We start from the raw sequence: 62,679 nt of genomic DNA on the forward strand, positions 1-62,679 counted from the left end.
CAGAGAGGAAGGCTGAGGTAAATAATACACATTTAATCTCTAATATATTTAATATTTATAATATTTTACGTCTTTGTGCCTGTGTTTTGTGTGATACAAAAGAAGCGAAACATTGAGTAATTAACGCGTTTAAAACAAGAAATAATTCAGTATCGGCTTGTCAGCCATACACATAACACAGTCAGTAGGAAATAGCGTAAAGCCTGTCCGCCATTGCTGCTCAGTTCTTTTTCACCTAATACACACACACAAGCAACAAATGACGTAGGGCTAATGCTGCGATAACACCGACATGTTCTTATGGACCTCGTAGAACAGCATGTGACTCCACCGCTGAAAAGTTTTTTACACGGTGTTTTTTTTAAAAAATCCTTGAGGGTACTAGTTTGGTGTTTGACCAGCAACACATATTCATCCGCTTGTACGTGAGTGTCAAGAGCACAGCAGTGCCCGGATGGACTGTCATGGCCGCCGTCGCTGTGGTTCCACCGAGGGGAAAGAAGGAAGGCAAATGTTTGTGCTGTGTGTTCTTTCAGGCTGAACCTGCTTTTAATAGTGACGGACGGTGACAGGACGCCGCTTGAACTTCCATCGGGTTCACAGTAAGAAACAACTATTTTTTCGTAACTTTGAATATCTTCGCGTGGGTGGTTGGTTTATTTTTTCTACAATAACTGCCTAATAAACTCAAAGACATTAACATTGTCGCGAACTGACCTACGTGTTTTTTGTGTAGAGTGGTATCAATTGCCCCAGTGTAGTAAAACATTACATCGTACTCTTCGGAGTCCTTTGTTGCTGGCTGACTCCAGCCTTTTAATTCTTCCACTGATGCAGCGTCCCCTCGCATTTACTAAACTTAAGCACTTATGGTGCAAGTCACTCGGAAAAGTGTTTATCAATTAAATAAATTCTGAAGTGTAATGTTCTGGTACGGAGTTCTGTTCTTACAACACGTAACGTGACATGCATCTGCTGTGTTACTGAGGCTAAGTGGAATTGCAGTTTTCAGACGATGCAACTTTTCCTCGCATCTCTGAGCTTCCTTTATATCTGTCCCGTTTAGATCGTGTGGGCCTAGACTAATCTACCTGATTACTTTCCAGGTGTTCCCTGCACAGTGGACTTAAGTCCTGCTTATTTTTGTTACACTTTTCATACTGTTTTATTAGAAATAAGAAAAGCTGCACAGGCTTAACTTCTTTAATTGAATTGGACTTGGTCAGTATAATTTCCATCATATTTCTTCAGGTTACGGTCATAAATAATTTAGCCCAAGTGTTTGCAAATGCATTATTACAAATGAGAATTTCTTAATACCTGGTGCAGATAAGTCATAAAATTGTGGCAGCCATTTTTTCCCCCCAATATGGCTTCCTTGGATCCATAAGTTTGACAGTTCACTGAGAGGCCCTCCCTTTGATCCTTTATAAATACTTTAAAATTAGAATTTTTCCTAATTCTAATTTGTATTCAATTAGGCCTCCTTACTTTAGTACATGTGGTACAAAGGAAATGTTCTGGTTGATTTTTCAGCTGTCTTGATGCAACCCTCGGCATTTTCTGTTTAGTGGATTGAGGCCTGTCCCGATATCTACTTTTGGTTAATATATTGTCCCAGAAATCACTGCGGTAGACGATATTGACATTGTAACACTATTTATGCCAATTATATAAAGATAATATAATAGCATAATAATAAGTACCCCCTTCTGAAGAACACCTGATATTGGAATGTCATAAAGTGGCTTGACACAGAGACAAGACAGGAGGAGAAAGTGTGACTGGCTGAAATGTTGATTCATTCAGATGTAAACAAACATTTGCACTATTTTGTGGGGTTCAGCAACACTACTACATATTTCTGTTGATTGCTATTTAGCGTATGAACTGAGAAAATTTAGTTTTAATATGCCAGAAAAAAATATGAAAATGCCACCTTGATCTTGTTTGTTTTGTCTTAGTAACAGTTAAAAACCCAAATATCTTTTAACATCACCACATCAGCATGTTTCCAGGTGACTACTGCTACATGGGTGGGAAAAAAACATAATATAAAGCATTTATCATCCCCTGAGAGATTTACAATAACCCTAACCCTCTGATCAATGTCTTAGGGGCAGTTGTGGCCTAATGGATAGGGAGTCGGACTTGTAACCTGAAAGGCACGGGTTTGAGTCTCAGGTCCAGCAGGAATTGTCGGTGGGCAGAGTGAATAGCCTGTTCACCCCCAATACCATGACTGAGGTGAGACCCTTGAGCAAGGCTGCCCGTTGGCTGTGTGTGCATGGTGTGTTTGTGTGTTCACTGTATGTGCACTTGGGTGGTAATGGAATTTCCCCATTGTGGGACTAGTAAGGGAATTAAGCTAAGTTAAATTAAAGTGTCAGCTTGTGTCAGCTGGATTGGAGGACAGAAATGTCTATAGGTGTCAGTATCATGCCACTGTGTTAAATGATCCATAAATCCTAATTTTGAGCACTGCTGCTGGATATTCACATCATTCATGTTAATGAAATGTAACTACCACAAATTACACATCCTTAACTATGCACAGCATAGTTAACAGGTCTGTTGAGGTGAGTGTCCCACTTTCCGTGAGTAATGGCAGCTAAACACAGGAAAGTACCATGTAACCACCTCATTCAGAATTGGACTCAGATTTAGTGAAAGTAAAATAGATGCTTAATTTGTTTTTAATACTGTGGCAAATTATTGTTTTGAGATTTTTTTTTTATTTTATTTTTTCTTTTCTCTTGTTTTCATCCCCAGACTAACAGCAGTTCAGCCCTAAAATCATTAATGATGGATGCATTAGGTACTGACATTATGTGTGCATGTCATCTGCAGCAGTAGTAGTAAATGTTGGATTTGCCAGGGGTCCAAACAAACTTTACATTGGTTGCAATGCTGTGCCTAACTTTTTTTCTATTTAGTTGCACCCAAATTTGTTTGAAGAGCTCTACATTAAATGGTTTACTTTTTGTCATTTCCCATGGTTATATAAACAGATGTAATACAAAAATGCTTGTCTTTAAGAACATAAAAAAGGAAATTAAAAATCTTAAATTATTTTAAAACTAAAAAGTGTCAAATTTAAAAAGTGTTTGACAAAATTAAATAACACACTCTTTCATGGAAATGCCTGTGCCCCCATATATCATGTACATATGTATGTACATGTATATATATATATATATATGTACAAGTTTATGGCAATTTCAACAAAACAAATTTTTTTTTTTTTTTTTTTTTTTTTTTTTTTTTTTAATAAGGTGTCTGCAGTAACCCTAATGAACCGAACACACAGTACAGTTACTGTAATTTAGGTTCAGATCTTTTTCATAGAAATTTATTTAGGATGTAGTAAAAGGCAGGTCTTTTTTTTTTTTTTTTTTTTTTTTTAATAAGGTGTCTGCAGTAACCCTAATGAACTGAACACACAGTACAGTTACTGTAATTTAGGTTCAGATCTTTTTCATAGAAATTTATTTAGGATGTAGTAAAAGGCAGGTCTTTTTTTTTTTTTTTTTTTTTTAATTTATTTTTTAAATTAATTTTCCCGTCTCTAGCTTGGAGTCTGATGGTGTTGCTGTCTCCGATGCTGGGTCAGGTTTAGAAATCTTATCAGCAATCACAGCACATCAAGCACAAACGATTGAGACTATTTCGGGTGAGTTTGGAGCATGTAGGGGGGCTGATGACGTCATCACCAAAATTGTAATGTCTAATATTTTAAAAACCGAAGCAGCACAAACGAAAATTTTTACAGCACAAACCAGCACAAACGATTGAGACTAGTTGTGGTAATTTTGGAGCATGTGGGGGGGCTGAGTGACCGGAGAATGACCTTTTAAATAAATCTTTTATATCTAAAAAACTAAAACAGCACAAACGAAAATTTTTACAGCACAAACGGAGCACAAACGATTGAGACTATTTTTGCGAAATTTTGCGTTGGGTGGGGGGCCAACTTCACGGAGGTGACAATTTCATGTGCAATGGATGAAGACAGTCCCAGACTTGAACAATATTTTGTATCTGGGTTATGTCACTCAGTTGTTCTTGTGACATGATACTCATCAGATTTGACTGACGGGTTTATGTTGATGGTTTTCCATGTTCATAACATTGAAATATAAAATAACGTAATAATTGTGCTTCTGTCTTACAGGCAAAGTTGCCACACTACAAGGTCTTTTCTTCAGAGATGACATGCATTAATGTTTGAGTTTCTTGTAAAGGAGCACAGGTAACAACTGTTTATTAAATGTCTTTCTACCATACATTCTTGCCTCTCAACGAAGCTAAATATTGGTGTATTATGTTCTACATGTTGACCAGTCCATTTTCTAGCCTGTAAATGTACCATTAATTATATGGTCGCTTCTGTTTCTACGATTATATGTTTTAAAGATAGTTGTAGCATAGAATTGTATTTTTCTGTATTTGCAATTGTTGGTTCATCCTAAAATCTAGTTTTACCACTCTGGCATCAAGATATCAGACATAATTTTTTTTGACTAGTTTGAATATATTTGATGTGAGGGAAATTTCATTTGTGGTATCAATTTTTCTGTGGAATTTCTTAATGTGAAGTAGTGCTCATGTAGAACTGTTAAGTGTGTTCCTTGGATTTTCCAAACTAATGCAGTGATTGTTTCTTAAGAGATGATGATGGTGACATTTTTAAGTCCTCTCCAAGCTGTGATCACCACAAACTAAATTCTGTTGAGCTCTGTTGTATTGGAATATAAATATGCTAGAGGAACAGAGGATATCAAGTGTAGATGGGTACAATATATAGGACTAGAGGTGAGTTAAAAGATGTTTGTTTTTTCTTTTTTGCGTTTTTTAGTTTTGCCTCTACTGCGTGCTTCCCGTCGTGCATTTGCAGGCTTATTTACAGACACCTGAAGAAACACCTGAATGACAATGATAGCCTTCTGAACGCCTTCCATAACACGTACAGCAGTGTTAATTTTGACAGCAGATTTTAATTTAGTTTTAGTCATAGTCTTTTGACTAAAATGCAATTTTAGTTTTAGTCATATTTTAGTCATCTCCTTTGTTTTAGTTTTAGTTGACTAAATAGCATAAGACTAAATCTACTGTAGAAAATATATTGGGTTTAATTTAAGTGTAATTTAGTAAAACTATTGTAATATACAAAATATTCTAAATTAAATGAAAAACAAGTTACATTAAATATATATGGAATATGGCCTTTCCATAAAAGACCAAAAATTAGATATGCATTGTTTATAACTTGCATATGACCTTCTTCATTCTTTAAAGCAAAAGAGCAACTCCAAAATGTTTAAAAGAAAAACTGTATTTAGCAGTGATGCCATTGCATCAAACGTGAAACTGACCCATATATCTTCTCTTTGCTTTCTCCAGCTGTTTCCATTTCATTATAGTTGAAGTCAGACAGAAACCCAGTGTGGGCTATGATAATGTCGTGTACTCGCGCATCCCGCGTCACTAGGTGGATCAGTTACTTTTCAAATGTGCGTGTGCGTCTAAGAAGATTAATTCTAAAAATGTCCCTCACTCACATTTTGTCAACGAAAATGTCAATATATTTTAATTATAGTTTTCGTCGTCATCACTTAATTTTTATTTAGTTAACGTCTCTCCTTCGTCAGTGAAATCTTGTCGTTGACAAAAATTATAATGTAAATACTTCAACGAAATTAACACTGACGTACAGTTACTGTTTGTGAGTGAAAGATCATGCACCAGATGGTTTTCTGCATTAATTTCATCTAAGTCAAAATAACAGGCTCAATGTTCTTAAATTGGTAACACATAAACAATTCTAATTTCTTGTCTTTATTGAACCCATTAAACATTTACAGTGCTGCAGGAAAAAGTAAGTGAACCCTTTAACTTCACAGGCAACCTGGTGAAGCTGGTTGAACCTCCTTTTACAATAATAACTTCAGGCAAGCACTTTCTCTGGCTCAGACCTGCACAGTGTTGAGGAGAAATTTTTGACCATTCCTCTTTACAGAACTGCTTCAGCTCAGACACATTTGTAGGATGTCTAGTGAGAACGGCTGTCTTGGTGTCATTTCACAGCATCTCTTTGTGGGTACGGTCTGGGCTCTGATGGGGCCACTCCAAAATTTTCTTTTTCAGAAGTCATTTTGTGGTGGACTTACTTTGATGATTAGGGTCATTCTCCTGCTGCATCACCCATCATCTACTAAGCTTCAGCTGGTGAACAGTCACCCTGATATCAGCCAGTAGGATAGTTTGGTAAACTTGAGAATTCATTTTCCCTTTGATGATGGAAAGTGGTCCAGGCCCAGAGGCAGTGAAGCAAGTCTAAATCAACATACATCACCATTTGGATGATGTTTTAAAGTTGATAAGCTGAATCCTTTTCCCACTATACATAGTGCTGAGGATTCTTCCCAAGCAATTAACTTTAGTTTAATCAGGCCACAGACCATTTTCCCAGTAGCACTGTGGATTGCCAAAGTACATTATGGCAAAATTACAGCATGCAGCAATGTTTTGTTTATTTTTTTTCCTTTTCTTTTGTTTTTGGAGAGTAGCGACTTCCTCTGTGGTGTTCTGCCACAGATATCTTGCCTGTTCAAAGATTTACGTATGGCAGAATCATGAACAGAGATGTTTGCCAGTTCCAATGATGTCTTCAAGCCTCATCTATTATTTGTGGGCACTTCTTCTTTACTTCTTTCAGGATTCTTTGTTGTGCCTATGGTATTATCTTGACTGGGCACCTCCTTCTAGGAAGAGTGGCCACAGTACTAAACTGTCTCGATTTCTAGACAGTTTGTGAAATGGTAAACTTAAAATGTTTGAGTGTCTTAACCAATCAAAGTAGCTCTAAATCACACCTCTAAACACATTTTATTAATTGGACTCCAGGTGTGCAAACTACTGACTCCAATTAGCTCTCTTCAAAGTAATTAATCTGATTTACCAATAATTTTACCAATTTTACGTTTACCAATAATTAATTAATTAATTTTACTTAATTTTTCCTCCAACACTGTGAATATTTAGTAGGCAGATATGAGAAATTAGAATTGTGGGTTATCAGCTTATGCACATGTACTTGTCTATTGTTGTGACTTAGATGAAGATCCCATCACATTTTATGGCAAATTAATGTAAAAATAAGTTCATTCCAGAGGGTTCAAATACTTTTTCTTGTCACTGTAGACTGCCTTGGTATTATGCAAAATTTTCTGTACTGTTACATCTTCACTATCATCACACTTTATTGGTGGCATGCAAAAAGTTACTATGAGAGAGTGTGGTGAGAACATGGGTAATATATGCACAAATCATAAGCTCCCTCTAATGCAGCCATGGGGGCTTGCATGAGATGAAATTGTGCCTGTTCTCAGCACATTAAAATACAATGTCAAGCTATACTTTAAGGTCTTGTAGTATTATTTGAGGATTAATTGTGAAGGTTACTGTTTGACAGAGTTTTGTCTGAAGATAAAACAATGACAGTTGATTCACTTTACATTTAAGCACAACCCTGCATATACATGGTTGGTAAGTGAGGCTCCAGGGCTAACCCCGTTGCTAGATATAATGCATCGTTTTGAAGGCTGTGACGCCTCTACACATACAAGCAATAGGACAAAAGATAAACTTTATTCATCAAGTGAAATTCAAGTAGTCTTGTCTTGAAAGTATAAAGTAGTATATAGTAAAAGTAGTCGGTAACAGACACAAGTGCATCTGTAATAAGATCAACTACAAACATTTTTGCTGCATGATTGAATTTGTAATATTTGATTAACTCAGTGTCATTCATTTTTCTTTTCCGTCTTTGTCTTTCCAGCATTTTCACTTAAGAAACTCCTAAGCCACTTAAAAGTCCTCCAGTTTTCCCTAGGAACTTTTATATGGATTAAGATGCTTCATGCATAACTTTCTTGATCTATTCTATGATGTATGCTTACATTTTAAGGGAAATTGTTGGGAAAATAAAATTTTTCTTAGAATTTTATTACTAGGAGCTACTCTGCACTGGGAATGTTTACTAATATGAACCCAGGTGCTTGGTGTTTGTTCTTGTGCTGCTATGATCAGTGCTTCTGTGCTGTCTCTTAGTCCAAACTTGTCCAGCATCTGTAGGATTTCCCCAAGTCCACAATTTTGGCTATCTGTCATGCAGGGTCTTGTCTTGCCATGGCACTTGCTCTGTGCTTGTTCTCTGGGTTTCACCGAAGACATTAGCCTTCACACTCAACCGGCCCTGCTCACCCTTTTTCAAGCTGGTGTATAATTTCTGGGCACTGGGGTTTTGGTAAAATGCTGTGTGCATTGTGAGGCGTTTCTAGGTCTTGATGTCAGCAAATACATTACAGTTCAATTTATTATTTATATAGAAGCAGAAGAAGAAGAAGTAGTATTGATTAATAGTAATTCATAAAGTAATTAATAAAGTAATTAACTAATTATTTATTTGGGGGGGTTTGTGTATGTGTGTGCGCGTGTGCGTTTGTGTGCGCGCGTGCGTGTTTGTGTTATTGTTTATATTGAGGAACTATGGAGTCTTATGGCCGTGGACACAAAAGACTTCCTGAATCTTTCATTCAGTCTTGGCTTTAGGGGGAATTAGTCTGTGGCTGAATGAACTTCCCATTCGCCACAGTTCCTCATGAAGTGGGTGGGCAGAATTGTCCAGTATGGAGTTTATTTTGTCCACCATCCTCCTCTCTGCCGCAGCCTCCAGACTGTCCAGTTCCAGTCCAACAACAGATTTTGCCTTCCTGATCAACTTATTTAGTCTGTTGGCCTCACCAGCCTTGATGCCACCTCCCCAGCACACAACTGCAAAGAACAGTGCACTTGTTACTACAGACTGATAGAACGTCTTCAGTAGCTTGTTGCACACACCAAAAGAACAGAGTCTCCTGAGGAAGAACAGTCTGCTCTGTCCTTTCTTACAGAGTGCATCTGTATTGTTTGACCAGTCCAATTTGTTGTTAATATGGACTTCAAGGTATTTGTAGGAGTCCACAATCTCTACTTCGTCTCCAAGGATGGAGACAGGGACTGGGGTCTTCCTGTTCCTCCTAAAGTCCACCACCAGTTCTCTGGTTTTCTTGATATTGAGCTTTAGACAGTTGTTGTCAATCAACAAAGCTTTTTATCAAGCGTCTGTATGCCTCATCGTTATTATTGTTGATGCATCCAATGATTGAAGAGTCATCAGAAAACTTTTGGAGGTGACAGGTTTCTGAGGTGTAGAGTGTAAACAGGAATGGTGCTAGTACAGTTCCTTGAGGTGCACCGGTGCTGCTCATCACCACATCAGATATGCAGCCATCTAAGCGAATAAACTGTGGCCGCCCGGTGAGGTAGTCTTTGATCCACTCCACCATATCTGCAGGAACTTCCATATCCTGCATCTTTGCACTTAGCAGGTGGGGCTGAATAGTGTTGAAAGCACTTGAAAAGTCAAAAAACATGACTCTCACAGTGTTGCCCTGCCTCTCCAGATGGGAGTATGCTCTGTGCATTAAGAAGATGATGGCATCTTCCACTCCGATGTGTTCTTGATATGCAAACTACAGGGTGTCCAGAAATTCAGACACTTGGGACCTCAGGTGTTGCAGGACCAGTCTCTCAAACACTTTCATGACATGTGATGTTAGTGCTACTGGTCTGAAGTCACTAAGGGTACTGGGACGAGTTCTTTTTGGTAATGGGACAATACAGGAAGTTTTCCTGAAAAACCACTGCAAGTTGTCCAGCACACACCTTAAGTACTCTGGGGCCGATCTCATCTGGTCCTTTTGCTTTGTTGGCCTTTAGTTTAGCTAGTTCCTTCCTCAACTGTTCTGTGGCAAAGACTGGGCCTGTGTTTTGTGTTGATGAGTCAGATGATGAGGGAAGGGGAGGAGTTATTGGAGGTGAGGTATACTTCAATGTTGTATGGCTGCTGATAGAGAAGATGGCATCAGTGGGCAATGGGGAGGCAGCATTGGCAGAGATGTTGGGTGGGGGGATGTGAAGAGACCCCAAGGCATCAGCTAAGGTGGTGCAGGGATGGATCAGAGTAAGAAGCAGAGATGGTGTCAAATCTATTGAAGAACAGGTTAAGTTCATTAGCAAACGTTGAGTCTCCTTCCACAGCAGTGTGTGACTTCTTATAGCCAGTCATTATTTTCATCCCATTCCACACCTCTTTGATATAGTTCTGTCTCAACTTGTGCTCTACTCTGTCTCTATAGAGCTGCTTTGCCTCCCTCAGCTTCCTCTTGAATTCCTTCTGTGCGGCTCGGAGTTCCTCTTGCCATGAACGCCCTCTTCTTCTTGTTGAGGAGGCCTTTAATGTCCTTATTTATCCATGGCTTATTATTAGTCAAACAACGAACTTTTTTGGATGGAACAATAATGTCCTCAGTGGAAGTGGATGTAATCTGTGATGCAGTGAGAGATGCCTTCGATGTCCTCACTCTGAGCGTCCATGAAAAGGTCCCAGTTTGTAACCATGAAGCACTCCTGCAGGGCCTCCTCAGCATCCTTTGACCAAACGTTCACATACCTCTTTGTAGCGGACTGCTGTCTTACTACAGGCTTGTATGTTGGTACTAAATATATTAAGTTGTGGTCTGATCCACCAAGTGGGGGTAGGGCTGAAGAGCTGTATGCCTCCTTCACATTGGCATAAAGGAGATCAAGAATCTTATTTTCTCGTGTTGCACAGTCCACATACTGTTTGAAGTTGGTCAGAGTTCCCGAAATACTGACATGATCCCCATTAATTAGTATAAGGGCACTGGGGTGTTTTGTCTGGAGACCAGCGACAACTGTGTGGATGATGTCACATGCACTCTGTGCTGCAGCTGATGGAGGAATGTAAACAGTCACAACAATGGCATGTGAAAACTCACGGGGCGCAGGTAGTATGGTCTCAGTCCAACCACCAACAGCTCAATGTCTGGAGTACAGATACAGTCTTTCACTGTTACATGTCCAGGGTTGCACCATTTGGAGGTGCCACCTCCTCTTTTCTTGCCGCTCTGTTTGCCTCTGTCCGCTCGCACTAGTGAGAACCCAGGCAGTTCAAGCGAGCTGTCTGGTATATTTTTATTCAGCCAGGTCTCGGTGAGGCAAAGCAAGCTACACTCTCTGTACTCTCGCTGGCTGCTAGCTAAAGCTGTAAGTTCATCCACTTTGTTGCAGAGTGACCTCACATTCCCCATAATAATTTTTGGGAGAAATGGTTTAAATCTCCTATGTTTTTCTCGATGCTTCACTCCTGCTCTGCAGCCCCTCCTACGCCTCCTCAGGTCTTGGGGTATGTCAGGTTTTATACCAAGAAGCAGACTTGCTCCCTTGAGAGCTAGCAGTTGCTCTCTTGTATAGATGCCGTTGCCACAGAAACGTATATTTTCTGATGCAGTTTCCATAATCTCCATATGTCTCTCCACAGGAATTAGAAGATCCCACCTCATCCACTTTCATCCGTTATCAGAGAGAAAGAATAGATCTTGATTTGACTTGGATTAACAGATGATAATTCAGTAAAAACTTACAAAAAACAAATAGAGGAGCTGCTGTAACAGGCTGCCACCTAACAGGCGCCATTCTAGAATTATGAATTATTAATTAAAATTATTCTAGAATTACTATATAGCACATAATACTAAGTCATATGAGTAGCTTAACAAGGCAGTACAATAAAATTACTATCATAATGCATCATAATTAAACAATCCATCCATCCATTATCTATACCTGCTTATTCCTATTTAGGATCACAGGGGTCTGCTGGAACCTATTCCAGCTCTGTTTGGGAGAAAGGCAGGGGTATACCCTGGACAGGTCACCAGTCCATCACAGGGCCACATAGAGACAAACAAGCTCACACACTCACACTCCTATGAGCAATTTGGAGTCACCAATCAACCTGACATACATGTTTTTGGACTGTGGGAGGAAACCAGAGTGCCTAGAGAAAACCCACACAAGCATGGGGAGAACATGCAAACTCCGCACAGAAAGGCCCTTGCCTGGTTTTGAACAAGGAACCTCCTTGCTGTGAGGCAACAGGGCTGACCTAATTAAATAATAATGAAAACATAATCAAGTAAAAAAAAAAAAAATACAAGCTCAAAGTATAAACATTATGGCATTCCAAAATTGGTGACACAAATTTGTTTTAAATATAGCTGAATGAATGTATAGTAAATTCCAATGCTTCATTAGCTCAGTATAGGTGCCTGTTTGGGCATCTATACGTAAGGGTGAAGGATCTCTGACACGTAAGGTTAAGGCCAATCCATACTATGTTTAAAAAAAAAAAAAAAAAAAAAAAAGATATGAAAGCTATAAAATGAATCTTATAAGCTACCAGGAGCCCATGTAAGGTGCATGAAACTGGGGTAATATGTTCATACTATTTCACTTTCAATTTTAATTTTATTTGTATAGCTCCAAATCACAATACAAATCATCTCAAGGCACTTTACAAAAACTAAAAACCCAACAAATCCCTTATGAGCAAGCACTTGGCAACAGTGGAGAGGAAAAAACTCCCTTTAACGGAAGAAAAAAAAACCTCCAGCAGAACCGGGCTCAGTTTGGGCGGCCATCTGCCTCGACCGGTTGGGGTGAGTGGATAGAGCAGAGAGAAAAGAACAGCAACAATAAACAACAAATAGACACTGCAAGTTGGTGGGGCCAGTAACTGCACATCAGCGATATACAGCTCCAGGACCAGGGACACCTGCAGAAGGTACAGAGAGAGGGAGGGAGAGAGCACAAACTAGGATAGAGAGAGAGCACAAGGTTAGTAACATTCAATGGTGGAATATACATGAGGTGGGAGAGAAGAGGGCGGGGGTTAGGGTAGGGGAGCTCAGTGCACCGATGGTCCTCAGGCAGTCTAGGCCTGTAGCAGCATAACTAACTAAGGGATGGTTCAGGGTTGCCTGAAGCCAGCCCTAACTATATGCTTTGTCAAAGAGGAAGGTTTTAAGTCTAGCCTTAAAAGTACAGAGAGTGTCTGCCTCCTGAACCCAGGCTGAGAGCTGGTTCCACAGGAGAGGAGCTTGATAGCTAAAGGCTCTGCCTCCCATTCTGCTTTTGAGAACTCTGGGAACCACAAGTAGGCCTGCACTCTGAGAGCGAAGTGGTCTATTGGGATAATATGGTACTATGAGGTCTTTAAGGTATGAAGGAGCTTGATTATGAAGGGATTTGTATGTGAGAAGAAGGATTTTAAATTCTATTCTATATTTTACAGGGAGCCAATGAAGAGAAGCCAATATAGGAGAAATATGATCTCTCTTGCTAGTTCCTGTCAGGACTCTGGCTGCGGCATTCTGGATTAATTGGAGGCTTTTTATTAAGATATTAGGACATCCAGATAGTAGTGAGTTACAGTAATCTAGCCTTGAGGAAACAAATGCATGGACTAGTTTTTCTGCATCATTTTGAGACAGGATGTTCCTAATTTTGGAAATGTTGCGCAGGTGAAAGAATGCAGTTCTAGAAATTAGTTTTATGTGTGAGTTAAAGGACATGTCCTGGTCAAAAATAACTCCAAGGTTTTTTACAGTAGTGCTGGAGGCCAGGGCTATGCCATCTAGAGTAGCTATAATTTTAGAAAAGTTATTTCTGAGATTTTTAGGCCCAAATATAATGACTTCTGTTTTCTCCGAGTTTAAAAGTAAAAAGTTACTGGTCATCCAAGCCTTTATGTCAGTTAGACAGGCTTGAAGTCTGGTTAACTGGTTTGTGTTAACAGGTTTAATAGATAGATATAACTGAGTGTCATCCGCATAGCAGTGGTAATTAATAGAGTGCTTCCTAATGATATATCCTAAAGGAAGCATGTACAGGGTGAACAGAATCGGTCCTAGCAGAGAACCTTGTGGAACTCCATAACTAACTTTTGTCCGTGTGGAAGGTTCATCATGGACATGAACAAACTGGAATCTGTCCGATAAATAGGATTGGAACCACTTTAACGCTGTTCCTGTGATACCAATCACATGCTCCAGTCTCTGTAATAAGATGTTGTGGTCAATGGTGTCGAATGCTGCACTAAGGTCTAGGAGGACAAGTATCGAAACAAGTCCATTATCTGAGGCTAAGAGAAGATCGTTGGTAACTTTCAACAGTGCTGTTTCTGTACTATGATGTGCTCTAAATCCTGATTGGAAATCTTCAAATAGTTCATTCCTGTGTAAGTGGTCTGATAGCTGCTTAGCAACAGCTTTTTCTAGGATTTTAGAAATAAATGGCAGGTTGGATATTGGTCTATAATTAGCCAAGACACCTGGATCAGGACTAGGCTTTTTGAGTAAAGGTTAGTGACATTCAATGGTGGAATATACGTGTGAGGGGGAGGAGAGGAAGAGAGGGGAGGGGAAGGGAAGGGAAGGGAGAGTTAGGTTTAGAGTACGGGAGCTCAGTGCACCAATGGTCCTCGGGCAGTCTAGGCCTATAGCATAGGGATGGTTCAGGGGTACCTGATGCCGGCCCTAACTATAAGCTTTGTCAAAGAGGAAGGTTTTAAGTCTAGCCTTAAAAGTACAGGGAGTGTCTGCCTCCTGAACCCAGACTGGGAGCTGGTTCCACAGGAGAGGAGCTTGATAGCTAAAGGCTCTGCCTCCCATTCTGCTTTTGGAAACTCTGGGAACCACAAGTAGACCTGCACTCTGAGAGTGAAGTGGTCTATTGAGATAATGTGGTACAATGAGGTTTTTGAGGTATGAAGGAGCTTGATCATGAAGGGATTTGTATGTGAGAAGAAAAATTTAAAATTCTTTTCTGTATTTTAGAGGGAGCCAATGAAGAGAAGCTAATATAGGAGAAATATGATCTCTCTTGCTAGTTCCTGTCAGGACTCTGGCTGCGGCATTCTGGATTAACTGGAGGATTTTTATGGAGGTACTGGGACATCCAGATAGTAATGAGTTACAGCCTTGAGGTAACAAATGCATGGACTAGTTTTTCTGCATCATTTTGGGATGTTCCTAATTTTGGCATTGTTGCACAGGTGATAGAAGGCAGTTCTAGAGATTTGTTTGACTTTATTATTTCATAGAGATAAACAAACATGCAGCTGCAGCAATCTCCAAATCCTCCTTTATCTTGCTCACTAAAACCTTTAGGGTATCTGGTGACTGGCAGGGCATGTGTGTTGATGGCTTGGATCTTATTTTTTCTATTGAGCTGGCTCTGCAGGACTTTTCGTTCCCTGTGGTGGTGCTTGGATATCGCTGTCGTTGCCTTCTCATTGTGCTGGGTACCAAGGTGCTGGTTTGTGTGTCCAGTATTTGTCTGGTTCTACTTCATTAATTTTAACAATTTTACCTCTTTTGGTTATCATCCAGCAACACTTCTGTAATCCAAATGCCATTCACATTGTCCTCACTGTAGATCCATGTCAGTGGGATCAGTGGGTCAGTCTCTCTTTCATTCTTGATGTACAGTTTGGCATCCATGTAAAGGAAGTGGCTGATGAAATGTCTCGTTGTGAGAACTCAGGCCGTTTGCCATTTTAGTAATACATTAGCTACTACAATCAGGTTTATGAGTTGGTGAACTGTGAAGCATTCTGAGGTTTCCTTCAGTAAAAATATGTAGCTGTAAACCTGTTTGTGACGTATTTCACATCATGAGCAAGGTTCAGGTTATGGTCCAAAGAAGAATAAAGAACACTAGTTTTGCATGTAGCCAAGAAGTCCTGCCTACTTAGTATCTGACTGACAAATCTACTGTCCTTTGCAACAGCAAATTAGTCCACTAAATTTGCTAACCTAAGAGAAGGACAGGTAGTGTCCATGTCTGGTATGGCAGACAGCATAACAAGGCGGATGGCAGGCCTGGTATAAGTCTTTAACCTGCACCACTGCAGTCCTAACACTTCCATCTGCTCCTGGGAGAACTTTTGTGACACGGCCTAGTGGCCACAGGGCTCTTGGCAACTGGGGGTCCATCACCATAACAACAACTCCAGGTTGTAGGTCAGCAGAGTCTTTGTGCCACTTGCGTGTCTGTAGAGAAGGGAGGTAGTACCAGATAAAGTATGTCCAAAATTGGTCAGCTAGCATCTGCATGTGTTTTAAACACTGACAACTTAGGAATTCCTATCGAGCATACACTGTCTGTGGTAGTGAAGGGTCACATCGTCCCATGAGGAGCAAGTTAGGGGTCAATGAATCTACATCAGCAAAATCTGTTGACATTTAACCCAGTGGCCTGGAATTTAAAATATGTTCTACCTCAATCAACACAGTCCTTAAAACCTCTTCAGTCACATTCTGAGTCTGAATGGTACACTACAGTGCAGTTTTCACTGACCTTACTTACTTACCAACTGTCCTTCGCTACAGTATATTGTCTGCGGTTTCCTATTAACCCTCTGGGGTCGACGCACGCGCCGGCACGTTTTGACGCATCTTTTTCTGATAAGGCCGAAACAAACTGAAATTACTCCGTCAATTCTGATCGTACAGATAAAAGAAGTATATCATTCAAATCTGTAAAGGGTCTAGTTTTAGTGGCATACCATCATAATAACAACAAAACGTTGTGCTTTTTTTAAATAGAGAAAGCCGACAGGGTGCGCTCTCGGACTTTTCTGTCTCTGCCATTTCTCTTCACAGACGCGTAAATAAAACAACCAGAATCTCAGCGAATACTTGGCTCATAAAAATAAGAATTATATGGCTAGAAAGCTTGAAATGTTTTCTTTTGAGTGAAACAATTCAAGTCAAAAACAAATCATCACTTTTTATTTAATCCGTATGAACGTAAGGAGAAGTCCGTTTTTTCCTGTCTCACCTCATTACAGGTAATGCGGTCCCGCCTTGTACACTGTCCACTGTTCACATGTAAATAATCTCAGGTGAACCAGGTAAATATGTGCACGCCCCCGAGAAATGACACAAAATATCAAACTTCATCATAGAATTTACTCACTTTTTCGGCCCGTTTGGATGATGGCGCGTTACGCACGTGAAGCGGCGCTCCTTACATTCCACACAGAGACAAATAGTTTAGCTTGTCCTCAGAGTAAAAACACTGATTTTAACTCAAATGAGGATCGTTTGGCTCCTCATTGTGTTGTATTGTACAGCACTAATCCGTCCCATCTACATTGACTGAAAGGCTCATTATGCGCGCCTTTGTCTGGTCGTTCAGTGCGTCTTTTGTGTTCTCAGGTAAATCACATGACTATTCATCCTCAGACACACCCTCTTGCATATGGCCTTTCTGGACAAAAAGTGTCTTAGAAAATTTAAATCAGTGTATTGTTTACTGTGAATGTGTGAACAAGATGACATTCACAACACTCTGAAGTAAACACTTTAGCCTACAACATGCTGGTCTCCAAAGTCTTGTGAACCAATGTTCTGTCTGTGTTTTATGGTCTTATTTCAGTGAGTAAAAAATTGTAGTTTTTCACTAGCCATGCATAAACACTTTTTTCTCAAAAACACAATAATGTATAAACTTGAAGCTCACATATTATTGTAGCCAATTTTGTGCTGATTACAGTGTTATTAGACTTTAGACATTAATATGTTTAAAAAACACTGAAAAAAGCACAAATGTCAGGACATGTCAAAATTTGTCCAGGCCCCAAAAACCCCCTCAGACCCCAGAGGGTTAAACCTCATGCAGAATTGTCCCACTGGTGGACAAATTAAGGCTTATTTTATTTCATATTTCAAGCATGGATGCATGTTTTTGGGTAAATTATGAATCACACATTGTTCTCAGTATTGACATCATCTTCTTTTCCTTTCGGCTGCTCCCTTCAGGGGTGGCTACAGCGAATCATCCGCCTCCATTCAGTGATATCTTCTGTATCCTCCACACCAACTATCCTCATGTCCTCTTTCACTACATCCAAGAACCTCCACTTTGGTCTTCCTTTAGGCCTCCTTCCTGGCAGCTCTAACCTCAGCATCCTTTAACCAATGTATTCACTGTCCCTCCTCTGAACATGTCCAAACGATCTCAATCTGACTTCCCTGGCTTTTTCTTCAAAACATCTAACATGAGCTGTCCCTCTGAAGTACTCATTCCTGATCCTATCCATCCTCGTCACTCCCAGAGAGAACCTCAACATCTTCAGCTCTGCTACCTTCAGCTCTGCTACCTCCAGCTCTGCCTCCTGTCTTTTTCTCAGTGCCACTGTCTCTAAACCATACAACATTGCTGGTCTCACCACTGTCTTGTACACCTTTCCTTTCATTCTTGCTGACACTCTTTTGTCACATTTCACACCTGACACTTTCCTCCACCCGTTGCAACCTGCTTGCAGACATCTCTTCACTTCTTTTCCACACTCTCCATCACGCTGGACTGTTGACCCTGGGTACTTAAAATCCTCCACCTTCTTCACCTCTACTTCCTGTAACCTCACCATTCTACTTGAGTCCCTCTCATTTACACACACGTACTATGTTTTTCTGCAGCTAACCTTCATTCCTCTACTTTCCAGGTCAAACCTCCACCTCTCTAGATTTTCCTCCACCTGCTGCGTGCTCTCACTACAGATGACAATGTCATCTGCAAACATCATGGTCCATGGAGATTCCTGTCTAACCTCATCTGTTAGCTTACAGCTCTCATACATGTCCTGCACCACTCAAACATATTTCTCTGCCACTCCAGACTTCCTCATACAAAACCACAACTCCTCTCTTGGCACCCTGTCATACGCTTTTTCCAAATCTACAAAGACACAATCTTTCTCCTTCTGGCCTTCTCTGTACTTCTCCATCAGCATTCTCAAAGCAAATATTATATCTGTGGTACTCTTTCTTGGCATGAAACCATACTACTGCTCACAAATGCTCACTTCTGACCTCAGCCTAGCCTCCACTACTCTTTCCCATTTTCATCGTGTGACTCATCAGCTTTATTCCTCTGTAGTTTCCACAACTCTGCACGTCTCCCTTGTTCTTAAAGATGGGCACCAGTACACTTCTCCTCCATTCCTCAGGCATCCTTTCACTCTCTAAGATCTTGTTAAGTAGCCCAGTCAAAAACTGCCTCCCCCTCCTAAACACTTCCACACCTCCACAGGTATGTCGTCAGGACCACCTCTTCAATGCCTTCCTCACTTCATCCTTACAGTCACCTCTTCTACTCTGTGCTCTCTAACATTTTCCTCATTCATTAACTCTTCAAAGTATTCCTTCCATCTTCCCATCACACTTGTGGCACCTGTCAACACATTTTCATCCCTGTCCTTAATCATTTTAACCTGCTGCACATCCTTCCCCTCTGTCTCTCTGCCTCACCAACCTGTACAAATCCACCTCTCCCTCCTTAGTGTCCAACCTATCATACAAATCCTCATATACCCTTTGTTTGGCCTTTGCCACTTCTACCTTCACTTTACGCTGCATCTCCCTGTACTCCTGTCTGTTCTCTTCTGTCCTCTGTGTCCCGCTTCTTCTTAGCTAACCTTTTCCTCTTAACACACTCCTGAACTTCCTCATTCCACCATCAAGTCTCCTTATCTGCTTTCCTCTTTCCAGATGACACACCGAGTACTCTCCTTGCTGTCTCCCTCATTACTTTAGCTGTAGCTGTCCAGTCATCTGGAAGAACCTCCTGATCTCCCAGAGCCTGTTTCAGCTCCTCCCTGAAAGCCACACAACACTCTTCCTTTTTCAACTTCCATCACTTGGTCCTCTGCTCTGCCTTTGTCTGCCTTCATCTTCCTCACCACCAGTCATCCTACACACCATCCTATGCTGTCTGGCTACACTCTCCCCAGCTACTACTTTGCAGTCACTGATCTCTTTCAGGTTGAAATGTCTGCGCAAGATGTAATCAACTGGTGTACTCCTGCCTCCACTCTTGTATGTCACCCTATGCCCCTACCTTTTCTGGAAAAATTTGTTCACTACAGCCATTTCCAACCTTTTTGTGAATTCTACCACATCTGTCCTTCTGCATTCCTGTCCTGCATACCAAACTTACCCATCACTTCCTTGTCACCTGTTTCCCCTCACCAACATGTCTGTTGAAGTCTGCCCCAATCACCACTCTCTCACCACTACCCTCACTACCCCGAATGACCTCATCCATCTCCCTCCAGAATTTCTCCTTCTCTTCTAACTCATGTCCTACCTGTGGGGCATAACCACTGACAACATTCAACATCACACCTTCAACTTCCAGCTTCAGACTCATTACCCTATCTGACACTCTCTTCACCTCCAGAACATTCCTAACAAAATTCTCCTTCAGGATAATTCCTACTCTATTCCTCTTTCTATTCACACCATGATAACATAGCTTGAAGCCTGCTCCTAATCTATAGGCCTTGCTACTTTTCCACCTGGTCTCTTCCACACAAGATATCCACCTTTCTTCTCTCCGTCATATCAGCCAACTCTCTAGTTTTCACTGACAAAGGCCCTAAATTCAGAGTACCTAAACTCCTGCCCTTCCTCTTCTCTCTTTGTCTACGAACACGCTTTCCTCCTCTCCTTCTTCGACCAACAGTAGTCCAATTTCCACTGGCACCCTTTAGGTCAACAGCATCAGTGGTGGTTGTTGTTAACCTGGGCCGCGACCAATCCGGTATGGAAGTCATATTTGTGTTTCACATGCCACTCTTAGATTTTACGTCAGATGCCCTTTCTGACCCTGACCTTTCCTGATCCAACCCTCTGCATTTACCCGAATTTGGGAACAGCACATGAAGACACTGGATTGTGCCCCCTTGTGGTTGCATCAGTGTTGATATCATGATTTTCCAAATTATTGAGCAGTGTATGAATGTTATTGGTTCTTCTGTCTCTCTCTCTCCCATACTTTTTTTAATTACGTAAATAAAATAGCACAACTGAGGAATTGCAAAAAAACTGAATAGGCATCACAAGTGAATTCCTTGCCTCAGCTAGAATGGTGATTTGGCATGGCAGTTAGAGGTAACAATGTGAAGAAAATAGACTCTGCACTCTGGGTAGAATCAAGGTATGGAGGATAGTGCCACTCCAGAAAATTCATCTGCAAGCTTAAAACTTCTGTTTAAAAAGAATATTGAATCAGAGGAAGCTAAGAGAGTATTGAAACTGAACTGCCTTTTACCAAACCAGAATCAAACCAGGTCACTAGAGGTTCACAGAACCCAGTGGGTATGCACACACTCTGGCTAGAATCAAGCATTTGCAGGAGGCTTTGTAAGATACCCAGTCAGCCAACATTCATTGTGGACATTCCATAAATACCACATAAGATCTTTCAGCTTGTCATTGAGTGGTGAGTAGGGGCTGTTTATATCTGCCCTCGTTTTCTCTGAGAGTACAGTTTGTGGTGTAATGCAGTCCTGTCATTTATTGATACACATTAGGGAGAAAAAGGGAGTGTTTTGTGTCATGCAGTGAGTCTCCATGCTAATACAGATAAACCTGATTTCAGAAGAAACAAGTCTGGTCAATTATAACCACAGTCCACCCTGTGACTATGTACTTTTTGCAATTGTTTTTCTGCTCAATAGCAAAGTAAAATGCATTTTGGGTAAGTCGGTGTTTTCTGCCAGTATTTATGAAAAAGACATTTCATTTCTTTTACAGATATCTGCAAATTTCCAACTATGGAAGAAGACCTCATAATACCTCTTGATTCTGTCAAAAACAGCAGCATATCAGTAATAGATGATGAAAAAGAAAAGGTAAAAGACTTTGTGTATAAGCATTTCAGAGAAGTGACCGATGTGTCACTCTTCAATAATTCAGAAGATTCTTCCATTAAGGAACAAGGGAGTACCAACAAGAAAGAAAAACACATTCTTAATAAAGCCCATTGTAAAATTCAGCAGGGGGCTGTTTTCTCTGGAAAGATTCTGAGTTTTGGATGCTCCGTGTGTAAAGACGAGTCCACATATAGCCCAAATGATCTCCTTAAACATTTCAGAGCAGCCCATAAAGGAACGCTTCCTACATACCCCTGTGACCTGTGCAGTTTTGTCACAAATGAATTCCCTGCACTTCAACGTCATCGGATTGAGCACAGAAATACTCTGGTTACATGTGAGCTCTGCAATGATGATGTTCAGTACTCTCTGCTTTTGCTTACCAGGCACTACATTATGTGTCATAGTGTTAATGGACAGTTTAACTGTGATTGGTGTGAGTTTACAACCATCGATGCAGGTACATTTGTACAGCACATCCATCATCATAATGAGAGTCCATGGAAGTGTTCAAAATGCAGACATATCAGTTTGAATGAAGAGGATCACCAGAAGCATGTCAAAGGTCACTCAGGTACATTCCCCTTCACTTGTCAGATCTGTGGATATGGTGCAGCAAGAAGCGAGTACCTGAAAAAGCACACTGCAGCTGTTCATAAAGAAGAGGCTGAGAGAATAAATTCATTGAAGGGTATCGAGGACAATGCCACTCCAGCAAATTCATCTGCAAACTTAAAACTTCTGTTTAAAAAGAATGGTGAATCACAGGAGGCTCAGAGGGCATCAAAACTGAACTACCTTTCAGGGATTTTACCAAACCAGAATGGCAGGCAAATCAAGCCAGAACTGTCCTTGGAGGAGTCCCACCAATTAATGGATGGGAATGTAGGAAGTAAGGATAACACAAAGCCAAGCAAAGGCCCTCATAAAACAGAACAGTCAACACCAGTAATGTTGCAGGAAAATGACACTTCGGAAAGCTCTGATGCCACAAGTAACACCAACCCTAATGGACTGACTGTTCTGATGGTAAAGAACAAAATCTCTCTCCCCCCCAACTGTACAACCAAAGTGATGGGATTCAAAATGGTTGATGGCAAAAAACATTTGGTTCTCAAAGTAATCCCAACAGTAAGGCAGGACTCATCAACTCAGAACCATTCGTCAGTAGATGATTTAGGCTGTTCAGCAGTTAATCCTGTGTTGGAAAGCAGTAAAGTCTCTATTGAGAATGGAGAATGCTCTAAGAGCGTAACATCAAATTGCTTTGCTGTCTCACCAAGAGGTGAGTCTTGCATACAGGTAGACCAAGATGAAATTATGGCAGTGAAAGTAAAGTTTGAGGAAGAAGAAACATCTATTTGCAACATTGATTCCCCCCTGCATAGAGATGCTAAAAGGGAACAAAGTGATCCTTTACTAAACAGATCATCAGCTTCTCCAGAAATGTTATTGCCTATGACAAATGAGTTTGATCATGTAGATGACCGAAGTTATTCACATCAAACATCCTGCTCAGAGAAATGTTCGTTTGATAATAATTTAGTTTCTGTAACATTTAACTATGATGAAACCAACCACAGTGGTTGTGAAATCAGTAATACTTCAATAGTCTATGCTAGTAAGGTCAGTGGTTTATCTAAAACCTCAAATGTTCAGGAAACATTGTTTTCCAAACCAGTCTCGAAAAAAACTACAGAGAACTCTGGGGCTACTGTTAAGTTATCATTGACTGATGTAGTAGCAGACAAACTCACTGGCAAACACATAGGGATCTACTCTTTTAAACCTCTAGAAAATGATTACCGTCCTTTTTCATGTACTCCAGAAAAGACTGATAGCATTATAACTGCAGTTCAACATAAAAATGGTAATCAAAATTTAAAAAATGTTTTGACAAATCCAGTGCTGCCATCAGAGTCATCCACACCTACTTCAGATTGCCAGAGACAAAGCGCCATGGGCACTGAAAAATTCACACACAATTCATCAAACCAAGAAGTATTTTCCTTTCATAACTATTCAAAGGAAATATTTAATGCTTCAGAGAGCACTACCAAAAACTTTGACAGCATTTCCAAACACTCTTCTGAAAATATTTGCAAATCATCGCAATTTAACCTGACACTGGCAGAGTCTCCAGAATCTTTCACAGAAAGTGGCAGAAGTGAATACTTAACTCAAGAAAAGGATTGTAAGCACATGAAGAAAGTGTTTGATCATGACAGTGAGGTTGATAAATGTATAACTAATGTGGATTATCCTTCCACTGAGGATGAAAATACTGAATCTATGTTCCAAGACTTTAATATTATCAAAATTGAGGAGGAAAGCATTCCTATATCAAAAAACCTGTCAGAAATAAAGTGTAGTTCAACCTCATTAGGCAGTTTTGTGGAAGAACATTCAGATGAGATCATTACCCAACAACTCAAAAGGGAAAGAGCAGGTTCTACAAGTGTAAGTAGTAGTGCAAGTGCAAGCACCGATTCTTTAAAACAAACAAAAACAACTTTACGAATTCTTCAGTTGCCAGAGGGTAAGCAGCCATTATTCCTCAGGACTACTGAGAATCGATTTTCCATGCCAGTGCAGGTCCAGGCTACTCCAGGTTTCAAACTGATAGCCAATTCTGCAAATCCTCAGATCAATGTATCCTACATGAAGCCAGGTATAGAAAGATCAAGTAATCCTACTGGTGTCACTCTAACTCCAGATGACAGAAGGCTTGGTGTATCAGCACCAACAGTTGGAATTGCAGAAAAAGGGACAGCTTTTCTTTCTGCTGTTCAACCAGGTGTTAGCACCACCACAAATCACTACCTTATTAACAGTCAAGGTTTTAAGGGACCTGTACTGCTTTCAAGCACACCACATAATACACCTGCAGACAAAATTGCAAAGACACAGCCTACCTGCTACTTGGTACAGAGGTCTGTTCCATTTACACCAAGTACTTCTGGCCTCAGACTAGCAAGTACACAGCTCCAACTGAACTCACAGCCAGTTCTAGCGGTGCCCATGAGCTCTACAGACAAACCCAGAACTTTGCAGCATGGTCGCCAAGCATTTTTGCTCCGATACATTTCTCCTCCCAAATCAGGCCTACTTCTGAACAACCATGCAAAGACTGGTATACAGCCAAACCACCATAACCTATTTGGTGAAAACACTGGTAACAAAGTCGTTTTCAAAATTGTCACTCCTAGTGGTAGTCTTCTTACAAGTGGCACTCCCACCTCAAGCAGTCAGCCTTTGTTTTTTGCCACCAGACCTCAAACCCAGTGTTTTCTAGTGTCTTCACATAAAACTAATGCAAATGCCTCCAATGCAGTCCAAAAAATCATCACCATACAAAATGCTGCCCAGAAACATCTTACAGAATCTTACATTTCACCCTCTCAGATGAATATAGTACAACCGGGTGAAGCAGAGAAACCTGTTCTAGCTCCAAGGCCTATTCGACCTCCAAGCCAAAGGAAACGGCGCCGGAAACCATTATTTGATGAGCTTCCACCAACAGTGCATAAATCTAGAAGACTCACAAATAAAGTACCAACTGATAAAGACACTAATGTGTTATGGAAGCCTGTAGCCAAAGAAGTTGAAAGGACATTGAGACTTTCCCCGTTCAGTTGTGTACAGCAGATCAGATGTCCCCATAGATACCAACCTGTAGTGGTGCTTAATCATCCAGATGCTGATGTTCCCGAAGTGGCCAACATCATGAAGGTAGTTAATAGGTACAAAGGTGCCGTTACTAAAGTCTCTTTGTCCCAGAAAACAATCCAAGCACTCTCTGAGCTTGGTGCTCTAGCAAAGAATTCCTCAACCAAAGGTGTATCATCTCACAGAAGTGATTTAAGACCTCGCCCAGTTCAGAGTTCTGTTCGAGAGCGGTTTCTTTTGAGACTAAAATTAAGGAAAAAAAGCAAAAAAAAGTATGAGGTAGTGGAAACTTTATCAGGATGTAATCAAGGGTCTGTTGTGTTTGACTGCTGGTTTTGTGGTCGGCTCTTCAAAAGCCAAGAGGACTGGATTGGCCATGGCCAGCGGCACTTAATGGAGGCAACCAGAGACTGGAATAAATTGTTCTAAAAGTTTTTGTGATCCTTAAAGCGGGTGATATTCCGTCGTTTTGAGGTGGAACAAATGGTTGAAGTATATTTTAAAAGAAAGTCTGCTTTATCTTTGTTAAACTTGTGTTCATGTAAATAAATATTGTTAATGGAATCATTTTATTTTCCATAGGTGCATTTTCTGATAAATTGTTACTAGCATGATTCACATTATGCTTGCACAGGTCAAATTGAACTGTGAAAATGGTACACTGTAATTAGGAGTTGTGGTAAGAGTACTGGCTTAAAGAAAGGGAGCAATATCAGCAAAGGTTGTATGCAGAGTTGGATTAAATTACTCAGGTGATGTCAAATTAATCTGCTTTGTCATTTTTGTTCACATTTTTAAAAAAAACAGGCTTAGTTTAAGGGACTTTTGTATAGTTTTCTCTCTGGACATGAGGACAGGAATGCACTATTTGTATAGTTGAAGTCTAAACCTTGTAGAAAAATGTGTTTGGCCTGTGATGAAGGTATGTTCACATCAAAATGAGTGTTTTTGTATGATCCTATGACTGACAAGGAAATCATTTTAAACTTATATTGTCAGGATTAGTTTACTGGTTCAGAATTTTGTCAACCTGCAACTTACTTTTTCATGATTATCTAGTCTGCCATGTGTTTTAACGACACATGATTTTATAAACAGGAATGAGTCATTACTTACTGTTAGTACTTGAGAAATACATATCAATCCACAAAACATTCTATGCAGTTTTATTCAAACTTAGTGAAAGATGGTGCAGGAAAGTTTTCATGTAAAAAAAAAAGTTATGGTGATTTTTAATTGGTCAGCAGTGGTTAAATGATACTATACATTATCACATCAAAGCAATAACTGACAAGTCACATGTAATATAACAAATTACCAGTTGCCTTTACATTTCCCTGTTTTTTTTTATCATTGTCAAGCTACCATAAGTGAAACTCAACAGTTTTTGCAGATATTTCGTATTAAAATTCAGCTGGGAAAGAAGGGTATCATGCCATTTTAAACTAATGGAAAAGTTTGTTGTGTAATAACTCCACAGGAACATTTTACAAAATAGTAATGAAAGCAATTTTCAGAAGACTAATTGGGAGCAGCAAGTTAAAGCATATGATGTAGAGGAAGTATTCAGTTCATTAAATTTAAACAGCAATAGAAAAAAAAAGGAAAATGGCAATTACAGTCAATGCAACATGTACAAAAGTGTCATGTTTTATTCTTTTAGAAAACACACATATAGGTTTATTGCCAGCCATATGAAATTGTTCAAACGTGCTTACCGTATAAAATGCAACTAGGCACTAAGTAATGATGTATCTTGTTTAACTATACCACCCACTACAAAATAACTCTATGACCTAGTTGGTTTGCTTATCATTACAATAAAGGCCAGTCATTTTTATGTTGGGAGGGTTTGGCTGTGATGGTCACAGATTCTCATAAGTTCAGAAGTATAAAATGTGACAGCAAATCATTTTACACTGTATAGGAATAGACGAAACTGTTTATAAAAATGTAACAGTATTTCTTTCTTTTTTTTTTTTTTTTTTACATAGATCTGCTATGAACAAAACAATTCACCTAGATCCAAAATAATATAGAAAAGGCATTTGGCTTTTTTTTTTTTTTAAATCTTTTAAACTGTTTGTTCAATAAAACATTTCTTGTTAATATGAAATACAGTGAGAGGGGATTTTATAGTTATTTTTTGTTTTTCATATTCAGTAGACATTTTAGGTATAGGAAGCCCTGAATGTATTTCAGTTTCACCTTTTATTACATTGATGTACTTTAAATCACCTGACTGGAATTAAGTTCACTATGCTGTATATACATTTATTTTAATTTTAAATTTTGACATGGACAAAACAGGACATAGACTTTGTATTTTGTTCATTGGTTTTAATAATTATATTGCAAGTTATCAAACCATGGAAATGGTTTTATTCCATAGTTTAATTCCATTGAGTATACAAAGGTTACCGAACAATGCAAGCCATGCTAAACCAGCCCCTACTTTCAAATGGTTCTTCAAGTAGAGGTTCTGGATTTTTCAAGCTGGTCTTAAAACATTATTGACATGTCCTTTTGTGCATGACATGTCGTAATCAACGAAACTTTCCAGTCCTGAAGAGTTTCACCTTAAATGAGCATACACTATAAAAGATGAGTGACAAATAAACAACCCTCATTATGTGCAAAAATGAGGGTTGTTCATGTGACGCTAAAATTTATGTGACGTTCATATGAAGCTTCAGCTGTCCCACTAAGCTAATTCAAGTTCACATTTTGCTAAGATACAGCCTAAGACAAGTTTCCCTAATTTGTTTCCAATGATACTAGTTTCTTGCCGAGCCTTGGTAGAAAGATACATTCTAGAAGTGTTATTCAACTATACTCCTCCATTTGTGAAATGTTAATTTATGTGAACCAGTCCAGCCAGCAGCAGGACATTTTATTTAAAGCCTGTAAATGTAGCAGCAGTATTTCCCCTTTGCTTATATTTGTGAGTTATTAATGAAATAAAATATATATTTAACTTCCACTTAGTTTAATGGGTGTTTAGGCATTTTCTTCTTAAAGGAATTTGGGTGGGGGGTATATTTTGTCTTTATTAAAGAGTGGGTCAGGAAAACTGAGATAGAAGAAGGGTGGGGACTTGTGACAAACACTGGCAGCAGGCAGAATCCAACTACAGGCCATTTTCCTTGTACTGTATTAGTGTACATAGTGCTTGTGCACAGAATTGGATACAGAACAATTGCAGCCAACTTGGAGAATAGAAGATATCTAGCCAAAGGATAGATATTGCACCCCAGCACTGGAAGCAGAGTAACAGTACCCTGTTACAATACACCCCTAAAGCTCAATGAGCATGCTGTATCACATTCATTCAGTGGCACACAAGCAGCTATATAAAAATGCTACACAGATGTACTAGGTGGATGTTGTTCATTAAGAAATAGTTCTTAGATATAACTTCCCTAAAACAGTAAGTTGCTGCCTTTATCTAATGTGTGTACAGATTAAACTAACCACAGATAACATGGAAATTTGCATTGGTCAAAACACTTTAGATGAAGGATCTGACTCTATCCAAACTTTATGCTAAACTAGACTAACTATTCCAAAACTCCAACTCTGTGCTTCACACAAATAGGAGATTGCTAGCCATCTTACATATCCATAATCTCACTTTCAGAAAGCATGCAAACATAATTTTCACATTGAGCTTTTTCTTTAATCAAAAGCAGCCTAGGTACTGTAACTGTGTGAGAACCGTTCTAAATCCTTTTTATAACTCAAATTACTTTTGCAAGTGAAGACTTCTCAGCTAAATGTATTGCTTCTGTTTTCTATTTTCATGACCAGCCTGCAAAGTGTAAAATGAGAAGGATCCGTACGATGTTGCAAATTTTATTTAAGGACTTAAGTTACGTCATATCTTAGAAATATGTGTTCAATTTTGCCTTCATTTTAAATTAAGAGCTACAATTAAAAAATGCTTACATAAAGAAGTTAAAAAGGGACTACAGGTTCATGCTTTTACTCATGCTCATAGTTTTATTCTTGCCTCTGAAATATTTTAATTCATTTATATAGTATAGATAATATCATGGGTATAAAGATAAAGCTTATCTATACTGATATTCAGTTTTTGGTGACACAAGTGGCAATGTAAAAAAACAGCACAGTGCACTACCGCCTCTCCCCATACAGATTGCTTGAATAGATCACAGTCAAATAAATACGAACACCAAATGTATTCCAGTTTTTTAACTGAGGGGGTTGTTTGTTTCAGACTGATTCACGTGGTGTCATGGATAGAGGACTTTATAAAGTGCCTCAAATATCCTTGTGCAGGTTGACAATGTACTGTATATATATATATATATATATATATATATATACACACACATACATACACACATATATATTTATATATATTTTTTCAACATAGTGGTTCATTCTCCTCAAATAAATGTACATACTTTGTGGTACAAGGTGATAATATTGTGTGTTTTGTTTTTAATTGCGAACGTTTTTATAAATTTTAGAGATATCACAAATGTTGGCACAACTATTAGTGAACACATAGTTTATATACTCATATGGGTATTATAGGCCATTTACCTTTTTTTTTGTAGTAACGGTATACACGGTTAGACCCTCAACATCCTTTAGTTATGCTATAGGCACCACATTTGTCCATTTTACTGAAACTATATTGTTGGTTACGTTCAATAAGCTGTACATTTAGACAGTTTTTGTCTTTGTGTGTGTGTGTGTGTGTGTATGTGTGTGCATGCCAGATGGGTGCGGGATGATAGCAAAAACATTAAGTATACTGTACAGTAAAGAGCCTCAACTGTGTAATGAAGTGTGTACTCACAACACACCCTAGAGCTACTCTACAGCTTCTGTTTATTTTTGACTGGTCAGCATATAAACAGAAGTGAACTACTATACTATACAGTATGTACCTAAATTGCACTGTGTGACAGTGACAGACATTTCATTCTTGTGTATGTCCTTTGGCTATGGAGAATAAAAGTAATGCTGATAGAGTTTTAAAAACCTATTTTAATGACTCATGATTATTATCCACCCATCTTCTTCCGCTTATCTGGGGCAGCAGCCTAATCAGGGATACCCAGTCTTCCTTCTCCCTGGACACTTCCTCCAGCTCTTCCGGGGGGACCCCGAGGCGTTCCCAGGCCAGCCGGGAGACATAGTCCCTCCAGCGCGTCCTGGGTCTTCCCCGGGGCCTCCTCCCGGTGGGACATTTTGGGGACGGTTTGCCAGAATCTCTTCAGGGCCGACAGGTAGTCCTTCTCCATGGCCTCACTGAACTCCTCCCATACCCGAGGTTTTGCCGCCTTCACTGCCAGGGCTGCAGCACGCTTGGCCCAGTGGTACTCGTCAGCTGCTTCTGGAGTCCCACAAGCCAACCAAGCTCGGTAGGACTCCTTCTTCAACTTGACGGCCACCGCGTCAAAAATGGAAGTGGGAAACATGGTCCCCAGCCTCCCCCGAGATCTGGTAGAAGCTCTCTCGGAGGTGTGAGTTAAAGACCCCTCTGACAGCGGGTTCGGCCAAACATTCCCAACAGACCCTCACAGTATGTTTTGGCCTAGGGTGTCCTGGTGCCATGTGCACTGATGGACCCCCTTATGCTTGAACATGATGTTCGTTATGGACAAACTGTGACTAGCAAAGAAGTCCAGCAACAGAACACCACCCTGCACTGTTGTCCGGCCCATAGACTGAAACAACAGTGAGAGATCTATCCCCGACCCGAAGGTGCAGGGAAACGACCCTTTCACTCCGGGGGGAAAACTCCAACACATGGCGGCTGAGCTGGGGAGCTATGAGCAAGCCCATAACAGCTCACTGTCTCTCACCGCGAGCAACTCCAGAGTAGAAGAGAGTCCTGCCCCTCTCAAGGAGCTGGGTTCCAGAGCCCAGGCTGTGCGTGGAGGTGAGCCCGACTATCTCTAGTCGGTACCGCTTGACCTCCCGCACAAGCTCAGGCTCCTTCCCCCCCAGTGAGATGACATTCCATGTCCCTAGAGCCAGTTTCAGCATCCAGGGATCGGGTCGCTGAGGTCCCCGTCCTCGACCACTGCCCAATCTACTAGGCACCGGACCCTTATGGATCCTCCTGCGGGTGGTGGGTCCACAGAAGGGCGGCCCCACGCCGCTCTTTCAGGCTTTGCCCACCTGGGCCCCATGAGGGGAGACCCAGCCACCAGGCGCTCGCCAACGGGCCCCAACCCCAGGCCTGGCTCCAGGGTGGGGCCTTGGCCTCGCCATCTCGGCCTCGCCATGCCTGGCCATGCCTGGGCGACTTCACGGTCCTCGATTTTCGCTTCATAAGAGGTCAATTAACCGCTCTTAGTCTGGTTCGTCACCTAGGACCTGTTTGCCTTGGGAGACCCTGCCAGGGGCATATAACCCCGGACAACATAGCTCCTAGGATCATAGGGGCACTCAAACCCCTCCACCACGATAAGGTGGCAGTTCAAGGAGGGGATGATGATGATATTATGGTTGTGCTAATATTATTTGAAGCCATCCATCCATCCATCTTCTATACCCGCTTTTCCTGGTTCAGGGTCACGGGGATCTGCTGGAGCCTATCCCAGCTCTCTCTCGGGTGGAAGGCAGGGGTACACCCTGGACAGGTCACCAGTCTGTCAACCTCACACACTCACACTCACTCCTACGGGCAATTTTAGAGTCACATGCATGTTTTTTGGACTTACCCGGAGTAAACCCACGCAAGCACAGGGAGAACATGCAAACGCCACACAGAAAGGCCGGGATACGAACCCACGACCTTCTTGCTGTGAGGCAACAGTGCTAACCACTCAGCCACCATGCTGCCCTCTTATTTGAAGCCAACCTCTGCTATTAAAGTACTTAAATTATCTTCATTACATGAACTTTTTTGGTTTTGGCAAATGGCTGCAATGACACAAAGAGTGAAAAATTTAAAGGGGTCTGAATACTTTCTGTACCCACTGTACATATTCGTACCTTAAAGCAGGCATCACGAAGGCTGGAAAGGAAGTGGCGTTCCACAAACTTGGAGGAAATTTTTCTAGCCTGGAAAAACAGTCTACTAACATATAAAAAAGCTCTCCGTAAAGCCAGAACTGCATACTATTCATCACTAATAGAGGAAAATAAGAACAATCCCAGGTTTCTTTTCAGCACTGTAGCCAGGCTGACAAAAAGTCACAGCTCTGTTGAGCCCAGTGTTCATGAGTTTCTTTAATTCATTTCAATTCAATTCAATTTTATTTGTATAGCGCCAAATCACAATACAAATCATCTCAAGGCACTTTACAAAAACTAAAACTAAAAACCCAACAATTCCCTTATGAGCAAGCACTTGGCGACAGTGGAAAGGAAAAAACTCCCTTTAACGGAAGAAAAAAACCTCCAGCAGAACCGGGCTCAGTTTGGGCGGCCATCTGCCTCGACCGGTTGGGGTGAGTGGATAGAGCAGAGAGAAAAGAACAGCAACAATAAACAACAAATAGACACTGCAAGTTGGTGGGGCCAGTAACTGCACATCAGCGATAAACAGCTCCAGGACCAGGGACACCTGCAGAAGGTACAGAGAGAGAGAGAGAGAGAGAGAGGGAGGGAGAGAGCACAAACTAGGGGAGAGAGAGAGCACAAGGTTAGTAACATTCACTGGTGGAATATACATGAGGTGGGAGAGAAGGGGAGGGGGGGAAGGGGGTTAGGGTAGGGGAGCTCAGTGCACCGATGGTCCTCGGGCAGTCTAGGCCTATAGCAGCATAACTAACTAAGGGATGGTTCAGGGTTGCCTGAAGCCAGCCCTAACTATATGCTTTGTCAAAGAGGAAGGTTTTAAGTCTAGCCTTAAAAGTACAGAGAGTGTCTGCCTCCTGAACCCAGGCTGAGAGCTGGTTCCACAGGAGAGGAGCTTGATAGCTAAAGGCTCTGCCTCCCATTCTGCTTTTGAGAACTCTGGGAACCACAAGTAGGCCTGCACTCTGAGAGCAAAGTGCTCTATTGGGATAATATGGTACTATGAGGTCTCTAAGATATGAAGGAGCTTGATTATGAAGGGATTTGTATGTGAGAAGAAGGATTTTAAATTCTATTCTATATTTTACAGGGAGCCAGTGAAGAGAAGCCAATATAGGAGAAATATGATCTCTCTTGCTAGTTCCTGTCAGGACTCTGGCTGCGGCATTCTGGATTAATTGGAGGCTTTTTATTAAGATATTAGGACATCCAGATAGTAATGAGTTACAGTAATCTAGCCTTGAGGAAACAAATGCATGGACTAGTTTTTCTGCATCATTTTGAGACAGGATGTTCCTAATTTTGGAAATGTTGCGCAGGTGAAAGAATGCAGTTCTAGAAATTAGTTTTATGTGTGAGTTAAAGGACATGTCCTGGTCAAAAATAACTCCAAGGTTTTTTACAGTAGTGCTGGAGGCCAGGGCTATGCCATCTAGAGTAGCTATAATTTTAGAAAAGTTATTTCTGAGATTTTTAGGCCCAAATATAATGACTTCTGTTTTCTCTGAGTTTAAAAGTAAAAAGTTACTGGTCATCCAGGCCTTTATGTCAGTTAGACAGGCTTGAAGTCTGGTTAACTGGTTTGTGTTAACAGGTTTAATAGATAGATATAACTGAGTGTCATCCGCATAGCAGTGGTAATTAATAGAGTGCTTCCTAATGATATATCCTAAAGGAAGCATGTACAGGGTGAACAGAATCGGTCCTAGCACAGAACCTTGTGGAACTCCATAACTAACTTTTGTTCGTGTGGAAGGTTCATCATGGACATGAACAAACTGGAATCTGTCCGATAAATAGGATTGGAACCACTTTAACGCTGTTCCTCTGATACCAATCACATGCTCCAGTCTCTGTAATAAGATGTTGTGGTCAATGGTGTCAAATGCTGCACTAAGGTCTAGGAGGACAAGTATCGAAACAAGTCCATTATCTGAGGCTAAGAGAAGATCGTTGGTAACTTTCAACAGTGCTGTTTCTGTACTATGATGTGCTCTAAATCCTGATTGGAAATCTTCAAATAGTTCATTCCTGTGTAAGTGGTCTGATAGCTGCTTAGCAACAGCTTTTTCTAGAATTTTAGAAATAAATGGCAGGTTGGATATTGGTCTATAATTAGACAAGACTCCTGGATCAAGACTAGGCTTTTTGAGTAAAGGTTTGATTACTGCAGTCTTAAAGGCCTGTGGTACGTAGCCTGATACTAGAGATAAATTTACCAAGTCCAATAAAGACGAGTTCATTAATGGCAGGGTGCCTTTAAGCAGTCTAGTCGGGATGGGGTCCAAGAGACACGTTGATGATTTCGATGAAGCAACTACTGATGTAAATTCAGAGAGATCTATAGGAGAGAAGCAGTTTAAACATAACTGAGGTCCTACAGATGATTCAAGAGCTACTGTAGTAAAAGATTCATTTATTGCAGGTATAGGAAGCATCTGCTGAATTTTATCTCTAATAGTTGTGATTTTATTTGTAAAGAAACTCATAAATTCATCACTGCTGAGAGCTAAGGGAACACTGGGCTCAACGGAGCTGTGACTTTTTGTCCGCCTGGCTACAGTGCTGAAAAGAAACCTGGGATTGTTCTTATTTTCCTCTATTAGTGATGAATAGTATGCAGTTCTGGCTTTACGGAGAGCTTTTTTATATGTTAGTAGACTGTTTTTCCAGGCTAGAAAAATTTCCTCTAAGTTTGTGGAACGCCACTTCCTTTCCAGCCTTCGTGATGCCTGCTTTAAGGTACGAACATGTAAATTATACCATGGGGTTAGTCTTCTCTGAATCACTAACTTCTTTTTCAGAGGGGCTATAGAATCAAGCGTTTCACGCAGTGAGGTTACAGCGCTGTCAACAACATGATCAATTTGGTAGGGAGTAGGATTAAGGCAGCTGCCCTCCACTATGTTTATACTTGGCATAGATGCAAATGAAGATGGAATCATTTTCTTAAATTTATTAACAGCGTTGTCGGATAAACATCTGCTGTAGTGGAATTTTCTTCCAGACGCTGCATGATCCATCATTTTAAAGTCGAAAGTTATTAAAGAATGATCTGACAAAACAGGATTTGGGGGAAAAATTATTAGATGTTCAATTTCGATGCCATAGGTCAGAACAAGATCAAGGGTGTGATTAAAACAGTGGGTGGGTTTATTAACGTTTTGAATGAAACCAATTGAATCTAATATAGAATTAAATGCAATGCTGAGGCTGTTATTTTCAACATCTACATGAATGTTAAAATCTCCCACTATGATGACTTTATCTGATCTAAGCACTAAATCAGACAGGAAGTCAGGGAATTCAGTTAAAAACTCTGAGTAAGGAACAGGTGGACGGTACAAAATGACAAGTAGAACTGGTTTTTGTGTTTTACAAATAAAACCACAACTATTAGAGTTAAAATTCAGCAGATGCTTCCTATACCTGCAATAAATGATTCTTCTACTACAGTAGCTCTTGAATCATCTGTAAGACCTCAGTTATGTTTTGACTGTTTCTCTCCCATAGATCTCTCTGAATTTACATCAGTAGTTGCTTCATCGAAATCATCAACGTGTCTCTTAGACCCCATCCCGACTAGACTGCTTAAAGGCACTGTTACATCCCTTTTTGTCTAGGGGATATTTTTAGGGAAGAACACAATGACCAGATGGTAAAAGGTCGGCCGATATTTATTTACAAACCAAAGTAAGGCCAAAGGGCTTGAATACAACAACGAAAAAACAGATTCTGGTATGGGCACAGCCAGGTATTTAACAAAAACGTTTAACAAAAACTCTCAGGCTCAAAGGCATTCTAAAATGAACTAATATTTCCAGATCTTTTTAACTATTTCAGAAAATCAACACAAATACTAATAACTAAGCGAATCTAGTTTTAACAAGAACTAAAGTAACTAACCCGACAAGCGGTATACAAAACACTATCTCGACAACTAGGGGTTTTGAGGCAAAAGTCACAACACCGAGGTGAACTGACCATGGGCAAGGCACAGCTCACCCCGAGTGACGGAAATCCTGGGCCTTAAATACATGGACGTTGAGGTGTAGTCAGCTGATTGGAGGGAGGCTGGTGAAGGGGAACCAATCAGGCGAGGAGGCGCGGTCCATGGAGACGTTCTGCAGCTGCTTTCCGGCATCCTCCCTTAATGTTGGTCACCCATCCACAGCTCCACCCAGCGGACGGAGGTTAGAAGGTGTGGGTGAGGATAGCCCAGGCATCCCTTCACTGGGGTTCTCAGTCAAATATAATATCATAACAACACACACACGGGGGGCGAAAACCCAAACGGCCCGTGGCCGTCACACCCTCCCCCTTAAAGTCTGGACTTACCAGACAAAAAAAAAAAATTTTTTTTCCCAGAGAGTACAAATCTAAGTAGCATTTATCCACCCCATCACTCACATCTAGATAGGGCGTCTGCTACTACATTCTCAGAACCTTTCTTATGACAAATTTCAAGGTTGTAGTCTTGTACCATCAAGGCCCACCGCATTAACCGTTGGTTCTGATTATACATGCGGGCGAGGAATACCAATGGGTTGTGATCTGTGTAGACTACAACGGGCAAAGAGCTGGACCCAACATAAACGTCAAAATGCTGGAGGGCTAATATCAGGGCTAAGGCTTCTTTCTCAATAGTGGAGTATCGGGATTGGTATGGAGTAAACTTACGGGAGAAGTAGCAGATGGGGTGCTCAATACCACCCGAGTCATCTTGTAGTAAGACGGCTCCAGCTCCTACGTTGCTGGCATCGATTTCAAGTCTGAAAGGTTTAGCAAAGTTAGGAGACAACAACACTGGTGAATGACACAGGAGAGCCTTCAAACTATCAAAAGCACTTTGACAAGAGGGAGTCCAGACAAACCTTTTCTTTGGGCTCAATAGATCAGTAAGCGGACGGGCTACTGTGGAGAAATTGCGACAGAAGGCGCGGTAGTAACCGGCCATACCTAAAAACCGGCGTAACATACGCCGTGTTGTGGGCATTGGAAAATTTGCAATAGCACTTACTTTTTCCTGTACAGGACGCACTTGTCCTTGGCCCACTTCCTTCCCTAAGTACCGTACAGTAGCCTGACCAAAATCACACTTTGCCAGGTTCAGGGTTAGCGATGCTTGAGCAAGTCGCTCGAAAACTTGACGTAATACGTCAATGTGTTCAGTCCAATCTTGGGTGTACACTACAACGTCATCCAAATAAACGCTGCATTGTTTTATGTCATTTAATACAGTGTTCATCATCCGCTGAAATGTAGCGGGTGCGTTGCATAGACCGAACGCCATTACAGTATACTGTAATAATCCATCTGGCGTGGCAAAAGCAGAGATTTCCGAGGCACGCTCGGTTAAAGGTACTTGCCAGTATCCCTTAAGCAAGTCTAATCTGGATACAACCTTAGCAGAACCTACGTTGTCCACACAATCCTCCATACGAGGAAGTGGATACGAATCCAATTTTGTAACTTGATTTACTTTCCTAAAATCAGTGATGAAACGGGGAGTACCGTCTGATTTAGTTTGAATTAAACATGGGGAACTCCACGCACTGTGACTTGGGATAGCGAGACCATGCTGCAGCAAATAATCAGTCTCAGCTTTCATTAGGGCCCGCTTGGTTAAGTTGGCCCGATAGGGATGTTGCTTAATTGGCCGGGCGTCACCCACGTCTATGTCGTGCTCCACCACTCCGCTACGAGTGGGCACATCACTAAACAAACACAAAAAGTCATTTACGAGATTTTCTATGTCTGCTTGTTGCTCTCGGGTCAGATGTATTAACCGTTCCCTATACCTTTCCAGCTCCTCAGAGTTGTTCAACCTCCCAGTTTGACGTGCCGTGGGGCGGTTGTCATCCTCTGGGGGCTCTGGGGCGACATCTTCCACTATGATGGCAGCACCAGTGTGGGAAACATCTGGTTGGGAGATAGCAGCACTAGCATTAACAGATTTTCGATGAAAATATGACTTTAACATATTAATGTGGCAAACTCTCCTTTTCCGCCTTCGGTCAGGAGTGTTTATCACATAATCTGTATCACTGAGCTTTTTCTCAATAGTGTAGGGACCCCAAAACCGCACAGTCAGGGAGGAACCGGGTTGGGATAGCAATACTAAAACCGGATCTCCCACAGAAAACTGCCGGCGTATCGCAGTTCGATCATAACGACTCTTCATGTTCCTCTGCGTTTCATTTAGGGTCTCTTTCGCAAAGCGATTGGCATTGTGAAGCCGCTCCCTGAAATTACTGACGTAACGTAATATATGTTGAGCGGGCTCACTTACCTTAAGCATAGCCTCTTTTACCGCTTTCAACGGACTACGAGGACTATGTGCAAACACAAGCTCGAAAGGACTGAATCCTAGAGATTCCTGCCGTGCATTGCGCGCAGCAAATAATACAAAGGGCAAACCTTCGTCCCATTCTTTTTCTGTCTCTAAACAATATTTCCTTAACATGCTCTTAAGAGTCTGATGCCATCTCTCGAGCGCACCCTGGCTCTCGGGATGGTAAGCGCTAGAGGTCACATGCTGAGCCTCTAGGGTTTTCATCACCTGCTGAAAGATTTTTGCAGTGAAATTCGTTCCCTGATCAGTTTGGATTACCCTAGGTAGTCCAAAGGTCGCAAAAAACGTCATTAGCGCTTTGACGATGACCGGGGCAGTAATCCGCCGTAACGGAATCGCTTCCGGATACCTAGTGGCAGTACACATTACCGTCAATAGATATTGATTTCCCCTACGGGTTTTCGGTAGTGGTCCCACACAATCAACTATGATTTTTCCAAATGGTTGCTCCACTACTGGTATGGGATGGAGCGGGGCTCGGGGAACACCCTGATTAGGCTTCCCGGCTAATTGGCAGACATGGCAACTACGGCAATATTTTACCACATCCTGTTTTAGTCCTGGCCAAAAGAAATGCTGTAGCACATTGTGATATGTCTTAGTGACTCCCACATGTCCAGACCAATTACTCTCATGAGCTAAAGACAGGACTTGTTGTCGAAAGCTTTGTGGTACTACTACCTGAGTTACATGTCTCCAGTCTTGCTCTCCATCACCATGCATATGCCATTTTCGCATAAGGAGTCCGTCTTCTAAATACAATTGTGTACGGGGATTAACTTTATTTGTCCTCAGTTCTTTTACCTTATTGCCACTCACCAACCCTTTATAACATTTCCGTAGAGTTGGGTCCTGCCTCTGCAACTCGCGTAGCCGTTCGTTCCCTACCACAGCAGTCCCCTCCTTTAAGTCAGGAGCGGATTTAACCACCTCCTTCAGCGGGTGCTGTTCCTCTGCTTCGGGAATTGCAGCCATCGTGTTCTCGGCTTCTGAAAATAAAGGTGCTAGAAAACTGTCCATAATAGGGACCTCAGCATTAGTACGAGCTTGAGCTCTGGTGACAACACATTCGGGAAAAATGGACGTTTTATCAGCCGTCCCCAAAGATACAGGCACATCTACTGTTTCCAATGTTGCCAGTACTCTTCCACCCGCCATGTCATTACCGACTAGTAATACTACTCCCTCAAAAGGTAGCTTTTCACTTATAGCTACAGGGAAATATCCTGTTACAAGTTTGGACTTTACATAAATCCTATGAATGGGCTTTGGGACGTAACCCATCTCAATTCCCCTCAAGATGGCGTTGTAGCCACAGGCAGTCTCTGAGGAGAAAGGCAGTGTATTTGCCAATATTATAGACTGGGAAGCACCTGTGTCCCGTAACATTGTGATAAGAATGGGATCATCCTTCTCAGACAATGCGACAAACCCTTCTGTGACAAAAGGTTTGAAGCATGGGTCAACCATGTCTCGATTATCATCCACTAGCTTTTCCTGCAAGTCCAACACTTTTCGTGTGGGCTTTTGCAAGTGAAGTTCGGCTAGCGTTAGCTTGCTTTTTCTTAAGGGAGGGACATTCCACTATAAGATGTCCCACCTGGTGACAATAGAAACAGGCTCTCTCGGTAACATCCCCTTTTTGCTTTAACCCACTCTCACCCTCACTAGGGATCTTTGGTGAGCGCGTCCGATTTACAACTGTAAAATTTTGTTTGTGAATTAACGAAAACTCGTCGGCCAGCACAGCAGCTTCCGACAACGTTTCCACTTTCTGCTCATTTAAATAAGTTACAATACGTTCTGGAAGACATTGTTTAAAATCCTCCAACAACATTAATTCCTTCAGTTTTTCTAAAGTAGTGGCATTACAGGAATGACACCACTTTTCACATAAATTAGCTTTCATCCTTGAAAACTCCACATAAGTCTGTTGTGGACTTTTCCTCAAACTCCTGAACTGTTGCCGGTAGGCTTCCGGTACCAATTCATAGGCCCGCAGGACAGCTTCTTTAACCTTAACATAATCAAGGCTATCCTGTAAAGGTAAAGCTGATATTACTTCCTGTGCTTTCCCTACCATTTTACATTGTATCAGCACAGGCCAAATTTCCACTGGCCAATTTAGCGCAGTGGCTAGTCTTTCAAAGACCTGGAAATAAACGTCCACTTCGGCTTCTCTAAACACGGGGACTAGTGCAACATACTTAGTTACATCATGTATTGATTGTAGACTACTGACCTGAGGGGTAAGAGAAGTTTCTGGTGGCAAACCTGCCATCTGCTGGCTGCTCGGTACGGTTGCGGGAGATTGAGCGGCAAGCTCTAATTGTCGAATCCGTACCGCTGTATCGGCGTCAATTTGGTGTTTCCGTACTTCCAGTTCGAACTGCATCTGCTGGGCCTTCTCCTGGGCCTCCAGCTGCATGCGAGCAAGGCGAACTTTCACTCGTGCCTCTACTCGAGACCCCGAGCCAGTTAATGATGTCGGATCGAAGCGCGATAGGGTAAAGGACGTTTTACCCACGGCCTCCTCGTCCTCCATACTGGCGGTAGCGGCTAGGGGTTCCTCCCCCGCCTTTTTACCTGGCACATCCGTGCTGGTAGTCGGGTCTATTGGTTTCATAACAGTGGGAACGGAAGCAGGAAGCAACAGTCCCCGTTTGGTCAGAGTTTCTGCAATCAATCTCTTCAAATCACATTTAACAATTTGCTTTCCAAAGGGAATTTCAAAACTAGTAGCTATAGCTACTAAATCCCTTTTCTTACACTGCTCCAAACAGTTCCAGTGTTGGAGAAGCCAGAAATACTTGGGCTAACTCAGTGGCCATACCAACACCGTAGCAGTTTGGTCTTACCTTAGTCTGCGAACAACTATCCGCACACAGTTGAGGTAATTAATTAAATTAATATAATTTAAATTTATATCCCGGACGAACCCCCACTTATGCGGTCCATGGAGACGTTCTGCAGCTGCTTTCCGGCATCCTCCCTTAATGTTGGTCACCCGTCCACAGCTCCACCCAGCGGACGGAGGTTAGAAGGTGTGGGTGAGGATAGCCCAGGCATCCCTTCACTGGGGTTCTCAGTCAAATATAATATCATAACAACACACACACGGGGGGCGAAAACCCAAACGCCCCGTGGCCGTCACAGGCACCCTGCCATTAATGAACTCATCTTTATTAGACTTGGTAAATTTATCTCTAGTATCAGGCTACGTACCACAGGCCTTTAAGACTGCAGTAATCAAACCTTTACTCAAAAAGCCTAGTCTTGATCCAGGAGTCTTGGCTAATTATAGACCAATATCCAACCTGCCATTTATTTCTAAAATCCTAGAAAAAGCTGTTGCTAAGCACCTATCAGACCACTTACACAGGAATGAACTATTTGAAGATTTTCAATCAGGATTTAGAGCACATCATAGTACAGAAACAGCACTGTAGAAAGTTACCAACAATCTTCTCTTAGCCTCAGATAATGGACTTGTTTCTATACTTGTCCTCCTAGACCTTAGTGCTGCATTCGACACCACTGACCACAACATCTTATTACAGAGACTGGAGCATGTGACTGGTATCAGAGGAACAGTGTTAAAATGGTTCCAATCCTATTTATTGGACAGATTCCAGTTTGTTCATGTCCATGATGAACCTTCCACACGAACAAAAGTTAGTTATGGAGTTCTACAAGGCTCTGTACTAGGACCGATTCTGTTCACCCTGTACATGCTTTCCTTTAGGATATGTCATTAGGAAGCACTCTATTAATTACCACTGCTATGCAGATGACACTCAGTTATATCTATCTATTAAACCTGTTAACACAAACCAGGTAACCAGACTTCAAGCCTGTCTAACTGACATAAAGGCCTGGATAACCAGTAACTTTTTACTTTTAAACTCAGAGAAAACAGAAGTCATTATATTTGGGCCAAAAAATCTCAGAAATAACTTTTCTAAAATTATAGCTACTCTAGATGGCATAACCCTGGCCTCCAGCACTGCTGTAAAAAACCTTGGAGTTATTTTTGACCAGGACATGTCCTTTAACTCACACATAAAACAAATCTCTAGAACTGCATTCTTTCACCTGCGCAACATTGCCAAAATTAGGAACATCCTGTCTCAAAATGATGCAGAAAGACTAGTCCATGCATTTGTTACCCCAAGGCTAGATTACTGTAACTCATTACTATCTGGATGTCCCAATATCTCCATAAAAAGCCTCCAGTTAATCCAGAATGCCGCAGCCAGAGTCCTGACAGGAACTAGCAAGAGAGATCATATTTCTCCTATATGGCTTCTCTTCATTGGCTCCCTGTAAAATACAGAATAGAATTTAAAATCCTTCTTCTCACATACAAATCCCTTCATAATCAAGCTCCTTCATACCTTAAAGACCTCATAGTGCCATATTATCCCAATATACCACTTCGCTCTTAGAGTGCAGGTCTACTCGTGGTTACCAGAGTTTCCAAAAGCAGACTGGGAGGCAGAGCCTTTAGTTATCAAGCTCCTCTCCTGTGGAACCAGCTCCCAGCCTGAGTTCAGGAGGCAGGCACTCTATGTACTTTTAAGGCTAGACTTAAAACCTTCCTCTTTGACTCTTTGACAAAGCATATAGTTAGGGCTGGCTTCAGGCAACCCTGAACCATCGAGCCCGGTTCTGCTGGGATTTTTTCTTCCGTTAAAGGGAGTTTTTCCTCTCCACTGTCGCCAAGTGCTTGCTCATAAGGGAATTGTTGGGTTTTTAGTTTTAATTTTTTTTAAAATGCTTTGAGATGATTTGTATTGTGATTTGGCGCTATACAAATAAAATTCAATTTCAATTCAATTCAATTCAATCTGCTAATGAGCTGCACATTTTAGACATGAGTAATTTTGCTAACGCCACTGAAAACGTGATTCACACGTTACTTCTGTCCGTTGGTTTTAAAAAATATATATATTTTGTACATAGTTGTAATTGTATTATAGAAAGGGCAACGTTTTGTGCAATTTGTTAGATTGTTTAATTCTGTATTGTCCACCATGAAACAGAGGGGTGGTTTGATCCTTGGCTTCCCTGGTCCACAGGTCAAGGTGTCTTTGGGCAGTGTTGTTTTTCTGAATCCCTTTGTGTTATTTTAAGTCTTTTATGAGTTAAGGAAACACTGACAAATATTTAACTATTTTGAAAGTGTGTGGAGCTAAATAAACTCTGAAAAAGGGTTGAAATCACCTCTGTGAGAGTTAATTTAACACTTGGCTTTTTGCTGTTCATTGTTTTTGTGCAGCATCAGATTTTAATTTTTTTCTGACTAATTTACTGTTCGTAGATGTTTTTGCCCATTGACTACCATTGTAACAACATTTCTTGACTGCACAGCCATGTCACTATATAATCATGCATGCTTGATGGTTGGTGGTTTCCCCTGTTGGGTAGAGGTAACATTTGTGATTTTTACTGTTGACAATCAAGTGGCCCCATTAACCCTTTACATAGGCCTGTGCATAGAAAGCTTAGTTTCTGGCTTTTATATGGACTATATCAGCATATTTGTGTGTGTGTGTGTGTGTGTGTGTGAGAGACTGTGAGAGAGAGAGAGAGAGAGAGAGAGAAACCTTTGCGTGTTGACCCTGAGGTGTCTGGGAAATCAGGATATGTACCTCAGCTGTCAGAGAACAATTGCATTGAGTAAACAAAAGCAAAGTGAAGTGTATTTATGCACCTGCTGCCTTTTGATGGGGAGAAGTACAGTACTGCGTTCAATTCACGAGTTTTAACCTGGTTCCCTGTCTCCCTGATCATACTGCTCCTCCTGTGTTGTATACTCATCTGCTCCCTGGTTTGTTCCTGAATCCTCATTCTGTGTAAATACCTCAGTTTGAGTTTCTCACCTTGTTTTAATAAAATTCTTTACCTGCAAGCTTGGGTCCAGATCTCTGAATTTAAGACAATAACATGACACTGAGAGTTGCAAGACTCTTAACTTACATATGGTGCATTGTTAATCCAATGCCCGCCAATATATTTACTATTCCCATGTTCATAACTCATATTTCAGAATTGATTAACTCTTTATTGATTAGAAATCTAAAATCTGTGCACTACGCATCTGAAGCGTATAAGGCAACCTGCAGGGGATGGATAATTATTTACTCAACTGCTAAGAAAAACCAAATTGAATTGAATTGAATTGAATCGAAGAAGGAGAAGAGGAAGGGCAGGAGTGTAGGACTTAGAGTAGGGACTTTGAATGTAGGGACTTTGTCAGGGAAAACTAGAAGAAAGGAGAAGAAAGGTGGATATCTTGTGTGTTCAGGAGACCAGGTGGAAAGGTGGCAAGGCCTATAGAGCAGGCTTCAAGCTATTTTATCATGATGTGAATGGAAAGAGGAATGGAGTAGGAATTATCCTGAAGGAGGATTTTGTTAGGAATGTTCTGGAGGTGAAGAGAGTGCCAGATAGGGTAATGAGTCTGAAGCCGGAAGTTGAAGGTGTGATGTTGAAAGTTGTCAGTGATTATGCCCCACAGGTATAATGTGAGTTAGAAGAGAAGGGGAAATTCTGGAGGGACAGGGATGAGGTGATTCAGGGTATCCCTAGTGGTGAGAGAGTGGTGATTGGGGCAGACTTCAACGGACATGTTGGTGAGGGAAACAGAGGTGACGAGGAAGTGATGGGTAAGTCTGGTATGCAGGACAGGAATGCAGAAGGACAAATGGTGGTAGACTTCGCAAAAAGGATGGAAATGGCTGTAGTGAACAAATTTTTCCAGAAAGGGGAGGAGCATAGGGTGACATATAAGAGTGGAGGCAGTAGCACACAAGTTGATTACATCTTGCGCAGACGTTACAACCTCAAAGAGATCAGTGACTGCAAAGTAGTGGTTGGGGAGAGTGTAGCCAGGCAGCATAGGATGGTGGTGTGTAGGATGACTCTGGTGGTGAGGAAGATGAAGAGGACAAAGGCAGACCAGAGGACCAAGTGGTAGAAGTTGAAAAAGGAAGAATGTTGTGTGGTTTTCAGGGAGGAGCTGAAACAGGCTCTGGGAGGTCAGGAGGTTCTTCCAGATGACTGGACAGCTAAAGTGATCAGGGAGACAGGTAGGAGGGTACTTGGTGTGTCATCTGGAAAGAGGAGAGCAGATAAGGAGACTTGGTGGTGGAATGAGGAAGTTCAGGTGTGTGTTAAGAGGAAAAGGTTAGCTAAGAAGAAGTGGGACACTGAGAGGACAATGAGAACAGACAGGAGTACAGGGAGATATAGCGTAAAGTGAAGGTAGAGTGGGCAAAGGCCAAACAAAGGGCGTATGAGGATTTGTATGATAGGTTGGACACTAAGGAGGGAGAGGTGGATTTGTACTGGTTGGCGAGACAGAGAGACAGATGGGAAGGATGTGCAGCAAGTTAGGGTGATAAAGGTCAGGGATGGAAATGTGTTGACAGGTACCACAAGTGTGATGGAAAGAAGAGAACAGACAGGAGTACAGGGAGATACAGCATAATTGATTTGTATTTGTATGATAGGTTGGACACTATGGAGGGAGAGGTGAATTTGTACAGGTTGGCGAGACAGAGAGACAGAGGGGAAGGATGTGCAGCAAATTAGGGTGATAAAGGTCAGGGATGGAAATGTGTTGACAGGTACCACAAGTGTGATGGAAAGATGGAAGTAATACTTTGAAGAGTTGATGAATGAGGTATATGTTAGAGAGCACAGAGTAGAAGAGGTGACTGTTGTGGAGCAGGAAGTAGCAAAGATCAGTTAGGATGAAGTGAGGAAGGCATTGAAGAGGATGACGAGTGGAAAAGCAGTTTGTTTTGAGCAACATACCTGTGGAGGTGTATGGAAGTGTTTAGGAGAGGTGGCAACAGAATTTTTGACTGGGCTACTTAACAAGATCTTGGAGAGTGAGAGGATAGTACTGGTGCCCATCTTTAAGAACAAGGGAGACGTACAGAGTTGTGGAAACTACAGAGGAATAAAGCTGATGAGTCACACAATGAAGTTATGGGAAAGAATAGTGGAGGCTAGGCTGAGGTCAGAAGTGAGCATTTGTGAGCAGCAGTACAGAGAAGGCCAGAAGGACCTGCCTGTCTTTGTAGATTTGGAAAAAGCGCATGACGGGGTGCCGAGAGAGGAGCTGTGGTGTTGTATGAGGTCTGGAGTGGCAGAGAAGTATGTTCAAGTGGTGCAGGACATGTATGAGAGCTGTAAGACACTGGTGAGGTGTGCTGTAGGTGTGACAGAGGAGTTCAAGGTGGAGGTGGGACTGCACCAAGGATCAGCTTTGTTTGCAGTGGTGATGGACAGGTTGACAGATGAGGTTAGACAGGAATCTCCGTGGACCATGTTTGCAGATGACATTGTCATCTGTAGTGAGAGCAGGGAGCAGGTGGAGGAAAATCTAGAGAGGTGGAGGTTTGCTCTGGAAAGTAGAGGAATGAAGGTTAGCCGCAGTAAAACAGAGTACATGTGTGTAAATGAGAGGGACTCAAGTAGAACGGTGAGGTTACAGGGAGTAGAAGTGAAGGATGAAGGTGGAGGATTTTAAGTACCTAGGGTCAACAGTCCAGAGCAACGGAGAGTGTGGAAAAGAAGTGATGTGTGCAAGCAGTTTGGAATGGGTGGAGGAAAGTGTCAGGTGTGATGTGTAACAAAAGAGTGTCAGAAAGAATGAAAGGAAAGGTGTACAAGGGGCAATCGTGGATAGAGAGTTGGACTTGTAACCCAAAAGTTGCGGGTTCGAGTCTTAGTCTCATTGTCGGTGGGGTGGAATGAATAGCCAGCGCTCTCTCCACCTTCAATACCACGACTGAGGTGAGACCCTTGAACACAGCACCAAACCCTTAACTGCTCTCCGGGTTCTTTGTGTTCACTGCTGTGTGTGTGCAGTTTGGGTAGTAATGCAATTTCCCCATTGTGGGACTAATAAGGGTAATAACTTAACTTAACAAGACAGTGGTGAGACCAGCAATGTTGCATGGTTTAGAGACAGACTGAGAAAAAGACAGATGTTCCCACTGGGAGTGATGAGGATGGATAGGATCAGGAATGAGTGCATCAGAGGGACAGCTCATGTTCGGTGTTTTGGAGAAGAAGCCAGGGAAGCCAGATTGAGATGGTTTCGACATGTTCAGAGGAGGCTACGTGGAGGAGTGAATATATTGGGAAAAGGATGCTGATGTTAGAGCTGCCAGGAAGGAGGCCTAGAGGAAGACCAAAGAAGAGGTTCTTGGATGTAGTGAAGGAGGATATGAGGATAGTTGGTGTGGGTGTGGAGGATACAGAGGATAGAGTTAAATGGAGGCCGATGATTCGCCGTGGTGACCCCTGAAGGGAGCAACCGAAAGGAAAAGAAGTATTTTTGGAACTCTGACCAACTTCAAACAGTATGTGGACTATGCAACACGAGAAAATAAGATTCTTGATCTCCTTTATGCCAACGTGAAGTAGGCATACATGGATGCTCATGGTGAGGACATCGAAGGCATCTCTCATTATATCACATACATTTGTTGATTGGTGTAACAACTGTCTAAAGCTCAATATGAAGAAAACCAGAGAACTGGTGGTGGACTTTAGGAGGAGCAGGAAGACCCCAGGTCCCTGTCTCCATCCTTGGAGAGGAAGTAGAGATTGTGGACTCCTACAAATACTTTGGAGTCCACATATTAACAACAAACTGGACTGGTGAAACAATACAGATGTACTCTTCAAGAAAGGACAGCGCAGACTGTTCTTCCTCAGGAGACTGTTCCTTTGGCATGTGCAACAAGCTACTGAAGATGTTCTGTCTGTAGTAGCGAGTGCACTGTTCTTTGCAGTTGTGTGCTGGGGAGGTGGCATCAAGGCTGGTGAGGCCAACAGACTAAACAAACAAACAAACAAAATCTGTTGTTGGACTGGAACTGGACAGTCTGGAGGCTGTGGCAGAGAGGAGGATGGTGGACAAAATCAACTCCCTACTGGACAATCCAGCCTACCCACTTCATGAGGAATGGGAAGTTCACTCAGCCACAGACTAATTCCTCCTAAAGCCAAGACTGAGAGATTCAGGAAGTCTTTTGTGTCCATGGCCATAAGACTATATTTCCACAATTTAAACAATAACGTACACACACACACGCACACACACACACGCACACACACACATACACACAAACCCCCCAATATAATGACTTTATTACTTTTCTCCATCCAAATTAATTACTTGATTACATTATTAATTACTATTAATTAATATAATTTAAATAATATTAAATTTAATAACTTTAAATTAAAAAAACTGCTGTAACAATTGAATTTCCCCTTGGGGATTAATAAAGTACTTTTGTTCTTCTATGCAGCATTTCACCTATTCCTAATGGGCAATTTTAGACCTTTCAGCATTCTAAATAATGATTCTAAACTTTTTGCTCAATTACTTGCAAAATAAATGAGGAAACGGTGGTTGCCACACTGGTACATATTGACCAAGTAGGTTTTATACAAAGTTGTTTGGCTTCAAATAATTTAAGGAGGCTGCTCCAGGTTATGAAGAGGGCGGAGACTGCTATCACTGGATGCTAAAAAAGCTTTTGATATAATCGGGTGGGAATATTTATTTATGCTCTAAATATGAATTTGGTTGTATTTATATGAAATGGGTAAAAGTGCTCTATCATGAACCAGTAGCAACAGTTAAAACTAATGGTATGAGGTCTGAGCTTTTCTTTCACTATTAGTCCACACGCCAAGGGTGTCCAGCCTCTGTCATTCTTGTCATTGTCATTCTTCCATCAGAACCTCTAGCATGTGTCATATGGGCTCAAAAAGAGATCTCTAGGATAAGTGTTGGTGATTATGAGTTCAACATAAACCTGTTTTTCTGGATATACTTAGTGATGCTTTTGATAAGATTTCTGGGTATAAAGTAAATTATATGAAAAGCAAGGCCATTCCCCTCAACCATCATACATTCATATCCCATCTTGACAATGCCCCATTTCAATGAAAGCCCAAATACATAAAATAGTTAGGAATTACAATGAAATTCTTAAATTATTAGTTATTAAAATAAATATTTTACCAAGATTGGGTTTTATTATGTCATCAATTCAATTCAATTCAATTCAATTTTATTTGTATAGCACCAAATCACAATACAAATCATCTCAAGGCACTTTACAAAAACTAAAAACTTAACAAATCCCTTATGAGCAAGCACTTGGCGACAGTGGAGAGGAAAAACTCCCTTTAACGGAAGAAAAAACCTCCAGCAGAACCGGGCTCAGTTTGGGCGGCCATCTGCCTCGACCGGTTGGGGTAAGTGCATAGAGGAGAGACCGAAGAACAGCAACAATAAACAACAAATAGACACTGCAGGTTGGTGGGGCCAGTAACTGCACATCAGCGATATACAGCTCCAGGACCGGGGACACCTGCAGAAGGTACAGAGAGAGAGAGAGAGAGCGGGAGAGAGAGAGCGGGAGAGCGGGAGAGAGCGCAAACTAGGGGAGAGAGAGAGCACAAGGTTGGTGACATTCAATGGTGGAATATACATGTGAGGGGGGAGGAGAGGAAGAGAGGGGAGTGTTAGGGTTAGGGTAGGGAAGCTCAGTGCACTGATGGTCCTCGGGCAGTCTAGCCCTATATCAGCATAACTAAGGGATGGTTCAGGGTTGCCTGAAGCCAGCCCTAACTATATGCTTTGTCAAAGAGGAAGGTTTTAAGTCTAGCCTTAAAAGTACAGAGAGTGTCTGCCTCCTAAACCCAGACTGGGAGCTGGTTCCACAGGAGAGGAGCTTGATAACTAAAGGCTCTGCCTCCCATTCTGCTTTTGGAAACTCTGGTAACCACAAGTAGACCTGCACTCTGAGAGCGAAGTGGTCTATTGGGATAATATGGTACTATGAGGTCTTTAAGGTATGAAGGAGCTTGATTATGAAGGGATTTGTATGTGAGAAGAAGGATTTTAAATTCTATTCTGTATTTTACAGGGTGCCAATGAAGAGAAGCTAATATAGGAGAAATATGATCTCTCTTGCTAGTTCCTGTCAGGACTCTGGCTACAGCATTCTGGAGTAACTGGAGGCTTTTTATGGAGATACTGGGACATCCAGATAGTAATGAGTTCCAGTAATCTAGCCTTGAGGTAACAAATGCATGGACTACTTTTTCTGCATCATTTTGAGACAGGATGTTCCTAATTTTGGCAATGTTGCGCAGGTGGAAGAAGGCAGTTCTAGAGATTTGTTTTATGTGTGAGTTAAAGGACATGTCCTGGTCAAAAATCCTCAAAGTTCAATTTCTGTGTAAGTGGTCTGATAGCTGCTTAGCAACAGCTTTTTCTAGGATGAAAATTTAATAATAAGTTTGAGTGGAAGATTGCAGCTACTCCTCCACCTCGACTTGTGCTTCGAGGAACATGACAATTTTTATGACTGAGGGGGGTTGATTTATTCAGACTGACATATTCATCCTGCTGTAACCAGGTTTTAGTAAGATAAAGAAAGTGAATTTGGTGATCAGTTATCAAATCATTTTCTAACAGATATTTAGATGAAAGAGACCTGATATTTAATAATCCACATCTGACTGTTCTATTTTTCTGTTCAATAAGAGGAGTGGTCTTAATTTTTAGTAGGTTTTTATGAATAAATCCTCTTCTGTTAACATCTGATTTATTTGATTTATATGTTCAAGGGGCAGACACTGTCTCTATGTGGTTTGAGGGGGGCGGCGGCTCTAAGGAAACTTAGACATTAAGCCTAAGGTAATATGGTAGGCATTTAGTGAGATCATCGCAGAGAGGTGCACAAAACTTCAAGAGGATGTAAATGTTTTCAATAAATTCTTAGTTAATGAAATAATTGAAGCAGTACAATAGAAAAAAGGATGTAGGTGAGAGGTGCCAAAACTTTACTGTGGTGGAACAGTGAATGTAACATCACTTTGAGATAGAAATAAGTCATTTAGACATTGAAATTGCTACATTGAAAATTGAAATATTCATTTAAATATCAATTTGGAGATTTATTGTTAATTATAATTCCTTGCCAATATATAGTAATTTAGACATTGCTGCATCAATGCACAGGTCATATATACAGTATAAGCTGGACCAAATTCATCCCATTATTTCTTTTTTCAGAATAAAACACCATTCCACAAAAAGGCTGCTACAGCTGCCACACTGACACCCGATGCTGCTATGAGGTAGAATAACACATCTAACATACGGGAGCACTTCTGTAGCACTTCATGTTGCACTTCTGCAACATGTACCACTGCACTCTGCTGATGTGCACAAAAGGGCTAAGAAGGGACATTGACTGAAGCTGACAATGCCTGCATTGGCCAGAAACATGAGCAGCCCACAGCAACATCAGCACATGCAATTCTATGTAGCAATGTCAGATGTTAGCTTGAGTTGTAGTAGGTATGTCATATAAGCTATCAGCCTGAAGCTCAAAAACAGTTAACAAATGTATATGAACACAGATTTTTTAAATTTATATGAACACAGATTATCTATTAAAACTAACTGTAAGTGCCATATGTGTTGTTCTATTTCACTGGCATGCAAAAACCTCCTGTGGGGCAGGGGCAGAAGGACCAAAAAAGGCACTAAAAAAAAAAAGAAAAAAAGATTATGTCAATGAACATAACCAAATATATTTTTTGTAGAGATTTTAAACTTAATTGTTTATGAAGTGACCTGTATTTAAATCAGTATTCATCTTTCTGCTGTCTTTTTAAATATTTGAATGACTTCCTCACGATAAATTGGAATGTCTCGCTTAATGGAGAGCAACAGTAGGTCAGAAAGCCTCTCTTTATTACACAGACTTCGAAGACTGGATTTCACAAGTTTTAACTTAGAAAATGGCCTCATGTAGAAATGGGGACAGGTAATGTTGCATACATTTTTAGGAGTTCAGAAAGGGAGGGGTAAACAGACTCAATCTCATTGTCTTGTAGGTGTAACATGGTTAAAATGGGAAGTAGTAGGAAGGAATGTGTGAATTCCATAAAATGACACTAATTCATGTGGGTCTTATTTATTTGGTTAAGGAGGTCTCCCTCTGTTGGTTTTGGATGGTACTGCAGGTGAATTTCCCCTTTTGTACTTCCCCTCTTGCCGTACCACAGCAGAAATGAGTGAGCTCGCTGTGGGTACGTAGTTTTTCGTGCTCCGTATTATACGAGTACAATTGTTACATTTCTTGATATAAGTGTAAGTTTTAGTCTTGAATAATGGTATAGATATATATATGAACAAGGGGGTGATGTATTACGTGCTATAATGATAGTTTGGCGTCATGTGAAAGAAAGAAATCTTGTGTTACATGTGGATAGCATGTCTGCTAAGTTTATAAGTGTGAGATGATTAATATGAAACGCCATTTTTGTGCCTTTAGCATTGTCAATACCTGCAGTCCTGAGGGAGAGCCTGTTTGATTTGTTTCTTGTTCTTTTCATATAAAGGTATGTTGCTTCCAGCTTGATAATGATGTAAATCACTATTTTCTTGTCTTTTATTTTGTAAGTTTATTTCACAAAATGCCATTGTTCATTCTAAATGTAGTTTTCATATTTTATTTGATGTAAATCAAGTTTCTGGGACAGCAGAAATGAATGAGCTCGCTGTGGCATTGTCAATACCTGCGGTCCTGAGGGAGAGCCTGTTTGATTTGTTTCTTGTTCTTTTCATATAAAGCAACTTGTGTACCAGATCCTTGTGAGTGAATAACTGCGACCGTCACATAGGCACTTTAGCATTTCCCGGACATTACTTTTGGTGAGGGAGTAGGATGCATGAAACACTTTTCTTATAAGACCTTTTCTTCCTCAATCCCGTAGAACTTAGTGTTAGGGTTAGAATCAAACATCAGGAAAGCACAAACAAATGAATAGGTTGTTCAATGAGTTTTATTTGATGTGGAGAAGGCATATTACATGCTTTGCGAAAGATGGACTGTTGATTAAGTTTTTAAGAAATCAGGAATTAGTTGAAAACTACATAACTGGATTCAGGACTTTTTTTCAGAAGAAAAATTCACGTAAGAATAGGAAGTGAATATTTTGGAATTTATTAAGTTAAAAATGGGACACTGCAAGGGAGTGTATGTAGTCTATGATTGTTTAATATATAATGGTCAATGATAGTTTTCTTCAGGTAGACCATAATATAAGTAAATGTAAATGAGGCTCTAAAGCCTTTTGAAGTTTGTAGTGGTCAATTTGCACTGTTGTTCAGTTGATTCTTTTTTTTTTTGCTCGCTGTATCCTCTGTGTGTTTGCCTGGAACCTTGAGTTTGGTGTGTGTCATTACCGAACTGTAAGTAATGAAGTTTATATTGCTGAGTTGCGATTGAATGATGTCGTGGTTATGTCATGAGTCCCTCTGGGGACTTCCTGCCAGAGGACTCTTATTTTGTGAGGCCTTCCTGTTTCCCCTGTTTTGGTCTCTGGCAGCTTTATGTTCGTAATTGTGTTCATTAGTTTCACCCGTGGTTTATTGTTTATCCCATCCACCTGTGTTTGATTACCTTTTGTGTTCCCCCTATTTATACCTCCCTTGTTCCTTTGTTTCCCGTCGGATCATTGAGCTTAATGAATAAGTGTGATTTCGTGTTGACTGTCTCACTCGGTCACCGTTTCATCCGGTTCTCTCTTTGTGTACATTGTTTGCACTGGAAATCCCAGGAGAGAATAAAAGCCTGAGTTGTCCTGCATTTGGGTCCAGCCTCTCCTCCTTCACACCACACCCGCGTTTCCTGACAGAATGATCCGGCCACGACAGGACCCAGTGGATGCAACAAAGGCGGACCGCCTTTTTTTGGCAGTGGCAGTTTCCTGCATTTGCTGTCCCTCGTCGCTCGTGACGCCCTGTATTACCGGGGCATTTTCGAATTCTGCGCAGCACTAAGGGAGAGCTTCATGTGCCCGCCCGACTATGTGTCCGGAGAGAGAGCGGGTTTGTGGATCTCCCGGGTGGCCGCCATCGAGGACCTTCTGGACGACTGGCTCAGGGGCTGCTGCCCCACGCAGCTTGGGAGATATGCGTCACCCGCGCACTGTTCCCGCCGCCCGAGCTCCCAGTCTGAACCCCAAACCCTCAGTACGCCGACGACGCCGTCCCCGCTGAGGTCTCCCCCAGGTTTCCCGGCTCCAGTGCACCGACGACAGCGTCCCCTGTGTTCCGAGCCCCAGCAAGGTGTCATGGCCAACACCGCAGGGAGCTCAATCCGACCAGCCCGATCTCCAGTGCGCCGACAACAGCGTCCCCGCTGGAGCTCTACCCGACCAGCCCGATCTCCAGTGCGCCAACGACAGCGTCTCCGCTGGAGCTCTACCCGACCAGCCCGATCTCCAGTGCGCCGACGACAGCGTCCCTGCTGGAGCTCCGCCCCAGAGCCTCGCCTCCGCAGCAGCTGTCGAAGCGCCCTGACGAGCAGCCGCTGCCTGTCCCAGTCCCTCCTCTCCGGCCAATCCCAGCACCTCGGAGTCGACTGCGAGGCGCCCCCTCGGTCCTTCAGTCCCCGGCGCCCTCAGTCCCTCAGTCACCGGCTTCCCAGTTCCTGGCACCATCAGTCTCTCAGTCCCCGGCACCATCAGACCCTCAGCACGTCGACGAAGACGTCCCCACGGAGTTTTCCTCCCAGCCCCGCCAGTTCCAGCCCCTCGGCGTCGTGTGCGAGGCGCCCACGTTGAGGCCCAGCGACCAGCACCACTGTGGCCAGAACTGCCACCGTGGCCCGAACGTCCGTGGCCGGCGGAGTGGCCCGAACCTCCAGAGCCGTTGGAGTGGCCTGAACCTCCAGATGGGTCGGAGTGGCCTGAACCTCCAGATGGGTCAGAGTTCCCGGACCCGCCTCCGCTCCCAGCTGATGTCCCTGAGCTGCCGCCGCAGCAGCCGCTGCCTACGTCCCCTGAGCCGCAGCAGCCGCTGCCTACGTCCCCAGAGCCGCAGCAGCCGTTGCCTTCGTCCCCTGAGCCGCAGCAGCCGCTGCCTACGTCCCCTGAGCCGCAGCAGCCGCTGCCTACGTCCCCTGAGCCGCAGCAGCCGCTGCCTACGTCCCCAGAGCCGCAGCAGCCGTTGCCTTCGTCCCCTGAGCCGCAGCAACCGCTGCCTACATCCCCAGAGCCGCAGCAGCCGTTGCCTTCGTCCCCTGAGCCGCAGCAGCCGCTGCCTACGTCCCCTGAGCCGCAGCAGCCGCTGCCTACGTCCCCTGAGCCGCAGCAGCCGCTGCCTACGTCCCCTGAGCCGCAGCAGCCGCTGCCTACGTCTCCAGAGCTGCAGCAGCCACTGCCTATGTCCTCAGTGTCTCCGGAGTCCCCAGAGCCGTCGCCGCCCACGCGGCAGCTACCAGAATTCCCCGAATGGCTCCGGTACCACGCCTGCCTGCGAGGCCGTCCTCCCGAACGGCCCCGGACCTTCGCCCGTCTCAGAGGCCGTCCTCCCGAACGGCCCCGGACCTCCCCCTCCACCCCCACCCACCCTAGACTTTGTTTTGGACAGTGGTTGTTTTTTCCTTGGCCGTCTGGAATCCGACCTTGAGGGGGGGTCCTGTCATGAGTCCCTCTGGGGACTTCCTGCCAGAGGACTCTTATTTTGTGAGGCCTTCCTGTTTCCCCTGTTTTGGTCTCTGGCAGCTTTATGTTCGTAATTGTGGTCATTAGTTTCACCTGTGGTTTATTGTTTATCCCGTCCACCTGTGTTTGATTACCTTTTGTGTTCCCCCTATTTATACCTCCCTTGTTCCTTTGTTCCCCGCCGGATCATTGAGCTTAATGAATAAGTGTGATTTCGTGTTGACCGTCTCACTCGGTCTTTAGTTACCGTTTCATCCGGTTCTCTCAGTTTGTGTACATTGTTTGCACTGGAAATCCCAGGAGAGAATAAAAGCCTGAGTTGTCCTGCATTTGGGTCCAGCCTCTCCTCCTTCACACCACACCCGCGTTTCCTGACAGGTTACATAAAACTGTTACGTAACTTGTGTCGGTGAGCTAATATAAGAGATTTGCATGCAGCCTGTATTTATGTTGTTACGTTGTTAATATTCATACCACTCGTTTAAACAGTTGTATGTATGCAATGGAGGTTTGTGATCAGTGTTGCCAACTCCCCACGTAGCAAGCACAGTCGGCCCGATTCTGGCTGAGAGCCGGCACTATCGGCCCAGTTCCAGGTCGGCTGGAGCACTGTTTTTCTTGAATGGGCCAATACAGATATGCAGTAGTAGGCAGATTACTATGTTTCTTATTACGCCCAACTGTGGCTTGATACCCAGCTGCCAGCGTTGGATGCAAATATGGCAAACATGCGTAATACAGTGTGTGGCCCGATACTAATGACCAGTGTCGCAGCAAACACAGTTGGCCCAGCTTTGGCTGAGTGCTGGTAGTAACTTGTCATCGCCAACAGTGCCGCCCAGGTCCATCTTCCTGCTCTATAAGACATTTTCACCTCTTGACCTATAGCTGTTGTCACCCAGCCTATTTAGGTTTTGAGCCTAATACAGTTTACTGAGTTGGTCATTTACAGTTCAGTTTCTGATCTCCCTCCAACACAGGGTTAAATCATTTTCTCAGGTGGTGGCTACTATAACACAAAATAACAAATAATAAATTAGACTTGAAATCTGATTTAAAAAAAAGTTTGACAAATCATTTAGCCACACATTTTAACTTAACAATTTCGTTTTGGGATACCCTCCCTCACCATAAAGCAAGTAGGACAACAACACAGCTTTACAGTTTAAGGTCTGCACAACTGGCAGGTCAGCTGAGCATTCAGTTCATGAAGTACGCGGCAAACACCTACGACTATCAGCTCATTGTCTACAGACGAACATTGCCCGACTGTCAATCAACCCATTCATAGGATTTCTCTCTCTGGCACTGGTAAGTAGACGATGCCAACTCTCTTATTATTTTACTTGTAACTCATTATTACCATCAAGTCATTAGCCTAAATGGTCACGTACATGTTGGAATAATAGCGTTGCAAACTTATTAATTTACTTTAACGGTTAAAACAGCTTCATCAAAAGTTGGTAGAATCAGGTAACGTTAACGTTTGTTAACGCAAACGCTAAAGCTAATGCTAGTGTTAGCTTGTATTGACGATACAGTAAGTTAAGTTAATAGACGGGTCTTTTCCCCAGATTAATGATATTAAATCCTAAATTATTAGTTAGAGTAGGTCTAGTCTCAGCTTGTAACTTGGGCAACAATTTTGATTTATGGCGTTATTTTTGCTACCGCGTTTGAGTTCTGCCTCACCGATCTGTGTCCAAGCTAGCGAGGGAAGACCAAACCGCGCACCTTCTTTATGTGAATATTATTAGAAGCAAGCATTTCCGTTATTGTGGCTGGTCTTAACTTTGAGTCTGGCCAGCCTGCCCACTCGCTTTCTTAGCACTGTCTCAGGCGGCAGAAATTCGAGATAGCAAATGCTGTTGAGCTTTTGCAACTTCTCTCGCATCTGAATGGCCAGCACAATGTCACATATAAACTTTAGAAACCTATGGCCAATACTGTTTGTTTAGCCTTAACATGTACGAAAACCTAGTTATGGTAGTTATTTCTTCGTCTTTTTGTTGCTGTAGTTCGTTATTCTGCATCTCTTATTTCTGCCTTCCTGGCATAGTTGCCCATCTCCCGGGGGCGGGAGAAGAATTGTATGTCCAGATGTGTCACCAAGATCGTCGGACAAATTTGAATAAAGTCTGACAAAATATATATCAAATAAAAGCTTAAAGTCTCACGATTCAAATGGTATGTAGCAATTTAGGATGGAATTATCACAACGACTACAGTTTCTTAATATTTAACAACAGTACAAATACTGTACAGTACGCTGTTCTTACCTTTTCTGTTGTTACTTCTTACATGCACAGAAACATCCAGTGTCGCATATTTTTTTTTTCGTTAGAATCCATAGAACATAGTGCACCAGTGTTTTAGTCCAAAAGACGTAATATTGTACAGTAAATCCATAAATCCATCGTCCTCCTCATAAAAAGCGGTAATCCGGTTCGTTTTACGGTTGATTTCGCCGTTTATTCAATAAAGTTTGACATAAGCTTCTGTGAATCACAGGAGGCCTCAATCAAACGTGTTTGTTACGTTTCACGGCGTAACTATGCATAAAACCAATAGGAATCGCAACTCAGAGTAAATCCCACTCAGGGGCATAGACAAATTTCTAATGACAGTAGAATCAGCCAGTCGCATTGTTTGGCAATGATGACTGACGTATCTTGTAGCCAATGATGAGCCCTTTCCAACGGCATGTCATTTACCATAACCTAGAGAGTGTAAGTGGGCTTTAAATGTGCTAAAAGTTTTAATTAGAAACTTAAGATTATTTCAAACATGTTAACCAGGAAAAAATTTAAATATCAATAATTTATTTTAAGAAATCTGTTTGTTACTATTGTAACTTATGTCTTTCGCTTTAGCTTGAAGACACACACACTGGTGAGTAGGCTACATGGATCGCCGTACTCTTAGAAAGAGAGCAGTAAAAAAAGTAAGTTCTTTTTTTGCGTCCTTTCACAATGAGGAGAATGACTTTACTGCCTGTGGTCCTGAGAATACTGCAGTTAATTGTGGCGAGCAAGTAGATAACCAGAATGAAGATCAGGGACAAATATGGGACAGTGATGGTGAGTCCCAGAACGATGACGTGGGAAATGTCATGTGTTTGGATGAGTCTTTGTGTGATTGGGCAGTTCATTTCAGGGTGTCTTTGGTAGCTTTGACTGCCCTTCTTTCCATCTTGAGAATGCATCATCCTTCACTACCAAGGGATGCTAGAATTCTCCTGAAAACAACAACCTCCTACACCATTCAAGATCTTGCTGGTGGTACTTACCACTACTTTGGTATTTTGTTCTCAATGGGAAACAGTGCTTCATAGAACTAACATCTGTAATTTGTGATGCTCCTGCAAGAGCTTTCATTAAAGGAACAAAAACTCACACTGGTTACTCTGGGTGTGATAAGTGTGTCCAAACAGGTGTCTATCTTAAACATAGGATGACATTTCCCGAGGTCAGCTGTCCAAGCCGCTCTGATCTTTCTTTTGAACAGATGTGTGATGAAGAACACCATATCAAAAGCTCTCCATTAAAAGATGTAGGCATTGGCATGGTATCTGGTTTTCCTCATGACTACATGCACCTTGTCTGTCTTGGGGTAGTACGTAGACTATTAGATTTATGGTTTACAACAGGGCCATTGTCTTGCCGCTTGTCCTTTCATCAGATGGAACAAATATCAAGGAAACTCATAGACTCAAGACATTTCATTCCAATGGATTTTGCTCGCAAACCCAGGGGGCTTTCAGAAAGGCTTAGGTGGAAAGCAACAGAGTTTCATCAGTTTTTGTTGTACACAGGGCCAGTGTTTCTCTTCAATGAATTGTCAGCTTCTGTTTATAACAACTTCATGTTATTGTCTGTTGCCATTTTTATTCTTGCCAGTCCTTCATTGTCTGAAGCTCTTAATGATTTTGCAGGCAAATTACTTGTCTCATTTGTAACACCCTTCAGTGAATTGTATGGCCCCGTATTGTCAGACTTCATGGACATCTGGACCTGATATCTGGATTTCCATTTGAAGATTATTTGGGTAAGATGAAAAAGATGGTTAGAACTTCACACCATCCACTGGCTCAGGTTCTTCGGTGAATTTCTGAGATGGATCGTTTTACAGAGATCGAGACTTTTCAGCGAAAGACAGAGTTGCAAAAGGAGCACAGCCATGGACCAGTTCCATCATTTCTGGTAGACCTAAACGTAGTTCAGTTTGAGGAACTTGTTGTGAGTGGGACCACAATCAAAATATCTAGTGAGGGAGACAGATGTGTAAAGATTGGTGAACATATTGCTTTGATTGAAAACATTCTTCAGTCTCTGGGAAAGATTTACATTGTTTTTAGAGAATATGAATTGATGTAGCCTTTTTTTGAGTATCCTATAAATTCACAGAGGTTGGGTATATATGTGGTTGGCAAACTCTCATCACAACTTTGAACTATTTGAAGATTTTCAATCAGGATTTAGAGCACATCATAGTGCAGAAACAGCACTGTTGAAAGTTACCAACGATCTTCTCTTAGCCTCAGATAATGGACTTGTTTCGATACTTGTCCTCCTAGACCTTAGTGCAGCATTCAACACCATTGACCACAACATCTTATTACAGAGACTGGAGCATGTGATTGGTATCAGAGGAACAGCGTTAAAGTGGTTCCAATCCTATTTATCGGACAGATTCCAGTTTGTTCATGTCCACGATGAACCTTCCACACGAACAAAAGTTAGTTATGGAGTTCCACAAGGCTCCGTGCTAGGACCGATTCTGTTCACCCTGTACATGCTTTCCTTTAGGATATGTCATTAGGAAGCACTCTATTAATTACCACTGCTATGCAGATGACACTCAGTTATATCTATCTATTAAACCTGTTAACACAAACCAGTTAACCTGTCTAACTGACATAAAGGCCTGGATGACCAGTAACTTTTTACTTTTAAACTCAGAGAAAACAGAAGTCCTTGTATTTGGGCCAAAAAATCTCAGAAATAAGTTTTCTTTTCTAAAATTATAGCTACTCTAGATGGCATAACCCTGGCCTCCAGCACTACTATAAAAAACCTTGGAGTTATTTTTGACCAGGACATGTCCTTTAACTCACACATAAAACAAATTTCTAGAACTGCATTCTTTCACCTGCGCAACATTTCCAAAATTAGGAACATCCTGTCTCAAAATGATGCAGAAAAATTAGTCCATGCATTTGTTACCTCAAGGCTAGATTCCTGTAACTCATTACTAATTAATTATAATAATTATATAAAGTTAATAATTATATAATTTAATAATGATTATAATTATTATTATTATAGATTTTCATCTACTCCTCCACCTCGACCTGTGCTTTGAAGAACATGACAATTTTTATGACTGAGGGGGGTTGATTCATTCAGACTGACATATTCATCCTGCTGCAGCCAGGTTTCAGTAAGACAGTAAGTGAATTTGGTGATCAGTTATCAAATCATTTACTAACAGATTTAGACGAAAGAGACCAGATATATAATAATCCACATCTAACTGTTCTGTTTTTCTGTTATAAGAGGAGTGGTCTTAATTTTTATTAGGTTTTTATGAATACCTCCTCTTGTGTTAACTTCTGATTTATATGATTTAGATGTTGGAGGAGAAAACACAGTCTCTATGGGGTTTAGGGAGAGGGGGGGCAGGGAGTGACGGCTCTAAGGAAACTGCAGAGAGGCATTTTATACTGAGTCTCTGCGTCCCGGTCCCCACTCTGGATTGTCAAACTTTAGGTTGACTAATAAAGTTGGCCAGATTTCTAGAGATGAGGGCTGCACCATTCAAAGTGGGATGGATACCGTCCCTCGCTATCAGACCAGGTTTTCCCCAGAAAGTGGCCCAATTGTCTACAAAGCCCACATAGTTTGCTGGACACCACCTAGACACGTTGGAACGGAACGATGACATGCGGCTAAACATGTCATCGCTGGTCAGATCGGGGAGGGGTCCAGACAAGACAAGAGTCCGACATTGTTTTGGCAAAGTTACACACCAACTCAACCCTCAGCAATATATCATTCAAATCTGGGGTCTAGTTTGATTTGGATACACTCATAACAAAACGCTGTACTTTTGTAAAATAAAGAAAGCAGACAGGGTGCGCTCTCTGGCTTCTCTGTCTCTGTCATCTCTCTTCACAGACACGTAAATAAAACAACCAGAATCTCAGTGGATACTTCCCTCATAAAAATAAGAAATGTATGGCTAGAAAGCTTGAAATGTCTTTTTTTAAATGAAACAAATCAAGTCGAAAACAAATCATCACTTTTTATTTAACCCTCAGGGGTTGACAAACGCACCTGCGTGTTTTGTGGCATATTCTCTTGTGTATGTCTTTTCT

The 62,679-nt window shown here is 41.8% G+C and overlaps 1 protein-coding gene across 2 annotated transcripts; it reads left to right on the top strand.

The window, feature by feature from the left end:
* Nucleotides 1-224: 224 nt before the first annotated feature.
* Nucleotides 225-27,325, top strand: si:ch211-214e3.5 (zinc finger protein 518A). Of its 2 annotated transcripts, XM_026314995.2 has the most exons (4): nt 225-425; nt 537-602; nt 4,175-4,252; nt 21,576-27,325. In XM_026314995.2, the coding sequence occupies exon 4, from the start codon at nt 21,596-21,598 to the stop codon at nt 25,790-25,792; it is 4,197 nt and encodes a 1,398-aa protein (XP_026170780.1). In that variant the 5' UTR covers nt 225-425; nt 537-602; nt 4,175-4,252; nt 21,576-21,595; the 3' UTR covers nt 25,793-27,325. The 2 variants fall into 2 exon arrangements, with proteins under 2 accessions (XP_026170780.1, XP_033181633.1); XM_033325742.1 differs by having other exon boundaries at nt 225-602.
* Nucleotides 27,326-62,679: the final 35,354 nt, after the last annotated feature.

This window comes from Mastacembelus armatus, chromosome 19 (genome assembly GCF_900324485.2).
Source record: "Mastacembelus armatus chromosome 19, fMasArm1.2, whole genome shotgun sequence".
NCBI lineage: Eukaryota > Metazoa > Chordata > Actinopteri > Synbranchiformes > Mastacembelidae > Mastacembelus > Mastacembelus armatus.

What these genes read in the sequence shown, in the direction of transcription:
- si:ch211-214e3.5 (XM_033325742.1), top strand. Translation starts at nt 21,596, where the DNA reads ATGGAAGAAGACCTCATAATACCTCTTGATTCTGTCAAAAACAGCAGC.